Here is a 60,948-nt window from a genome sequence, read left to right on the forward strand (position 1 = left end):
TATATTCTTACTAAGAACCCAACATTGGCAGTGAAAATCTAGCTTTCTTGTGTTATAATAGTTCCTCAATGCTGTTTGTGAAGAAAGTGGAATTATGGAGTAATGAAAATATTGTAATTTCTGATACTGATTAGAAACAATGTAAACTCAAGGTCTGTTAGGAGGTGCTCAGAATAAAGACCTACACATCTAGAAAGAAAGGCAAGACCCCTTCCAATAACAGCCTATTCATGAAGGGCTAAAATATTTATTAGGAATCAGAAACATACGACTTAAAAGAACGATGAGATTTAATGCAAAATTCAGTGAGCTCTTTTTGGATTCATTTGGGTTCGATAAACATTTAAGTATCTACTGTCCATGTTGGGCTATCGCTGAGAAGAGGTGCCTGGCTGGTTGAGACAGACTTGCGCAGCACTGCCACAATACAGCTGAAAACCACGTGCACCTGTCCACGTGTGGGAGGTGCCAAGGTGATTGAGAGCAAGTGGCAATGTGTGTGGATGGGTATGGGAGCAGGAGCTGGGAAGGGTTCACTAGAGGCAATCATGTTACATAATAAACCATCCCAAAACTTGGTGGCTTGCAATAACAATTTTTTTTCACCCATGGTCTGAAGGTCATGGGTAGGAAGGTGATCAGATTTGATCGTGGGGTTCTTATCCACTTTGAACCAGTGGCTACTCCAGGACACATTCCCATGGCAAATGGCAGGAATGCAAGAGGATGTATGCCATGTCTCTAAAGGCTTGGCTTGAAACTGTCATGATACCATGTCTGTCCGAGTGTCATCAGCCAGAACCAATGAAAATGTCCTAACTCAACATCCATGGAGTAGAGAAATATACTCTTCCCACTCTAGTGGAAGGTGACAGAGTCACCAGGCAGAGAGGGCGGATGCATAGTCTCAGCATGACGGGAGGGATAGAGAACAGGAGCAATCCATTGAAATACCTTGGTTGGTGATGCCCGAGCAGGAATTTGAAGGATAAATAGAAGCTGGCCAGGCAGTAGGATGGAAAAATTTCATTTTGTAATAGGCTTAGCTCAGATTAGTGCCATTCCAGTTTCCCTAAGATGTTGATTATTGAATTTCAGGTATGAAAGAAAGGAAAATGGATGCCTTCCTTGTTCTCTTCTGAGTTGACACTGTAGGTTTTAGTTCTTCTCTGCACAGTCCTCAAAGGAGTTCCTTATATGAGTTCTACTGGGACTCCGTTGCTTTTTGTTCAACCTGAACATTGCAAAGTTGAACTGAGGAGAAAGGCCCTGGGTAATTGTGACCAGGAGGAAGGAGATGACTTGGAATGCTGTGAAGCATCTTTGTATTCAAAAGGCAGCTGGCTGCTCTCTCCAGTGAGTCACACATAAAGGGCTGCTGTTTATTGGTGTCTCTGGTCCTACTGAACACTCAGTGTTGTGGGTTCCCCAGGAAGCCCTGAGAGTACACTTTGAAAATCATATAGGTGTCTGTAAATGACCTTCCAGTTCTGTCTCCTCGGATTGCTGTGAATAATAGTGTGAGGACTGCTGTCTGGAGAGCAGGGAACCTGAAGTCATGGCATTCTAAGGGGCTTCAGGCATCCTCAGTTTCTTTATGAAAAGCATTTCATTCTCCTAAGGGAGTGGTGAGGAGGCTGCACCAGGAAGACAGAGGAGAAATCCGTGTGTGTGTGTGTGTGTGTGTGTGTGTGTGTGTGTGTGTTAAGAGAGAGAGAAGGCCGGGCGCAGTGGCTCACGCCTATAATCCCAGTACTTTGGGAGGCCGAAGCGGGTGGATCACGAAGTCAAGAGATTGAGACCATCCTGGTCAACATGGTGAAACCCCGTCTCTACTAAAAATACAAAATATTAGCTGGGCATGGTGGCGTGTGCCTGTAATCCCAGCTACTCAGGAGGCTGAGGCAGGAGAATTGCCTGAACCCAGGGAGCAGAGGTTGTGGTGAGCTGAGATCGCGCCATTGCACTCCAGCCTGGGGAACAAGAGCGAAACTCCGTCTCAAAGAAAAAAAAAAAAGAGAGAGAGAGAGAAAGAGAGAGACAGACAGAGACAGAGCGAGGCATACTGATAAGATGACAGAGAGGAGGGAGAACTAGCCTGCACCTCCAGCTCTGATGGGCTGAGCATCGTGTGGAGACTCACATCGTGAACTCTTGCTCCAAGAACTATGCAGGAACATTCTGGGAAAGCCAAGGGAATTCACAGACCCTTTGAAGGAACTGGATCACAGCTGCAGGCTCCCTGAGCTGCCAAAAACCTGTGAATCTGCTTGCTTTCTCAACAGGGAGCCTTATGGCCCGGGGCAAGTTGTCATCTCTGATCGCCTGCTGCCTGCCAATAGACTCTGTGCCACTGGGAGGGCATGGTGGAAATGAGAGCAGCCTCTAGGACTGCGGGCTGCATGGGGGCAGGGTGAGGCCTGTGATTGCCAGCTTTTCCCACTTCTCTGGTGACCTGTATTACTCAGCCGAGGCAGCCACAATCCCCCTGGGAATATAACTCAATTGGACTGGGAACCACACTCCCATTCCTCACAGCAGCTGCAGCAAGCCCTGCCCAAGGAGAGGCTGACCTCAGACACACTATCCCTTCCCCCACCTGGTGGTCTTTCTCTACTTGCCCTGGTAGCCAAAGACAAAGGTCATAATCTCTCGGGAACTCTATGGCCCTGCCAACCACCTGAGAAACTGAATACTTAATCAGGTGTCTCTAGGGCAAGTTTGCATCCTCCCTATAGGACCACAGCTGAGGCACTCTTGAAAGGGCCACCTCCTGGCTGCAGGCCAACCAACGCAGAATTAGCACACTAAACAAAACACAACCAAGGACCCTACAGAGCCCACTTGACTTCCTTGCTACTGCCACTGGAGCAGGGGCCGGTATCCAGAACTGCAAGACCTGAAGACAGATCACATCACAGGACTTTTTACAGATACTCCTGAGTACCAGCATGGAGCTCGGTAGCTCCCCTGGATGACTAAACCCAGAACAGCAAAAATAGTCACTACGATTTGGCTCTCGGGAAGCCTCATTCCCAGGGGAAGGGGGAAAAGACCACATTAACGGAGCATCCTGTGGGACAAAGAATCTGAACAGCAGCCCTTGAGTCCCAGACCTTCCCTCCAACATAGTCTACCTGTATGAGAAGGAACCAGAAAAGCAATTCTGGTAATACGACAAAAGAAGGTTCTTTAACATCCCAAAGGTCATACCAGCTCACCAGCAATGGATTCAAACCAAGATGAAATCTCTGAATTAACAGAAAAAGAATTCAGAAAGTCAATTATTAAGCTAATCAAGGATGCACCAGGAAAAGGTGAAGTCTAACGTAAAGAAATAAAAAAGATGATACAGAATACGAAAGGAGATTCTTCCGTGAAATAGAGAGTATAAACAAAAAGCAATCACAACTTCTGGAAATCAAGGACGCACTTAGAGAAATGCCAAATACACTGGAACGTGTCACCAATAGAATCAAACTGTAGCAGGAGCGGCCGCGGGAAATGGATCTCCTGAACACCGAATACAGGAGGAAAGGAGTTTTATTCGGCCGGGAGCCTGAGCGATAATTTGTCCAAAGCTCAGCTCATCTAACAAAGGAAGGTGCTGCCTTGATACAGGCTTATACTTTAGATATTACATGTGGAAGAATCTTAGGTTTATTGCTTTAGAAATAACATAGGAAAAAGGTCTCGGTTTACAGCTTCAGGAATCACATATGAAAGGGTTCCAGTTTACAGTTTTAGGACTCACATGTGAAAAGGTTTCTGGTTTGATCTTGTTTTAAGTAAAAATAGTGCCTTCCAGAGAGTTTCCCCACCTACAGGAAGGTGAAACAGGAGGCTCCAGTCAGCCAGACTTTTCTTCTACTGAAATGCAGTGTGATAGTCAAAGGGGAAGTTGATCTGAGATGCCTGGGTCTCCCTCTTCAAAACAAGCAGATAAAAGAACTTCAGAGCTCAAAGACGAGGCTTTTGAATTAACCAAATTTATCAAAGACAAAGAAAAAGGAGTTTAAGAAAATGAACAAAGCCTCCAAGAAGTTTGGGCCTATGTCAAACATCCAAACCTAAGAATAATTGGTGTTCCTGTGGAAGAAGAGAAATCTAAAAGTCTGGAAAATATATTTGAGGGAATAATCAAGGAAAATTCCCCTCGCCTTGCTAGAGATCTAGACATCCAAATACAAGAAGCCCAAAGAACACATGGAAAATCCATCACAAAAAGATCATCGCCTAGGCACATCTCATTAGATTATCCGAAGTCAAGATGAAGAAAAGAATCTTAAGAACTGTAAGACAAAAGCATCTCATGATTGCTACAGGAAAATCCATCAGATTAACAGCAGATTTCTCAGCAGAAACCCTACAAGCTAGAAAGGACTGGAGTCCTGTTTTTTTTTTGTGTGTGTGTGTGTTTTTTAATGGAGTCTTGCTCTATCGCCCAAAGTGGAGTTCAGCGGTGCAATCTTGGCTCACGGCAACCTCTGCCTCCCAGGTTCAAGTGATTCTCCTGCCTCGGTCTCCTGAGTAACTGAGATTATAGCCGTGTGCCACCACACCCAGCTAACTTTTCTATTTTTAGTAGAGACGGGGTTTTCGTCATGTTGGTCAGGCTGGACTTGAACTCCTGACCTCGTGATCCACCCACCTAGGCCTCCCAAAGTGCTGGGATTACAGGCATGAGCCACCACACCCAGCCCAGGGTCCTATTTTTAGCATCCTTAAACAAAACAATTATCAGCCAAGAATTTTGTATCCAGCAAAACTAAGCTTCACAAATGAAGAAAAGATACGGTCTTTTCCAGACAGAGAGAATTCACCACTACCAAGCCAGCACTACAAGAACTGCTAAAATGAGCTCTAAATCTTGAAACAAATCCTTTAAATACACCAAAATAGAGCGTCCTTAAAGCATAAATCTCACAGAACCTATATAACAACATCACAATGAAAAAACGACAAGGTATTCAGGCAACAATAACATGACGAATAGAATAGTACCTCACCTCTCAGTACTAACATTGACTAGAAATGGACTAAATGCTCCACTTAAAAGATACAGAAGAGCAGAATGAATCACCAACTAAGTTTCTCACCTAACACATAAGGACTCATATAAACTTAAGGTAAGGGGATGGAAAAAGACATTCCATGCAAATGGACACTAAAAGCAAGCAGGAACGGCTGTTTTTACATCAGACAAAACAAACTTTAAAGCAACAGCAGTTTAAAAAGATGAAGACAGACACTATACAAAGATAAAAGGACTACTCCAACAGGAAAATATCACAATTCTAAACATATACACACCTACCGCTGGAGCTCCCAAACTTATAAAACTATGACTACTAGACCTAAGAAATGAGAGTGAGCAACACAGTAATAGTGGAAGATTTCAAAACTCTACTGACAGCTCTAGACAGATCAAGACAGAAAGTTGACAAAGAAACAATGGACTTAAGATATACCCTAGAACGAATGGACTTAAGAGATATTTATAGAACATTCTACCCAACAAGTGCAGAATAGACATTCTATTCATCAGCACATGGAACATTCTCCAAGACAGATCATAGGTGAGGTCACAAAACTAGTCTCAGTCAACTTAAGAAAACTGAAATTATATCAAGTACTCCCTCAAGGCACAGTGGAATAAAATTGTAAATGAACTCCAAAAGGAACCCTCACAACCATGAAAATACATGCAAATTTGATAACCTGCTCCTGAATGATCTTTGGGGCAATGAAATCAAGATGAAAATTAAAAGATCCTTTAAACTGAACTATAATAGTGACACAACCTATCAAAACCTCTTTTTGTTCCCAGGTTCAAGTATGTGTTTATCAGCAGCGTGAAAATAGATTAATATAAATAGAACTGCCTTAAAGCATAAATCTCACAGAACCTATATTTTTATTTTTTAATTTTAGTAGAGATGGGGTTTCTGCCATGTTGGCCAGGCTGGTGTCGAATTCCAGGCCTCAAGCGATCTGTCTACCTTGGTCTCCCAAAGTGTGGAGATTACAGGTATGAGCCACCATGCCCGGCCACAATACTATTTGAAAAGAGAGACAGAAACACTTCTTTGGTAACCTTTGGAAGTAACTAGAACATCAGCCCTTAATCTAAAAATTGACAACAGAAAAAAACATAAGCCATTAACCTGCTTTCTTGTAGGTTGCATTTCAGGTAATTAAATAGCTCTAGTTGATGAGGAAAAGTTTTTCTTGACAAATAATTTCCGACTAATAAATGTGGAATTAATGGCAGAGTTACATAATCACCAACGGGTAACCACTAATAAAATAATTCAGGCAAAGGTCATAGTATGAGTTATCTACTGCTGTGTAACAGATTACTTCAGAATGTTGCAGCTTAAAACAACAAACATTTATTATCTCACAGTTTCTGTGGGTTAAGAATTGGGATGGCTTACCAGGGTGTCCTGGTTCAGTCTCTCAACACTACAATCAAAATGTCAATGGAGGCTGCGGTCATCTTAAGACTTGAGTTGGGGAGGATTCGCCTACAAACGTACTTACAAGGTTGCTGGCAGATTTCAGGTTCTTGCGGGCTGTTAGCCAGGGACAACAGGTACGTGCCACATGGGTTCTCCACAGGGCATCTCTCAAGATGGCAGCTGTCTTCTCTAAGAGCTAGCAGTGAAGAAGAGAGCAAGAGAAGATGTCCAAGGTAGAATCCATAGAGTTTTTGCTAGCTTATTCTTGAAGTGACATCCCATCTCTGCTGCACTCTATTCTAGAAGTCTTTTTTTGTTGTTTTTTTTTGTTTTTTGTTTTTTGTTTTTTGTTTTTTTTTTGTTTTTTTTTTCTATTCTAGAAGTCTTAAGTCCAGCCTAGAGTCAAGGAAAGGAGATTACACAGAAAGTCAATAGCAGGAGGCAGGGATCATGGGGAACCTCTTAGAGGCTGCTATAAAAGTTGATCATACAAACTGGATCGTTCTTATCATGCCTAACTAAATCAGAGTTGACGGGCCAGGAGCAAAAGCATTAAGACAAATAACATTGCTCCAAGAACGCTATTCTCTGCAAGCCTGGACGCTGAAATGGGCTGCTATAACTTAAAACCGGTTTTATCTAATGGTGACTGGAACAACCTGCTTAGACTCTAAGATTGGTTTTAGCCACCGTGCTCACTCACCAATTAGAGCTTGCCAGTTCTCCAAAACTTTGCTAGTGCCATCTTTCAGAACAATGTGTAACATTTCTTCTTTTTATAAAACCTGCAACCTTCTCTTTGTTCTTTAGACACACTGAAGGCAACCTGGTGTGTGTATATGACTCAAATTGCAATTCTTACTTCCCAAATAAAATGTTTTAAATTTAGATATGTTTCTATATTTTATTTGACTTCAACACTGCCTACCAACATCATCGAAGGATGAAAGCTTTTAAATGAAAAGTTGATGGGGACTTTATAAAACAGAGGCATCACACTGTCATCACCTGAATCCTTTACTCAATCTTAAACTCACTAAAAGAACCATAGACATTATTTGCCTTGTGCTGTGAAGCAATCTGAAGTACATAGCACCACCCAGAGGTGTTTTTTCCAAAAAGATGTGAGCTCAAAACTAATCTTTAACATCCACTTTATAAGAAATAAATCTATCAATTTATTTTTAAATAAATATATATGATAGAAGAACAAATTAACACCATGAGGATACAAATCTAGAAGGTGGGACCTTCTACAGGTCAATTGCATGAAAAAAAATGAGAAATTTCTCTAGACTAAAAGAATCTTTTTTTTTTTTTTTTTTGAGGCGGAGTTTTGCTCATTACCCAGGCTGGAGTGCAATGGCACGATCTCGGCTCACCGCAACCTCCGCCTCCTGGGTTCAAGCAATTCTCTTGCCTCAGCCTCCTGAGTAGCTGGGATTACAGGCACGTGCCACCATGCCCAGCTAATTTTTTGTATTTTTTAGTAGAGACGGGGTTTCACCGTATTGACCAGGATGGTCTTGATCTCTTGACCTTGTGATCCACCTGCCTCAGCCTCCCAAAGTGCTGGGATTACAGGTGTGAGCCACCGCGCCCAGCACAACTAAAAGAATCTTAAGAGACTTAACAATCAAATGCAATCTTTAGACCTTGCTTGGATACTGATTCAAGTAAGCCAACTAGAAAAATACAGTTTTATAATAAGGTGACTTTAAATACAGAAACAAAGATGGTACCAAGGAATTATTAACTTTTCTTAGTAAATAACACATGGTGGCTATGAAAGAAAATGTTCATATTTTTCCAAGATGCAAACAAAAGTAACATCTGAGACATGGGGTCTAAGATTTATTGATTTGTTTTAAAGTACTTCAGCAAACACAGCAAACACAACAAAAGGAACAGATAAAACGTGATAAGATCTTAATAACTATTGAGTCTAGATTATGGATATATGCAAATTCATTGTAGAATCCTATTAATTTTTATGAATGTTTAAACATTTTCATAAAAACAAGAAGAACAGATATCAAGAGTGGATGGTTTTATAGCTGAGTTCTAGATAGACTTGAATATTTCTAATACTGTTTAAATATCTGTGACATTAAAAAAGATGAAAAACTTCCCAATTCATTTTATAAAGCTAGCATAACTTTAAAAAAACTATTTGGTTGGTTTTTTTTTTAAAGCTTTGTTGCCTAGACTGAAGTACAGTGGCATGATCATGACTCATTGCAGCCTCGATTTCTAAGCTCAAGAAATTTTCTTGCCTCAGTCTGTCAAGTAGCTGGAACTACAGGTGCACACCACCATACCCAGCTAATTCGTGTAATTTTTTTTTAGAGACAGGGTCTCACTACGTTGTTCAGGCTGTTCTTGAACTCCTGGTCTCAAGCAACACTCCTGCCTTTGCCTCCTTGATAGCTGGAATTACAGGAGTAAATCACTGTTCTTGGCTCCAAAACCTTTTTTTTTAAACATAATATGCATGGAGAAAAATTAATAGTTGTGTATAGTTTGAGGAATTTTTGCATACTGAACACACCTGTGCAAAAAGATTAAAAACCAGAACAGTTTTTGCACCCCAAATACCCACCCCATGCTCATTTTAGACAGTATCTTCAGCTGAAGATAGTCACTGTGCTGAAGCCAGCATAATTTTTTTTTTAGATGGAGTCTCACTCTATCGCCACGGTTGGAGTGCAGTGGTACGATCTGGGCTCAATGCAACCTACACCTCCAGGATTCAAGTGATTCTCCTGCCTCAGCTTTCTGAGTAGCCGGGATTATAGGCAGCCAAGCACACTCAGCTAATTTTTGTATTTTTAGTAGAGATGGGGTTTCACCATGTTGGCCAGGCTGGTCTCAAACTCCTGACCTCAAGTGATCTGCCCACCTTGGCCTCCCAAAGTGCTGGGATTACACGCATGAGCCACTGCGCCTGGCCGCTAATTTTAAAACCAAATTTTAAGGCCAAAATCTGGTTTTAAAAAAGAGTGCAGAAAGTGGAAACTACAGAATTATTTCACTTATATAGAGACAACTTTTTAAAATAGTATATTAGGAAACAGAATCCAGAAATATATTTTAATATCTATACAATCACAGACACATATATTGTCAACAGATTAATTGCTTGCCATTATTTCTTGCATTCCCTCTGGGTTCTTACTAAAATACATACTTTATTAGTAGTTTTTTTAAGCAAGGGATTATGGATAGTAAACATTTGAGGCTCATGTATTTTTTGATGTATTTATTTTACCCCTATTCCTCAGAAAGAGTTTGGCTGTTTATAGAATTACGGAGAGTTGTTTTCCTTCAGCATTGAGTACATGACACTATCGCCTTCGATGTCTATTGTTAATGAGAGTTCTACTGTCAATTTGTCATTTCTTTGTATGTAGTCCATCACTCTTTTGTAGATTATATTTTTCTTTATGGCTTAGTGGTCTACAGTTTTGCCACAGTGTTTCTAGGTATAGATCTATTATCAATATGTTGCTAATCAGTCTGATATTTTTCAGTTCAAAATCTCATGCGTTTCTTTTTTTTGTCATTTTATTTTCAAATATCATTTTCCTTTTCATTCTATTTTTTCTGCTGATTCCATTGTATACATTTCTGAACTTCTCATTCTACCCTCCAATACTCTTCTTTCTCTGTCTTACTGTGCTATCATCTGTAAGCTTTCAATGTTGTCTTCCAACTTATTAGCCCTCTCTCTTCAGATATATTCAGGGTACCACTGAGATAATTATCAAGGGTTATTATGATTTTCAATGACTATATCTTTTACTTCCAAGATTTCCAATTTGTTCTTTTTCAAATCTTCCTGTTCTTATTTCATAGATGCTGTCTCCTTCTTTGCCTTTGGGCAGTTAATATATTTAAGTTCTCATATTGATCTCTATATCCTCAGTTGTTATTTGTTGAATTTGCCAAATACTTTTATGATGATGAACTTCCTTGTGTGCTTAAAATTCCTTAAAGAGCTATTCTTGCTTCGGTGTTCTTCAGACACACCCTTTCTTTTCATATGACCTATATTTACTTTAGCCCTGGTCCAGATGGGTTGCATAGTCCAAACCACTTCTCACACGAGCAGATTAAATTGGACCCTTTGCTCCACAATAATGACTTAATTTTATAATACACCTTCATGTGTGTTGTACACACTCAGTTCAGATGTTCTATTCGGTGCTTGGCTTCTTCACCCATAAATTCAATGCTCTCAAAAGCAGAAATACATGTCCAAAACATTTTAATACACTATATATTCCATTTAAGAGAAAAAATTCCTTCATTTTGATGTTCAATTTGAGGATAAATAACCAAAGACTTGCGAACTATAGGGGGGAAAATAACATCAGGCATGTCCCGGCTCTCTACAAATCTCTTCTCAGTGTTGTATTTTATGCCTGTGAATGAAATTGCAGTAGTGTGCTTCCACTTCACAATCCCCTTAAAATATTTCCATTCCAGATCCCTTAGATCCATGAATTGTTTTTCTGAAAAGAATCATATTTTCAAAGAATCACATGGTGTGGTATTGTTATTCAACCTTTCATTACTCAGAGATGCTTCATGGACAGAATAAACCTTTGAAGAACTTGAGTCCCCTCTTTCTGGCAGAAAGCCATTTCTAAAGCTTTATTTTTATTTATTTATATTTTTTGAGAAGGAGTTTTGCTTTTGTTGCCCAGGCTGGAGGGCAATGGCGCAATCTCAGCTCACTGCAACCTCTACCTCCCGGATTCAAGTGATTCTCCTGCCTCAGCCTCCCGAGTAGTTGGAATCACAGACATGTGCCACCATGCCTGGCCAATTTTTTTGTGTATTTTAGTAGAGATGGGGTTTTGCCATTTTGGCCAGGCTGGTCTCAAATTTCTGACCTCAGGTAATCCACCCGCCTCGGCCTCCCAAAGGACTGGGATTACAGGAGTGATCCACTGCGCCTGTCCTAAAGCTTTATAAACTTAAGGGAGACCCTGTGGTGTTTATTTCATGTAAAGCATGCTCCTAAACAGGAATAGAGTGTGTCTGGCTAACTGGGCTTGAGTGGACCCCTGCAGGGCCCAGGCAGGTGGAGGGAGTGTCTCATTCTGTGCTTGTATCCTAACAGAATGTGCAAACGGAAAGCTCTACAGAGCAACGAGAGCAGCAGGGAGGAGAAAAGCATCCTAAAACAGGGAGAAAGATGGGTCAGAAGTGCACAGATCGTTAGCACCATTTTTTCCAAGATGCTAATGTAAGCCCTAACTATAAAAGGGCAGTGGCTTAGCTGGAATCTGGCCATTCTCCATACTTGTTCAGGACCCACAAGCTTGAGGTGTCATTAGCAGTTACAATTCCTTCAAGGAGTCAATGAGCCAAGGAGAAAGAATCAAGCAAAGACACAACACATGTTCCCCTCCCCAGCAGCCATTCCCCTTTCCCTTCTCTTCCCCCCACCGCCCGACCCCCGTTGCATGGCTAAATACATTGTAATGCTGAAAACAACATAAGCAAGGCTGAAGGCAGGGGCTTGAGTATAAAACCAGGAGTCAATGGGCCACCAAGGTAAGTATAAGGAGAATTATGGTCACAGCAGACGAGCAGGAGGGCTAGTCTATTTCTGGTGGGTGACTTTACCAACCCCCATGTGGTGTGGTGACATTTGATCAGGTCACCTGCAGTTCAAAGACTGAGCAGACACCACCCCACCCCAATCAGTCCTCCCTCCCTGTACTGGGAGGGCCTGGGCCTTTGTGGTAGAAAGTCTTTATATAGACTCTGTCCATGCCTGAAGTAGAAGACAGGTGCCAGAGGCTCTTCCTTGGGCTCATACCTCCCCAAGTAGAACACTACACCTGGCCACGGTGTTCAATAGTCCGTTGATAAGGCCAGTTGCCAAGATTCAGGGAGTTTGACAAGATCTTTGTAGGCCTGGCATTAGCAAGAAGTGGCAAAAGGAAGGAAGGGGATCTTTGACAAGAGAAGGTCCCAGAGCTGATGATTTTGGTGACTAAGAGCCTCACGTCCCAAACTCCTGATCTCAGGCGATCCTCCTGCCTTGGCCTCCCAAAGTGACCAGCCTGGCCAACATGGTGAAACTTCATCTCTACTAAAATACAAAATTAGCTGGTGGCAGGCACCTGTCATCCCAGCTACTCAGGAGGCTGAGGCAGGAGAATCGCTTGAACCCAGGAGTCGGAGGTTGCAGTGAGCCGAGATCGTGCCATTGCACTCCAGCTTGGGTGACAGAGCGAGACTCTGTCTCAAAAAAAAAAAAAAAAAAAAAAAGAACTTCCTGTCATGATCTCTGACAGTCTTTAGGTTGGCTTACTCCACACACACACTGCAATCTTCTTCTGCCTTCCTCTGCTATAGACAGGGGAGCTAAGAACTCTATTCGCCAGCCTTCCCTGCAGGAAGGAGTGATGACTGGAAACAATTCTGGCCAGGAAGATGTATAAAGAAGTCACCTAGGGAGAGGTGTTCTAGAAAATAGTTCCTTCCCTATTGAAAGAGGACAGAAGTATCAATGTGGACCTTCATCCTATCCCACCACTTCCTGCCTGGAATGTGGCCACAGCACCTGAGAATAAAGGAGATGTCTTTTGGACATGAAAACAAAAGGCACACATGAAACAATGGCAGAGCCCAGGTCCTGGGAAGCATTTGAAAGCAAGGCTCCACAGAGAGTGGGATCATGGTCACCAGGGACAGAGTAAGGAGCGGGAGATGGGGAGAGAGAAGTCAATGGGTTCAGAGTTGTAATTAGAAGCTCTGCGTAGTGGCACGCACCTGAAGTCCCAGCTACTAAAGAGGCTGAAGAACGAAGATTCCTTGAGCCCAGGAGTTGTGGCCAGCCTGGGCAACATAGCAAAATACCATCTCGAAAAAATTCAAAATGGGCCAGGAGTGGTGGCTCATGCCTATAATCCTAGCCCTTTGGGAGGCCAAGGCAGGCAGATTACCTGAGCTCAAAAGTTCAAGACCAGCCTGGGCAACATGGTGAAACCCCATCTCTACAAAAAATACAAAAATTAGCTAGGCATGGTGGCATGCACCTGAGGTCCTAGCTATTTGAGAGGCTGAGATGGGAGGATTGCTTGAGCTCAGAAGGTCAGGGCTGCTGTGAGCTGAGATTGTGTCATTGCACTCCAACCTGGGTGAGAGAGTGTCTCAAAAAAAAAAATTAAAATTAATTTAAAACAAAGTTATAGTTAGATAAGAAGAATCAATTCTGGTGTTCTATTGCCCAGAGGGTAAGGATGGTTAGTAATAAGATATGGTATCTTACAAAGTAGCTAGAAGGAAGATTTTTAAAAGTCCTCACCAAAGGTCAGGTGCAGTGGCTCACACCTGTAATCCTAGCACTTTGGGAGGCTGAGGCGGGCAGATTGTGAGATCAGAAGATCAAGCCCCTCCTGGCCAACGTGGTGAAACCCCATCTCTACTAAAAATACAGAAATTAGCTGGCTGTGGTGGCAGACACCTGTACTCCTAGCTGCAGGAGAATCACTTGAAGCTAGGAGGTGGAGGTTGCAGTGAGCGGAGATTGTACCACTGCATTCCAGCCTGGCGACGGAGTGAGACTCTGTCTCAAAAAAAAAAGGCCTCACCACAAAGAAATGGTTAAGTGCATGATGGTTAGGCTAACTACACTGATTCAATCACTATATATATCTATTGAAATATATATTGTACTCCATATTCCATATATATGTACAATTACTATGTGTTCATTAAATAAATAGATAAAAAGCATTGTTCCAGCCATTATCTGCATACCCCTAGACTTCTAACTATATAAGAAAAATAACCCCTGTTTGGTTTTCCTGTTATTTTTGGTCAAACACATTCCTAACCTGCATGATTCTACAAGATTTGGCCTGAATCAGAGGAGCTCATACAATAGGAGAAGAGCAAAACACCCTGTTCCTCCACCAGTGCGTGGTGCTGATAGGGATATGTCCTATAGTATACTTCGGAATACCAGGATCCTAAAGTTTTTCTGGACTGAGTAGGAGAGTAGAAGATGAATTGTTGCAATACCAATTACACTTAAGGGATCACTGGATATCCTTCACATAGATGCCTGCCTGGTTCCATGCATATTTCTTGAATAGACATGACATGTACCAGAAATTTACCTCCAGGATCTCAGGAAATGAAGATATGGAAGCAGAGAAGAGAGTCCAACACAGAGTTTGTGAGGCCACATCAGAGACCTCCAGAAGTTAGGTAACAGCAGGTAATTCATGCATTAGGAAGAAAGAAAAACTTGGCCCCTATGGATGGCAAAATCATAAATGTTCAAGACCCTATCAATCATCCAAAACCCTTCTTCAATAGGTTTTTGACTAGCTCTTCTTACTGAGTCTCAACGCTTTTCATGACTTTTCCTCTCTGGTCCCAGACTTGACTTGTGTACTTTGTGAATTATCTAGGCCAGTTCTATGATTGCTTTTATTGCGCGTCTACCTAGGCTCCAAGCACACAAAGTAGGACTCTATGAAAGGAACCTGCATTTGGCTCTGTCAAGACATCAATGTAGGGAGTTACAGCAAAGACTCTTTCAACTTCTGGGACCAAATATACCCACAGTAATCAACCTATTCCTTTAAATCTGCTCCTTCTGCTGCTTCCATTACATTTTTTTCGAGACAGAGTTTTGCTCTGTTCCCCAGGTTGGAGTGCAGTGGCACAATCTTGGCTCACTACAACCTCCGCCTCCTGGGTTCAAGCAGTTCTCCTGCCACAGCCTCCCGAGTAACTGGGACTACAGGTGCATGCTACCATGCCTGGCTACTTTTTTACTTTTTTTGTAGAGTCGGGGTTTCGCCATGTTGCCCCATCCCAGTACTTTTAATATAAAAATGGTGATGTCATATTTGCTGTGAAAATGGTCTTATTTTGAATCAAGAACCTACCTCAGGTTATTACAAGTTGATGTGATATATTAACAAAATGACAAAATATTACCTCTCTCAAATTATATAAGTAAAATGGAGACCTAGAGTGTAAGACACGCCCTTCTCATTAAAATTTGGCATCATACATTTCATTTATTTTAAACTTGTGTGATCCTTTGCCTTTTATGGGCACCTCTCTATTAAAGAATCAGAAATCAAGATTTCCTCCTGTGGTTGGTGGCCTCTGTTAAAAACCCTGCTAGAAAAGTATCAATAAGGAAAGAATAAAGATTCATGAAAAAAAAAATCTCTTAAAAATAGCCCTTAATTGCATCAAAGCCAAGATACGGAAGAATAAAAAAAAAAATACTAACTTCATGTAACAAGGAACAAACATCTATGAGTGCCTTAGAGTCCAAGTTCAACTGGTTCATTTTGTAAAGGAGAGTTTAAGCGTCATGGATAAATAATACATCTTTTAAGAATGTATTACATCTTTTTAAGAATGAATCTGGGACTTGATCCTGGAATTCTAGATTCCCTGTTCTGCATTTTAATTTATTTTTAATTTATTCATTTTTTAGGGACAGGTTCTTGCTCTGTTGCCCAGGCTGAAATGCAGTGGTGTAATCATAGCTCAGTGCCACCTCGAACTCCCATGCTCAAGTGATCCTCATGCCTAAACCTCTCGGGTAGCTGAAATTATAGGCACATGCCACCTAACTCAGCTAATTTTTAATTTTTTTGTTGTAGAGATGGGGTCTATGTTTCCCAGGCTTGTTCAGCCATGAACCCCAGAACTGCAAAACTGCTGTAGGTCAGTATTTGAGTATGTCTGCTCTAGTAAATTTGCAATGAGATTTCCATTCCTTTTCTGCCACGTGACCTCATCTGTTTAAATTACCTGGATCAACTAAGAAGTATTTATGAAGTTTATCTTCAAAGGCAAATTTTTCCTGAGTGGCACTGGAAATGCCTAGCCTGCATAAGATTTTGGCGCTTGGAACCTTCTTCTGTGTGGTAACCTGGGCCAAGGCATTCGAGTGATCAATGAGAATTTCATAAGGAAAAGTGTGCTTGGGAGCAGGGATCCCACACTGTGACAACCTCTGCTGGGACCTGGAGAGCCTCTCCACTGGAGAGAGTGAGCCCTCCAGTAAGGTGCGGTGGAGCAGCTCAGTCATGGATGCTGGCTTCTTCTCTTTTTTAACCACTGTGCACCTGCTAACAGGTTGGAGATCTCTTCTCACATCAGTGCCCTTGGTCAATGACAGAACATTCAGGTTTTTAGCAAGTGCTTCCTGTGCTTCGTTAAGTGAAAGACTATGTATTTTTAGAAGATTTGATTTCTTGCTCTCCTTATTAAAATGTTCAATACATGCATATAATTCTGGCAGCTGTGGACAAAAAAAAAAGTGGCAAGTCATGAGACTGACAAAAATGTAGTATTTGGGCAGACCCACAAACCCTAGAAAAAATAACAAATAACCATAGGACAATGAATAACCATAAAAACAAAAGCATTTTTATCTTTGGAACATATCTTTGCCTAACTAAACCAAGTCAACTGTGGCAATGTGGAATAGAGAACAGAGAGGTCAAATCCCAGATTCATTCCCATAAAGATGTATTATTAGACACGTCTTATAAACACTTGTCATAAAATTGGGCAGTTAGAATTGAACTCAGAAGTCTCGAAGTCATCTTTCCAACTCTAAAATTCTATGAGTGACCATGGAGAGAAATAGCTGCGGGAGACTGTGGCCTTTGCTTGCTTTGAACAATGCTATACTTCTTTGAAGGAAGAAAGGAAACCAGATCACTTAGATATCAAAGCTTCTTCCCGGTGTTCAAAGAACCCAGAATGTTCAGGAATCCAGTGCTGAGGAGGCTGTAATAGTCATTTCTTACTAAAATGTTTGACCAGAGCAAATGGTTGCATTCATGGAGTGTCTGGGAATAGCTGTTGGCAGAAAAAACAGTAAGAGATCCCGGAGAGGACCTGTCCCCATCTAAAATCCTGTACTGCCTACAAATCCCATCATTTCTAAGAGGTTTCTTAGGCTATTACATTGGAAAGTCAAAGAGACCGGCCGGGCGCGGTGGCTCAAGCCTGTAATCCCAGCACTTTGGGAGGCTGAGGCGGGTGGATCACGAGGTCAAGAGATCGAGACCATCCTGGTCAACATGGTGAAACCCCGTCTCTACTAAAAATACAAAAACTTAGCTGGGCATAGTGGCGCGTGCCTGTAATCCCAGCTACTCAGGAGGCTGAGGCAGGAGAATTGCCTGAACCCAGGAGGCGAAGGTTGCGGTGAGCCGAGATTGCGCCATTGCACTCCAGCCTGGGTAACAAGAGCGAAACTCGGTCTCAAAAAAAAAAAAAAAAAAAAAAAAAAAAAAAAAAAAAAAGAAAGTCAAAGAGACCACAGTTTCAGGTTAGAACCAAATTTTAGGTTGTTTAGCCCAATACAGAGTTTTCTTTCAATCCTAGTCAATCTTATTGCAAGGGCAAGAAATAGAAAGTGAGGCCGGGCGCAGTGGCTCACGCCTGTAATCCTAGCACCCTGGGAGGCCGAGGCAGGTGGATCACCTGAGGTCAGGAGTTCAAGACCAGCCTGACCAACACGGTGAAACCCTGTCTTTTTTTTTTTTTTTTTTTTTTTTAATTAAAAAAAAAAAAAAAAGACAGTGAGCTAACATGTGTGAAAGCAGAAGGGATTCTGGATGTCTTCCAAAATGTCGAGAGCTTGTGGCTACAGAGGCTACCCATGGTCCAGACCCTGGAACAAGTATGAGTTCTGCTACAAGGTGGTGCAGGAATATATTAATGCATTCTCAGTTACGCCAACTTAAAGTAAGAGGTGACAAGGGCAGATGGACCGGGAGGATTGCCTTTAATATTTTATGATAGCCTGTTTTGTTAGTTTACCCCAAATTGTGTATCTATCTTGTAACTGTTTTAGGAACTGGTACATAAGTGGAGATTTTATATGTAAATGTGTTAGCACTGATAATCTGTTTTCCAATGTTTTATTGGGGAGTTAAGTAGTGTGATGTTTGGACTGATACCATGAAATCCTCAACCTGGAAATTGGGCTGGATTATTCTTTGATTAATGCACCTTTTCCTAAAGAAAAAAGAAAAAAAAAAGTGCACTAACAGTGGTGAATGGTGCTTTATAACCAATTATATAACCAAACTGTCACGAAAACAGTTCAGCACTGCTGCTCACCTGCCCTGGGAAGAGCTACATACTATCTGTAAGAATGTTAAGTCACTAAAGTGACATTTTGGTGTTTCCTATCGCTTCCCAAGTATGTCACTGTGTGTTCAATATTTTGAATGTTTATGATTCTTGAATGTAAAGCTCCCCGTGTACACTCCATCGTACAATGTTAAGCACATACCGAGCACTGAAGAAGGGCAGCCCCTCTGCCGTCCTCAGCTGGACTCGTGTCTCCATTGAGGAACATCATGCTGAGATTTTATTCTCTAATTCCTAAAAATGCAATATAAGAAAAGACAAAAACTAAAGATCAAAACCAGATAAAATACAAAAGAGGAGGTGATACTTCTTAAATCTTCAAAAATTTGTGAATGGGACATTTTGAATATTTTATACCTATTAGTCCATTCTTGAATTGCTATAAATAACTATCTGAAACTGGGTAATTTGTAAGAATATAGGTTTCATCGGCTCATGGTCCTTCAGGCTGTCCAGGAAACATGGTTGGGGAGCCCTCAGGAAACGTACAGTTATTAGGGGAAGGCAAAGGAGAAGCAGGCGCGTCTTACATGGCCAGGACAGGAGAATGAGTGAAGAGGGGGGTGCTACACACTTTTAAACAACCAGGTCTCATGAGGACTCAGAATCATGAGAACAGCAAGGGGGAAATCCATGATCCAATCACCTCCCAGGCCCCATCTCCAACACGGGATAACAATTCGACGTGAGATTTGGATGGGGACACAAATCCAAAGCGTATCAATACAATTTAAATTTTTCATTTGCTTTTTCCTAGTTTAGGTCTGCCAAATTTGTCACATTTCAACTGAACAATTCTCTGAAATATCCAAATTCTTCTACAACATGTGTATTTAGTTTTAATGCTAGTTTAATGAATCCTATATGGATGGTTGTATTTTTTATTTCATATATATATTTTTTGAGATGGAGTTTTGCTCTTGTTGCCCAGGCTGGAGTTCAACGGCACGACCTCAGCTCACCACAACCTCCGCCTCCTGGGTTCTAGAGATTCTCCTGCCTCAGCCTCCCAAGTAGCTGGGATTACAGGCATGTGCCACCATGCCCGGCTAATTTTCTGTTTTTAATAGAGACGGGGTTTCACCATGTTGGCCAGGCTGGTCTCAAACTCCTGATCTCAGGTGATCTACCCGCCTCGGCCTCCCAAAGTGCTGAGATTACAGACATGAGCCACCACGCCCAGCCAGATGGTTTTATTTTTTTGTCTTAGATATTCTGATCAACTTTAAGTTCATCTAAAGAAAAGCTCACCCACCTCCTTATCCACAAAACATATTTTTTATTTAGAAGGAAAAGGCTCATACGTAATGATAATAATAAAAACAATAAACATTTTGAAAATAACTTGCTTTGTGCCAGATACACTATAAGGCATTTTACAGATGGAATTGCATTTAATTACTCTGTGAGAGATTAAAAATGGCCACAGGATAGTCACAATTCATCTCACTGGTAAGCGGCAGTTAAATTCTCTCCCACATTTGACTGTGCTGACTTATGCTTGGCTTTGACCAATAGCTGGCCCATGCTTGGCATTCTGTCAGTGACACAGTGTGAATGCTGGAATACGGGCCTTAGAAGCTTTGCAGCTTTCCTATACATTCTTGGGAGCCTGAGCCACCATGTAAAGAGAACTGGCTGCACATCTGGAGAGACCACGCAGACTCAGAAGCCAGCACCAACCAGTAGACATGGAGAGGAAGCCATTTTGGTTCACCCAGCCCCAGATAAGCCTCCAGATGACTACGGCAGCATAAGCAACCTCAGCAGATCCCAAATGGAGAAGAACCACCTCTCAGCAGAGGAAGGCAACTCTAAAATTTTGACGAATAGTAAATTATTGTTGTTTCAAGCCACTAAGCTTTGGGTGAATTGTTATATAGCAATAAATACAGATAAAGTCCATAATACTTCACATTCTTGGCTTAATTTATTCTAGTGAAACTCTTATTGGTTGGTAAGGCAATGTATGGAGGGAAAATATGTTTCTAGGTACAGGATACCACTGTATCCTGACTGGCAGCTGTGGTCACTGGGATGAGTGCCTGAGATGAACCAAATCACTTGGTATTTGGGATGAAGTGAAAACAACTATGTTTCTCCTTCCTGAGCAAAGTAGAAAAATCCAGAATGGACCCCCCACACACACACACACGTGGAGATATACATACACACAGACATACACACACACACACACACACACACACACACACACACATATATATATATATATATTCTCCAAATATATATCTATATATTCTCCAAAAACATTTTTGTCACTATTTGTCATTACTGAGATCACTACATTGATATGCAGGACTAAAGTGATATAGTGTAGCATGCCTGTCACAGACCTTTTTATCCCTAGGCAGTTAAAATAAGACTTGATTGTGCTTTTCTTCTGCAAAGGAAAGAAATGGTTCCTGCAAAGGAAACTATTTCTCTAACGTGCTTTATCTAAAACCTCTAAATGCCTTCTAGTCAACTATTCGTATTGCCTTTCAGACAGCTTCGGAGTTGTCCACCACAGGAAGCCTGCCCTCTCCCATCACCAAGGGTTAATATGTATTCTCCCTTCCCTCAGAGGAGGGGAAGATTGATCCTCTCTCCGCTCTCCCCTCCTTTCTCTCTTTCCTTGCCACCTCCCAATTTTAATCTGCAGTGCCAATTCAAGGAGACAATGTCCAACCTCAATGGCCAATCTTGCTCTGTATACAGAGAGTCAAAGCAATAGCTAAGAATTATGTCCTCATTTTATTACAGTAGTATTGATGACAGGGAATGGAGCACAAAGAAGTTTAGATGCTTGCTAATCCTCTTTGCTAAACTACCTTTGGGTGCACCTCCCTCTCACTAAAGTGTCAGGATTCTGAATGCTGAAATAGATCACTAGCCAAAAATGCTTTTATACATTTAAATGCTGACTCGACTAGCAAACTTTTAACCTCAGTCTTTTTGCTTGATCCAAGTCGAATCTAGATTAGCCCTTTGATTCAATCCCTCATGGAGAGTGTTCCTGGAGAAGTCATGGAAATATGGCCAACGGGCTTGTTTACAGATTCGTGCAAGTAAAGTGGAGCTCTTGCAGGGGCTCTGTGGCACTTCTCTTCATTGTTATTCCCAGAAATTCCCAGAGCAAATTTGCATTTTACTGTGAAGGCCAAGGACATCTCACAGGAACTCCCAAGGGTGGTATCCTCTTCTCTACTTGCACTCACTCCCAACTTTTCACTCTTTCCTCCAAAGGAGAAGTTCTCTCTGCTCGACTAACGTTAATTTTCTCTCTCTCTCCTACCCAGCGTGATATATTTTATCCTCCTCATAATTCTTTTTTTTTTGGGGGGGTGGGGGGGAGACAGAGTCTTGCTCTGTCACCTAGGCTGGAGTGCAGCAGCACGATCTCGGCTCACTGCAACCTCTGCTTCCTGGGTTCAAGCCATTCTCCTGCCTCAGCCTCCCCAGTAGCTGGGACTACAGGCATGTGCCACCACACCCGGCTAATTTTGTATAAAATACAAAATTAGGGGGCCCAGCCAGCGCTTGCGCGGCGGCGCGGGTGAGTGGCGGGGGCGAGTGGCGGGGGCGAGGAGGCGGAGGAGGAGGAGGCAGCGGTGGCGGCGGCTGCCGCGGCAAGAAGATGGCGATTTCGAACAATCCGCGGAAATTCATCGAGAAGATCGCGCTGCACAATCAGAAGCAGGCGGAGGAGACGGCGGCCTTCGAGGAGGTCATGAAGGACCTGAGCCTGACGCGGGCCGCGCGGCTCCAGCTCCAGAAATCCCAGTACCTGCAACTGGGCCCGAGCCGTGACCAGTACTACGGCGGGTCCTTGCTCAATATGAACCGGATTGGGAGTGGCACCATGCACCTGCCCTTCCAGACCCCCTTCCAATCCTCGGGTCTGGACACCAGCCGGACCACCCGGCACCACGGGCTGGTGAACAGGGTGTACCGGGAGCGCGGCCGGCTCGGCTCCCCGCACAGCCGGCCCCTGTCAGTGGACAAACACGGACTGCAGGCCGACAGCTGTCCCTACGGCACCGTGTACCTGCGGCCACCCGCGGACACCAGCTGGAGAAGAACCAATTCTGACTCCGCACTGCACCAGAGCACAATGACGCCCACACAGCCAGAATCCTTTACCAGTGGGTCCCAGGACGTGAACCAGAAGAAAGTCTTACTGTTAACAGTCCCAGGAATGGAAGAGACCACATCAGAGGCAGACAAAAACCTTTCCAAGCAACAGTGGGACACCAAGAAGACGGGGTCCAGGCCCAAGTCCTGTGAGGTCCCCGGAATCAACATCTTCCCATCCGCTGACCAGGAAAATACCACAGCCCTGATTCCCGCCACCCACAACACTGGGGGCTCCCTGCCCGACCTGACCAACATCCACTTCCCCTCCCCGCTCCCGACCCCGCTGGACCCCGAGGAGCCCACCTTCCCCGCGCTGAGCAGCTCCAGCAGCACCGGCAACCTCGCGGCCAACCTGACGCACCTGGGCACCGGCGGCGCCGGCCAGGGAATGAGCACACCTGGGTCCTCTCCGCAGCACCGCCCAGCCGGCGTCAGCCCCCTGTCCCTGAGCACAGAGGCGAGGCGTCAGCAGGCATCGCCCACCCTGTCCCCGCTGTCACCCATCACTCAGGCCGTGTCCATAGATGCCCTGTCTCTGGAGCAGCAGCTGCCCTACGTCTTCTTCACCCAAGCGGGCTCCCAGCAGCCGCCGCCGCAGCCCCAGCCCCCGCCGCCCCCTCCGCCGGCGTCGCAGCAGCCGCCGCCCCCACCACCCCCGCAGGTGTCCGTCCGCCTGTCCCCCGGCGGCCCCCTGTTGCCCAGCGCCAGCCTGGCTTGTGGGCCACAGCTACCCCCAATCGCGGTCACGGTACCGTTCTCTCTCCCCCAGCGCCCCCCAGAGAACCCCGGCCATCCGTCGATGGGGATCGACATCGCGTCGGCGCCGGCTCTGCAGCAGCAGTACAGCACGCGCGCCGGCTCCCCGGCCAACCAGTCTCCCACCTCGCCAGGCTCCAATCAAGGCTTCTCCCCGGGGAGCTCCCCGCAACACACGTCCACCCTGGGCAGCGCGTTTGGGGACGCCTACTATGAGCAGCAGATGGCGGCCAGGCAGGCCAACGCTCCGTCCCAGCAGCTGGAGCGGTTCAGCACGATGGAGGACGCCATCCGCCCCAGCAGCCTGTACGGCCCCGGCTCCACGCTCAGCTCCTCGCAGGCGGCCATGATGGGCCTCTCGGGCAGCCACGGGAGCCTGCCGGACTCGCGGCAGCTGCGCTACGCCAGCCACAGCGGCATCCCCAACATCATCCTCACGGTGACCGGAGAGTCCCCCCCCAGCCTCTCTAAAGAACTGACCAGCTCTCTGGCCGGGGTCGGCGACGTCAGCTTCGACTCCGACAGCCAGTTTCCCCTGGATGAACTCAAGATCGACCCCCTGATCCTCGACGGCCTGCACATGCTCGACTACCCCGACACGGTTCTGGCCGACCCGGCCACCGAGGACGCCCTCCGGATGGACCGCCTGTGAGCCGGCACGCCCGGCACCCTGTGGCTCAGCCGTCCCGACGGCGCCTCCCCAGCCCGGGGCCGGCCGCGCTCCGTCCCTCGCCAACCGCCGAGCTTGCGATTCTGAGCTTGCAACGCCGCCAAGCGCCCCCGCCGGCCCGCCCCCGGTTTTCCACCTCCCGCGAAGCCCAATCACGAGGCCGCGAGCTGGGCCTTCCACCCACCCGCGCGCCCGGGGCAGGGCTGCGATAGGAGGCCGTGAGCCCCCCGCCCCCGCAGACCCTCCCTGCACCGGCTCCCTGGCCCCCAGCCCCGGGGCCTGAGCTGTCGTCCCCTGTAAGATGCGGGAAGTGTCGGCTGCTGGAGTGGCGGGCAGGCTCAGCGGAGGGGCGCGCAGGGTCCGCCCGCGCTGTGTGCCGCGGTGCATTTTGCGACTGTTTGTCCAGCTCTCACTGCCTTCCTCGGTTCCCGGTCCCCCAACCCATCCGCCGCCCCTAGCCCGTGGTCTGATAGAGAGTGAGCCCTAACACGCCGCCCCAGGGAGGAGGCGCCAGAGCACTGGGCAGACGCAAAGTGAAATAAACACTATTTTAACGGAAAAAAAAAAAAATAAATTTAATTGTCAAGATTATTCCAGGGCAGGAGTTCATTTCCAATCATTTCTCTCCAGTTCTTGCTCCTAAGCGGCACAAGACAAGATGATCATTTCAGTTTATTCTCAAATTTGCGCTGGATCTTTCATGTACTCCCCAATATGGCCGATGCAGAGGGAGGCGATTCTGCTGGGTTCACAGCAGCAAATCGTCGTTTAAGTCCAACAAACTAGTCAATCTTCGTCGGCTGGCACCGAATGAACCCATCTCACTCTGGGTCCCCAGGTGCAGAATCGACGTGTGATCTTAACTAACTCACAGACTGCTTCTTCGCTCCAGTGTTTACTTCCTCCAGTCTTCAGCCGAGAGGCCGTCTGCGGTCATAAGGCCACTCGGATGCAGTGGTGCTTGAGTTTGCAAGGCAGGGCTCCTTTGTTCAGTTGGTCAAAGTCGACCAGCTGGATCAGGTCAGAGAGTTTGGTGTTCCCGTCATCTAGGCTGAAGAACATCTGCCCGTCGTCCTCGCAAGGTAAGATCTGGACATTTTTAATTTTCTGGTGATGACACAGTGTGAGTACAAATGCCTTTGGATTACTCTGGCTGTCACGGAGGAGAAAAAGCCCGTCCACCAGCCCTTGCTGTTTAATGATCCTGTGGGATTCCTCCCTGGAGATCCTCCCGTGAAACCAGTGCTGTGTCCTGTGGATCACGGTACTTAGGGTAGACGGGTGGAGGGGACGTGGGCTGCCTAGTATGTTCAGCGGTGTGCTTCGCTTCCGCCAGGCGTGGCCTGCTTCTGGGTCTGCACTCTGGGCCTCCGCCGGATTCTCTATCACGCCTCCTGTTTGCCCAGAAAAATCCATCGCCACGAGGGAGATCTTGGAGACACTGCGCACTGGCGTTGAGAATGGGGACAGCAAGGCCTTCCTCTGCTGAGGGATGCGGTTATTTCCGGTAAAGGAGCATTCCGGGCTCGAGGAGTCTGAACGCTGTCATCCAGCATGCCCTGGTTTGCTCACCCTCTGCACAGAGCAACCTCAGCTCTTTAGTTTCGTTCCTGACTTTGGCTTTACGCAGAGCCCGTGGTCTGTGGGGGCGCTGGACTGCGTCCTGCCGGCGATCAAGAAGGTGCTGCGGTCCTCCAGGTCTGCCAGCAGCTGTAGGTGTCTGGGTTCCTTTGAAGTTCCCTTTGTGGAGCAATAAAGGCCAGATCTCCACAAACACACATATTACATATGCTTTTTCCATGATTTCTTTCCCAGCTCTTTCACGTGCAAAAATCCTTGACTTTTCAGGACAGCTACTGGAGTTCAGAAAATTCTGCAAAAGCTGGCTTTGACTGCCATTTGACTGCTGGCCCCAAGTAACTGTCTGTTCTGGGAAGAAATTCCAGAACGAGTTGGTCAGGCTGTGCATGGAGCCTTGGTCTTGCCAGGTCTTGTTGATTGCGAGGTGTCTGCTCCACTTTGTCCTGGTAGTAGGGATGGTACAAAAAGGAATCTGGGCAACCGGCTAAAGCCATGGGTTCCTTCTGCCTTCTTCAAATTACATTTACTGCACTGGAGCAACTGTCAGGAGATGGCTCAGTAGCTTTGTCTGCTGGGGTGGCCACCCTGGCTTCACTGAGAGGACCCAGGTGAAGACCTGGCTGCGGGTCACTGAGCCGCCCGTGACTGGGCCTGCAGCTGCTGCTTCCTGATCAGCATCGTGGTCAGCGCCAAAGATGGGGTTTCACCATGTTGGCCAGGCTGGTCTCAACCTGACTTCAAGTGATCCACCCGCCTTGGCCTCCCAAAGTGCTGGGATTACAGGCGTGAGCCACTGCACCCAGACCCTCCTCATAACTCTTGTGGAATATTTCCCCTCAGTTGTCCTCCCTTCCCTTCGAACAACTATTTCTTCCTTCTTGCTTCTCTGTCATTCTCTCATCTGCAGTCTAATGTTCCCCAAAGACTCCTTCTTTGCTTTGCAAATACGTAAAATGCTTTTCACTTGGGGTAACAATACACCTTACCTTCTCTTGACTGTGATCCTACCACTAACTCTGGACCCTTGTCTCTTCTTTACCTCTGAACTTGCTACATTTATATTTTCATCATGTATTCTTCAGTATAATGATATTTATCTTCCACCTGGCTGATGAAATAAAATTGAATTCTTAAAAGCAATAGCAACTTCTTAATTATCAATTCTAGTGTAGTTTTTACAAGCCTCACTTTTCTTTTTTTTTCTTTTTTAAGATGGAGTCACACTCTGTTGCCCAGGCTGGAGTGCAGTGGATCAGTCTCAACTCACTGCAACCTCTGCCTCCTGGGTTCAGGCAATTCTCCTGCCTCAGCCTCCTTGGTTGCTGGAATTACGGGCATGTGCTACCATGTCTGGCTAATTTTTATATTTTTAGTAGAGATGGGATTTCGCCATGTTGGCCAGGCTGGTCTCAAACTTCTGATCTCAGGTGATCTACATGCCTCAGCTTCCCACAGTGTTGGGATTACAGCTGTGACTCACTTTGCTGGGCCAATTTATAAATTTCTTGACCAGACTTACAAAGACTATCCACAATCTGCCCCCAACACTTGTCTATCATTTTAAAATATCATATTTCAGTGCTACCACAATGCCATAAATGTCCTCTATACTTTAGCCAGCTGGGCTTGTTTCTGTAACAATTTTCTGTACTTCTGTGCATTCCTTCTTTGAGCCTATGCTCACTTTGATTCCCCATTTAGTCAAACAGAATGTCCTTCCTTCTGTTTTATGACAATCTAAGTAAAAACATAATAGAACTGAGGCTGAAATGGAGAGAACCACAATGTTGAACAGCTATTGTGTCATATAAAAGGAATTAGCAGGAAATGAAATAAAGGTTAAAAATTATTTAGAGAGAACCCAATTATGGTGAATTGATTTTCTGACAAAGTTGCCAAAACAATTCAATGGAGGAAAATAGTATTTTCAATCAATGGTTCTGGGACAATTAAATAACTACACATCGAAGAATTAAGTTAAACCCGTATCTCAGTCCTTACACAAAATGAACTTAAAAGAGCTGAAACTCTAAAACTCCTAGAGTAAAACATAGGGGTAAATTTTTGTTTAGACGATGGTTAGACAATGGTTTCTTGGCTATAACACCAAAGCATAAACTACAGAAGAAAAGAGTAAATAAGTTGGACTTCATCACAATTAAAAACTTTTGTGCTTTAGTAAAAATAGTGAAAACACTAATCACAGAATGAGAGAAAATGTTTACAAATCATACATCTGGCAAGGAACTTGTATACAAATGTACAAAGAACACTTAGAAATCAACAATTAAGGCTGGGCGCGGTGGCTCACGCCTGTAATCCCAGCACTTTGGGTGGATGAGGCGGGTGGATCACAAGGTCAGGAGTTCAAGATCATCCTGACCAACAGGGTGAAATCCCATCTCTACTAAAGATACAAAAAAATTAGCCAGGCATGGTGATGGGTGCCTGCAATTCCAGCTACTTGGGAGGCTGAGGCAGGAGAATCGGTTGAACCCGGGAGGCGGAGATTGCAGTGAGCTGAGATCGCGCCATTGCACTCCAGCTGGGCAACCAGGCATGACTCTGTCTCCAAAAAAAAAAAAAAAAAATCAACAATTAAAAGACAACCCAATTTAAATATGGGCAAAGGGACTTCTAGTGTGGTTTCTCCTCTGGCATGCAAGGAGCTTGGAAGGCACCAGCAACTCTTCTTAGATCTGGCATAGAAGTAAGGTCACAGGGCAAAATGCTGCCCTAAAGTTGGAGAGACAGGCAAATACAGGGAATTGCAGCTTACTGAAGTAGAAAGCTCCTTGAGAACAGGGCAGAAACCTCCAGAAGAGCAAGAAGAAACCTAGAGAAATCATCTTCGGCTTTCAACAAAAAATTATAAGGCAAAAAATAGACTTTGAAGAGACGGAGCAAGCATCAGAACTAGATTCAGATATGGCAGGGATGCTGGAATTACAAGACTGTGAATTTAAAACGGCCATAATGAATGTGCTAAGGGCTCTCATAGGAAATGTAGACAGCATGCAAGAACAGACAGGTGATGTAAGCGGGAGATGGGAATTCCAAGAAAGAATCAAAAAGAAATGCTAAAGGTCAAAAACACCATCACAGAAATGCAGAATGCCATTGATGGACTCATTAGTAGACTGGCTATGGCTGAGGACAGAATGTCTGAGCTTGAGGATTCTCAACAGAACCTTCCAAATCCGAAAAGTAAAGAGAAAAAAACACTGGAAAAAAATGGTAACAGAATATCCAAGAACTGTGGGACAATTACAAAAGGTATAACATATGCATCATGAGAATGCCAGGAGAAGAAAGAAATAGAAGCAACATTTGAAGCAATAATGATTTAAAAGTCCCCCAAATTAATGTTGTACACCAAACCACAGATCCAAGAAGCTCAGAGAACATAAGACAGATTAAATGCATTAAAAAAAAACAAACAAACAAACAAAAAAGTTAACATTTGTAACATTTGTATATCATATTCGCACTGCAGAAAACTGAAGATTAAAAAAAAAAATCTTGAAAGGAGCCACAGGAAGATTAGAAGTAATTCTTCTTTGCTATAAATAGAAAGATAAGAATTACCTCTTCCTTCTTCTCAAAAAGCATGCAAAGAAGCAGAGAATGGAATGAAATAAAGTGTTGAGAGGGAAAAACCCGCCAACCTAGAATTCCGTATTCTGTGAAATTATCCTTCAAAAGTAAAAGAGAAGGCGGGTGTGGTGACTCACGCCTGTAATCCTAGCACTTTGGGAGGCTGAGGCCCGTGGATCACGAGGTCAGAAGTTCAAAACCAGCCTGGCCGACATGGTGAAATCCCATCTCTACTAAAAATAAAAAACATTAGCCAGTGTAGTGGCACATGCCTGTAATCCCAGCTACTCAGGACACTGAGGCAGGAGAATGGCTTGAACCCAGGAGGTGGACGTTGCAGTGAGCCGAGACTGCACAATTGCACTCCAGCCTGGGTGACAGGGTGAGACTCCATCTCAGAAAAAAAAAAAAAAAAAAAAAAAGTAAAAGAGAGACACTTTCTCATTCAAACAAACATAGAGGGAATGTGTTGTCAGTAGACCTGCCTGGAGAAATGTTAAAGAAGTTCTTCAGAGAGAAGGAAAATTATGTAGGTAAGAAACTTGGAGCTACATAACGAAGTGAAAAGTATTGGAGAAGGAGTAAATGAAGATTAAAATAAAAATGTTTATTTTTCTTATTCTTTTATTTCTCTCCCTCCCCTCCTATTTTTCTTATTCTTAATTGATCAAACAGGTAACAGTTTGTTCAAAATAAGACTAGCAGGCTGGGCTAGGTGGCTCATGCCTGTAATCCCAGCACTTTGGGAGGCTGAGGCAGAAGGATCACTTGAACCTAGGAGTTTGAGGCCAGCCTGGTCAACATTGGGAGACCCAGTCTCTAAATAAAAAACAAAACAAAACAAAATATAATAGCAAAAATGCATTCAAACAATTACAGCTTATTATAAAATGACACAAATGACCACGATGACACAAAGAACAAGAGGGGGTAATTAGGAGTATCTCGTTATCATAAGGTACTCACACTGCCCGCAAGCTGTTAGAGTGTAATTTGAAAGTGGATTTGAGTTAGTCATAAACATATATTGCAAACTCCAGGGCGACCACTAAAAAAGTAAAAACGAAATATAATTAATATGCTAAGAAAGGAGAAAAAATGAATTGTATAAAATGCTCAATTAAAACTACAAAAGGCAGAAAATGTGGAAGACAAAAATAGGAACAAGGAGCAAGGGAAACAGATAGAAAACAGTAAAACGTTTGGTAAATATGAACACAAACACGTCACAATCGCTTTTAATGTCAGTGGTCTAAATAGGCTAATTAGAAATAGAGAGGAGCAGAGTGGACCAAAAAGAAGATCCAACTAATTATATGTTGTCTAAAGAAACACACTTTGTTATTTACTTTTTTTTCAAACTCCTTAGGCTTAAGCAATCCTGCCATAGCCTCCCAACTAGGTGGGACTACAGGTGTGTGCCACTGTCCCTGGCCAGAAACACACTTAAGTGTAAGAACTCTTATAGATCAAAAGTAAAGAGATAGAGAAAGAGATATGATCCTCATTAAAAGAATACAGGTATAGCTATATTGATTTTAGACAGAGCAGACTTCAGAGCAAGAATGTTTAACAGGGATAAGGAGGGGCTTTACACAATGAGAAAGGGGTCATTATATAACAATTTGTAGCATGAACGCACCTAACAACCAAGTGTCAAAACATGTGAGGCAAGCCAGTGTGGTAGCTCCTGCCTGTAATTCCAGCACTTTGGGAGGCTGAGGCAGACAGGTAACCTTAGGTCAGGCATTTGAGACGAGCCTGGCCAACATGGTGAAACCCCATCTCTACTAAAAACACACAAAAAAATTAGCTGAGTGTGGTGGTGGGTGCCTGTGGTTATTCCCAGCTATTCGGGAGACTGAGGCAGGAGAATCGCTGGAACCTCAGAGGCAGAGGTTGCAGTGAGCAGAGATCACAGCACTGCACTCCAGCCTGGGCAACAGAGAGAGACTCCATCTCAAAAAATAAACAAACAAACAAAAAACCCAAAACAAACCATGTGAGGCAAAAACTGATAGAGCTGCAAGGAGAAATAGATAGATCCTTACCACCCTTCTACTGAAAACGGACAGATCCAGCAGGCAGAATATCTGTAAGGACATAGTTGAACTCAACAGCACCATCAATCAACTGGATATAATTGACATCTATGGACTGTTACTCCAACCAGCAATGGCAGACTACACATTCTTGTAAGATCAAGTTCATATGGGACATTCACCAAGATAGACCAAACTCTGGGCCATGAAACACACATCAATTAATTTAAAAGAACAGAAAAATATACAATGTCTGTTCTCATACTACAGTGGAGTTTAACTACCATAACAGAAAGCAGGAGAATTTCAAAATACCTGGAATATGATCTTGTCTTTGTTTAAAATATATCTATAGTGAAGGCTTATATATTCACTTTAAAATATGGAGAGACATACTCAGAGTGGGACTACCCAAACACTACTCCCTAAGAGATTGGGTTACAGTGAAACTTTTCCTTTCCTTGTATCTTTAAATTTTTCTTTCAAGAATGATTATAGTAAGTAAAGAAGTAATTCCAAGTTGAGTGAGAGAGGGTAGCATAAGAAATGGCAGAGATGTGTGCTACAATAGATCTCCAGCGATGTAAAAAAGGTATTATGTATAACAGAAAAAAATAAAAAACAATGTCCAATGATGAGCTCATAATTGAACAAATCTGGGGAAATTACAAAATTGTACAGAAATGTTTAATGACTTTTTTTTTTTGAGACAGAGTCTCACTATGTCGCCCAGGCTAGAGTGCAGTGGCACAATCTTGGCTCACCGCAGCCTCTGCCTCCCGGGTTCAAGCAATTCTCCTGCCTCAACCTCCTGAGTAGTTGGGATTACAGGTGTGTGCCACCACACCCAGGTAATTTTTAGTAGAGATGGGATTTCATCATGTTGGTCAGGTTGGTCTCAAACTCCTGACCTCGTGATCCACCCACCTTGGCCTCCCAAAGTGTTGGGATTACAGGCTTGAGCCACCACACCCATCCAGGAAATTTTTAAAATAATATTTATACTAAACAAAAGGAGATTATAAAAAGGTATCTATAATACAATTCTTTTTTTAAAAAAATCTTATATGATTCACTTAAAAATGTTAACAGTTCCATCTAGCAGTAAGATTACGAGAAATCTGTGTTCTCTTTCTTACAATTCTTTGCACATTTATGTATTTTACAATGAAGATTTATTACTTTTGCAATTAAAAAACACATTTTAAATCAGCAGAAAGAAAAAAAAAAGAGATGGATGAAGGTAGCTATCTGTAGAAATGACACATCAAGGGAGATTGCTTATGTTCCACTGAGGAGTCATAGTTTAGGGGAGTCCAAATAAGGTGGCTTATTGCACTCCCTGAAGGGCCTGGGTGGCTGGACCAGGACTCAGCAGCAAACCAAACCCTTCCAGCCTGCCTGGGACTGGAGGGGGTACTGGGAAGTGAGTGCAAATGAGCACCATGTTTCTTTTAGTGACGACCCATAAGTTCTCAAATTAGATTGTGGTGTTGGTTGAACAACTCTGTGAATTCACTAAAAATCACTGAATTGTATGCTAAAAAGAGTGAGTTTTATCTTATGTAAATTATGCCTAAACAAAGCTGTTTTTAAAAGGAAACAAAAATCTAGTCAGTTACATTGTGATCTGCTTGAAGGAAAACAGTGCTAACAGAAGGGCCTGCCTGGTACTTGTAAAAGGGAATCTGGGCTGTTAGAATTTTCCAGGATGCACCCAGCACCACTCAGGGTAAGAGACCCCGGACGGTGGAGCAGTTCGGTGCCCTGAATATTATGCATCTTATATATAATGAAGGCACCAGTGCACACAAATTTAATGATACTGCCCATTACTAAGAGCTATGAATACTAATGGATAGTCTGTGAGCATTTACAATATGCCTTTATAAGCATACGGTCCTAAGAACTTAAATGTATTATCCCATTTGATCCACTCAACAACAACTTTCTGACATATGCACAATTATAATCCCTATTTTACATTTGAAGAAATTGAAACACAGACAAGGTAATGCCCCTTCCCTAGCATAACAGAGCTAGTAAGTATCGAATCTGAGATGAAACCAGATAGTTTGACATCAGAACCCATAGTTTTATGTATTGTGCTATAGCGCATAAATATGATCTTGTCACACATACCTTTTTCAGTGCAAATTAATTTGCCTGCCTTCCTTCCTTCTTTTCTTCTTTCCTTCCTTCCTTTCTCTCTCTCTCTCTCTCTCTCTCTTTCTTTCTTTCTTTTTTTTTTTTTTTGGTGACAGAGTCTTGCTCTGTTGCCTAGGCTAGAGTGCAGTGGCGTGATCTCGGCTCACTGTAACCTCTGCTTCCCAGGTTCAAGTGATTCTCCCACCTCAGCCTCCCAGGTAGCTGGGACTACAGGTGCACACCACCACACCCGGCTAATGTTTGTTTTTTTTTTTTTTTTTTTTTTTTTTTTTTTTTGAGATGGAGTTTCTCTCTTGTTACCCAGGCTGGAATGCAATGGCGCGATCTCGGCTCACCGCAACCTCCGCCTCCTGGGTTCAGGCAATTCTCCTGCCTCAGCCTCCTGAGTAGCTGGGATTACAGGCGCGCGCCACCATGCCCAGCTAATTTTTTGTGTTTTTAGTAGAGACGGGGTTTCACCATGTTGACCAGGATGGTCTTGATCTCTCGACCTTGTGATCCACCCGCCTCAGCCTCCCAAAGTACTGGGATTACAGGCTTGAGCCATCGCACCCGGCTTGTTTGTATATTTAATAGAGACAGAGTTTCACCATGTTAGCCAGGCTGTTCTCGAACTCCTGACCTCAAGTGATCCACCTGCCTCAGCCTCCCAAAGTGCTAGGATTACAGGCATGAGCCAAGGTACCAGCCCCAATTTGCTTTTCTTTTGTGCCCTGCCTCCTCGACTCTGTCTTCTCTTATTAACCCTTTCATCAGGTAACCCACATATTAAGCTTATTTTTCCTATGCTTATACAGACAGCTTCCTCTTTGCTTTTCTTACTAATGATGGAAAGTCCGCCAACTCACCTAGTATACCTCTGTCCATCATGAGTGCTGCCTTATATTGTTTCGACAAGAACACATTCTGATTTCCGCTTCAGTCATGTAATTGAGCACACCCTAGGCCCTTCTGCCTGGGCACGAGAAACAGATGCCAGGAGAGAACTTGAGCTGTGTGTTCCAGGTCCTGCCTGCAGCTGGCCTGGCTGGGAGACACCTGTCCCCTTCTCTCCGGGTGGGGGGATCCTCATCTATTTCAGGGGACCAAGAATGGCTCTGGTTGTGGGAGGGAGACTGTTATCAAGCTGAACTTGGGTCTGTCTGCCAAGCACAGCAAAGCCAAACGCTGAATCATGATTGCAGAGAGAGAAACTGAAGCATGTATTACAGGATGCCGAGCGAGGAGACTCAGGCAACTCTCATGCTTAAGAACGAAACTCCCTGATGTCTTACATATACAAGTTTTTATAGGAAAAGTCATACATTTCTTTTCTTTTGCTTTTTCTTTCTTTTTTGAGATGGAGTCTTGTTCTGTCACCCAGGCTGGAGAGCAGCAGCAAGATTTCAGCTCATGCAACCTCCACCTTCTGGGTTCAAGCGATTCTCCTGCCTCAGGCTCCCAAGTAGCTGGCATTACAGGTGCCCACCACCACGCCTGGCTAAATTTTCTATTTATACTAAAGATGGGGCTTCACCATGTTGGTCAGGCTGGTCTTGAACTCCTGGTCTCAAGTCATCCACCCTCCTCAGCCTCCTAAAGTGCTGGGATAACAGGCGTGAGCCACCACGCCCAGCCTCTTGTGGAGTTTACAGGCTAGCAAGGGGGAACTGACAAAATATTGTACATATAATACATATGTACAAAATATTGTACATATAATAAGTGAATTCGTAAGTTTGAAAGCCCTTAAGTGCAATGAAGGTTATCAAAGACATCAGCGTGAAGGGGATTGGGAGGGTAGTGATGGAGGGTTACAACTTTAAATAGGGTGGTTGGGTTGACCTCACTGGGAAGGTAACATTTGAACCAAAGCCTGTAGAGGTGACAGTGAGCCCTGAGAAAAATGGGGAAGAACCTTCCAGGCAGAAGGACCAGCCAGGGCAAAGGCCATGTGCTGGAGGAAGAGCAGGTTGCAAGAGAAACAGGAGAGAGGAAGAGAGGAGGGGAAGGAAGCGAGTCCTGCCTTCTTAGGGCCTTGCAGAGAGGGAACGAAGGAGCCGTCACGGGCTCCGAGAAAGGCTCTGGCTTACATTCTTTCTTTTTTCTGCTGCCACAAGACTCTTTGTACAGCAGCCTGAGCTGAGTAGTTGGCACAGCTTTGTTTTGTTTTTCTAACTTACATTTATTCTTAAAGGAGTACTCTGGCTGATGTGTACAGCTTATAATTTATCAATTAGAAACATTCATTAAAAATTTCAAAGGCCGGGCACGGTGGCTCAAGCCTGTAATCCCAGCACTTTGGGAGGCCGAGGCGGGTGGATCACGAGGTCGAGAGATCAAGACCATCCTGGTCAACATGGTGAAACCCTGTCTCTACTAAAAATACAAAAAACTAGCTGGGCGTGGTGGCGCGTGCCTGTAATCCCAGCTACTCAGGAGGCTGAGGCAGGAGAATTGCCTGAACCCAGGAGGCGGAGGTTGCGGTGAGCCGAGATCGCGCCATTGCACTCCAGCCTGGGTAACAAGAGCGAAACTCCGTCTAAAAAAAAAAAAAATTTCAAATATGTACTAATAGTAATTATATAGTCCACCATGTAAAAAATGAAGCCAAGCCGGGTACAGTGGCTCAGGCCTGTAATCCCAGCACTTTGGGAGGCTGAGGTGGGTGGATCACAAGGTCTGGAGTTCAAGACCAGCTTGGCCAACATGGTGAAACCCCGTCTCTACTAAAAGTACAAAAATCAGCTGGGCATGGTGGTGCGTGACTGTAATATCAGCTACCCGGGAGGCTGAGGCAGGAGAACTGCTTGAACCAGGACCCGGGAGGCAGAGGTTGTAGTGAGCCAAGATCACATCACTGTATTCTAGCCTGGGCTACAGAGTGAGACTATGCCTCAAAAAAAAAAAAAAAAAAAAAGGCAAATATGTATTTTATGTATGAGAGAAAATATGTTTGTCTATCAAGTGAGAATCTATACATAGTTGTGAATTCACAGAGCATCCTCTGGAAGGACGCACGTCACTTTTTGTTTTAGATGGAGTCTTGCTCTGTCGCCCAGGCTGGAGTGCATAGACGCAATCCCAGCTCACAGCAACCTCCACTTCCCATGTTCAAACGATTCTCCTGCCTCAGTCTCCCGAGTAACAGGGATTACAGATATGCGACACCACACCCAGCTAATTTTTGTATTTTTAGTAGCGATGGGGTTTCATCATGTTGGCCATGTTGGTCTCGAACTCCTGACCTCAGGTGATCCACCCACCCCGGCCTCCCAAAGTGCTGGGATTACAGGCGTGAGCCACTGCGCCTGGCCACAGGCCACATCTTAATAGAAGGGAGTGAGCGGGAAAGCACGAAAGGAAGGCCTTTCAAAGTTTCAGAGTAGGACTGACAGAAATGAAAATATTTTACCCCCAAAATATCCTTCTTTGATATATTTTGAGGTATCTCTTCAGAGAGCCAGCCAACAGGAGTCTTTCGTGGGGAGATTTGCATGTACGGAATCTGCCTTGATGCAGCCAGGCTTCTTCTGAGCCTTCCCTTGTTTGATCTAGGAAAGATTAAGTGAGAGTTTGACACCTTTGAAGGTTGGAAACTTTTACCATCTATTCTTTCTGCAGGCTGCTGTCTAGGAGGTTTCATCTACATAGCAAGACCACGTTTGCTAGCCAGGCCCCCTCTTCCCCCACCCCGCCGCCCCAGCAACCTCCACAGCCATAACCTGTCTTGCGTCATAACCTGATTTACCACTATAACCTGTTTTGGGCCATTCTCTGAGCTCCCATTCTTTTGGTAACCTCAAGATGGTATATAAGCTTCTGTACCCCACTGGGTATTTGGAGTAATCACTCTGTGGTTCTTTCCTGTGTGCACATAAATTCATATGCCTTTTCTCCAATTAATCTGTCTTTTGTAAGTTATTTTTTCAGCAAAGATTTAGAAGGCAAAAAGGACATTTTTTCTTGGCTCCTACAGGGGTATTGTTTTCTGAGTCCTAACAGTCTCACCTGGCCAGGTCTTACAACTGTGCTCAGGAGTCTGGGGGAAGGAGAACTTGGATTTAATCAAACACGTTTTTCAGATGTTCATGGTGGCGCTTCTCACTTTCCCTTTTTGGCTGCTTGTGCAAGATCATCACACCTGCAGATGTGCTTGATCCAGGGAGTCCCAGTTGCCATTCTCTATCATTCTGGAATTATCAGCATTACGTGTGTTCACAGATTATCCTGATGTGTGGAATATCCACTACTGTCTCCATCATTATTTTAGGATTCAATGAATACTTGTGAGCCACTAACTCCATCTAATATAACCCAATGGCGATGATAAAGATTGTAGACTTACTAAACAGAAATAAACAAATGTTATGAAAAATATATTAACCAGAATGAACTGTATCCCATTAACTGAATGTTATTTAAGAACATTTGATTAATATCACCTTTATGGAAAATTCTCAACATTTAAATATGCAAGGACTATTAAGAATAAAATGAGATTTCTGGGAAATCATTACTGTGTTACATTTTCAATTTATCAAGCGTGACTACAACTGTTTCATTTGAGAAGGGAAAGTAGCTCAGAGCAGTCTGAAGAATGTGAGGAATGCAAAATTTAGCAGAGACAGGAGAGTCTCATTAACCTATGCTCAGGGTTAACTGTTCAAAGGCATTTTGTATTTTTCTTTTATTGCCTGTACTTTCCAGACTAGCTGACAAATTACCTAAAACGTTCCAGGCTGCACACTATGACCCTCACTCATATCTTCATGTTTCTGGAATTTGTGATACAAAGAACACACAGCCAATCAATAGCTTATGTTCTTTTGAGTGAGTCACCGTGGCATGCACCTGTCATTGCAGCTACACAGGAGGCTGATCACTTGAGTACAGGAGTTCAGGATCAGCCTGGGCAACACAGGGAGGCTTTGTCTCAAAAAGAAGAAAAAAGAAGCCTATGGTATTTTAATGAACCGATGTCAATACTTGGTAAACAATTTTACCAAGAACTGCCCCATCTTTTTTCCCTTTGAAAACCCACTATTCTGGGCAACTTGAATCGAAATCCCCAAGGCTGCAGTCCTCAAATTTGGCTCACAGAAGCTCTCTGCTTATATTCATTTTGCCTCAGCTTCTTCCTTTAGGCTGACACATTGCCTTTTCCTCTGAAACCCGAAAGCACTTGTGGCTCACTGCAGCGATGACTGGGTTCCAGGCTTTGGGAGTGCTGGTCTAAGTGAGAAGATTCCTTGGGGAGATGAGAGCCCAAAGGGACCTGAAGATTCCCCTACAGAGCAGCAGGCCTTTTAAACTCCTCCCTCCTGGCTTATAACCAGCTGGAGGTTCCGTGAAGCCAAATGGGACAACATCTGCCTCTTTTTGTTTTTTTTTTTTGAGATGGAGTTTCACTCTTGTTGCCCAGGCTGGAGTGCAATGGCGCGATCTCGGCTCACTGCAACCTCCGCCTCCTTGGTTCAAGTGATTCTCCTGCCTCAGCCTCCTGAGTAGCTGCGATTACAGGCACATGCCCAGCTAATGTTTGTATTTTTAGTAGAGATGGGGTTTCTCCATGTTGGTCAGGCTGGTCTCAAACTCCTGATCTCAGGTGATTCGCCCGCCTAGGCCTCCCAAAGTGCTGGGGTTACAGGCATGAGCCACTGCGCCTGGCCCTTCCCCTTTTTCAGTTCTCTTGGCTGTCACTTCTCATCTAGACTTCATTCGCTCCTGCCTGATCTCTCCCCAAAATGCCTAATAGGTTTTCCTGCTTGATTTCCTTGACTCCTTCCCCTTGAGTCTGGCTGTCTGTCTTTCCAGGGGAGACCCTTGTCTGGCAAGGCAACCAGAACAGAGTAGTCACTCAATAATTTCAGGCCTTCTACTCTAGTTGTCAGAGGGTGAATTAACAACACAATTGATTGACAGGAAATGCAATTTGCTACTACTGATACAACAATCAGAACTGAAAATATGACAGTCAGACTTAGCTCCTGAGAGAGAGGGGGAAAGGCTGTGGTTTTGGCCAGGAACAGATCAGCTGAGTGGATTTATATATCAACACAATGGATGACAAAGGTGACAGTGTCCTGTCATGATGGCCTCAGGGAATGAGCAGTGTGGGCAGCTCAAACAACCCAGCTGTTGCTGACGGGGAGGGGGAGAGAGCTCATCAACCTTGAGCAGATATTAGATATTAGATGCAGAGGCCAGATTGCTTTCTCCTGTGGGTTTTATAGCTGCGCATACTCAACTATTAAGGACAACCTTTATTATTAAATTTTTTTAGGAAAAATTAACTTTGTCATAGAGGCTGAAACTCTCAAGCCCTCCTTTGAAATAATTACTTTGAGAGAGGTTGTTTGGAGGCTCTAGCAGAGGAGTACAGCTACTCACATAGCCCTTGACCAAAGCACGGCCCTCCTCTGATGGGGAAGGTCGTCCGCAGTGTCTGGAGGGGCGCACATGGAGCGATGAGGGAGGATGGCGACACGCACCTAACCAGCCCGATCCGACGAATCAACCCTAGCCATCAGCGGGGTGGCAGATGTTGCAGCCAGATCACCCTCCCCTCCTGAAACAATTGCTTTGAAAACGCAATATTTGAAAACCTGAATTTTCTTGGGTAAGCAACTATCCTATTATATTGCTAATTTAACACAAGACTTCTTTTAAAGATAATTAATAGATTTAATTTTTTAGAGCAATTTTAGAATTGGTTAGAAAGTACAGTGTTCCCACACGCACCTTCCCTGCACCATATACCCAGCTTCCCTTTTATTTACTACTTACATTTGTGTGGTACATTTGTTACAATTGATGAGCCGGTATCAACACATGGTTACTAACTAAAGCCCATACTTGACAGTTTACATTAGGGTTCATTCGTGGTGCTGTATATTCTGTGAGATTTCACAATGTGTAATTACTTATATCCAGGGTTTTTTTTTTTTAGATGGAGTCTCGCCCTGTTGCCCAGGCTGGAGTGCAATGGTACAATCTCAGCTCACTGCAACCTCTGCCTCCCAGGTTCAAGCGATTCTCCTGCCTCAGCCTCCTGAGTAGCTGGAATTACAGGCACCCACAATCACGCCCAGCTACTTTCTTCTATCTTTAGTAGAGATGCAGGTTCAGCAAATTGGCCAGGCCGGTCTCAAACTCCTGACCTTATGATTTGCCCTCCTTGGCCTCCCAAAGTTCTGGGATTACAGGCATGAACCACCGCGCCCAGCCCATATATCCACTTTTTTTTTTTTTTTTTTTTTTTTAAATAAGCCTATAGCACCTGGAATTCCCAGGCAGTTTCCCATCCAATACTAACCAGGCCTGACCCTGCTTGGCTTCTGAGATAGACGAGATTTGGCGTGTTCAGGGTGGTATGGCCGTAGACATACCCACTTTTATAGTATCATACAGAGCAGTGTTTTTTTCCCCCCCGTTTGAGATAGGTTCTCACTCTGTCACCCTGGCTGGAGTACAGTGGCGTGAACACAGGTCACTGTAGCCTCAACCTCCTGGGATCAGGTGATCCTCCCACATCAGCCTCCAAGGTGGCAGAGGAAAAAAGAAAGGACACTGGGTGTGAGGGAGGGATGCAAAGTCAGGACCCAGCGTCCATGGGAACACAAGGGAGGATGAAGGCACAGAGGCTGGGAAGAGAGGGCAAGGCTGTCATTGCTGAAGATGGAAGGGATGAGGGAGTCTGCAGGCTCAGCATGATCAACCGGGCTCCAGCTTCTGCGACCTGCCTGGAAGATGAAACAGCCTCCCCACTCTCATTGGTAAAGATAAACCCAAACCCCATCTCACCTCTCAGCTCTGGTCTTCCCATCTCTCTCGCCACTGCCCACCTCGCTCCATCTCTCCTTGCCAAGCCTAGACTGGCTTAGCTTTCACTGCTCTGCGGTCTCAAAGTGCCCTGTGGCTATGGCTGTAGCTGCACTTACCGCATGTTTTACAGTTGTCTCTTCACGTGGTCATATCCCTCTTGAGTCTCTGCACTCCCAGGGCAGAGGCTGAGTCTCACTCATCTGGCGGCCCCAAGGCACGGTGCCATTCCTAGCATATGTCATTGCTTAGTGTTGAGTAAGTGACTGTCTATTGTGACATGGACATCCTCAAGGTCACATAAACAGCTAAGGGGTAGGGAATTATCTTGCTGCTTAGTGGGCGATGGGAGAATAATGGGTGGGAAGATGGCAGATGATGGAAAGGCATTTTTAAAAAGAGTAAACATTGAGTAGCTGAATTTTGAATATGATTTTTTTTCCCTTCTGCCTCAGCCTGTAGCTGGGAACCCAGGCACGTGCCATCATGCCTGGCTAATTTCTGTATTTTTCTGTAGAGATGGGATTTCACCATGTTGCCCAGGCTGGCTTGAATATAATTTCTATTCAGGCAAGTTTTTCCTTCTATAGACATGGGCAAAGTGCAAATAAGAAATTGAGGGAGATAGCCGGGCGCGGTGGCTCAAGCCTGTAATCCCAGCACTTTGGGAGGCTGAGGCGGGTGGATCACGAGGTCAGGAGATCGAGACCATCCTGGTCAACAAGGTGAAACCCCGTCTCTACTAAAAATACAAAAAATTAGCTGGGCATGGTGACGCGTGCCTGTAATCCCAGCTACTCAGGAGGCTGAGGCAGGAGAATTGCCTGAACCCAGGAGGCAGAGGTTGCGGTGAGCCGAGATCACGCCATTGCACTCCAGCCTGGGTAACGAGAGCGAAACTCCATCTCAAAAAAAAAAAAAAAAAAAAAAAAAAAGAAAGAAAGAAATTGAGGGAGATAATAGGAGGTAGAGCTATGCTCTCTGCACCTGCCCAGATGTGGGGAGAAGTGGACTGGGGGGGCTGCCTGGCCATGCAAATTCTCTCCATGAGCTGTGCAGCTGTGCTCCAGACTCTGTCCCCACCCCTGGGAGGTCCTTGCAGCAATCACTGAAAATTTTGCTCAAACAGCCATTTCCCCACAATGCAGTCTACTGGGTATTTAAATAGTCTGATTAACTGAGTTAACAACTTGTGAACACTGTGGCAACATAACTACAACATGAAGCCCACCATGCTAACCCTTTCAGGTATACAGTTCTGTAGCATTCAGTACATTCACAATGTACTTCACCCCTTCCATCTCCAGAACTTTTTTTATCTTTTACAACTGAAACTCTGTCCATGAAATTCATTTCTCACCCCGTCTCCAGTCAATGGACACCGGGGTTGTTCCTACCTTTTGGCTACTGTGAATAATGCTGTTGTAAACATGGATGTACAAAAAAGTTATCAATTTTAAGCAGAATTTAATAAATACAGACGATTCTTCCAATGAGAAAATATTTCAAAAGCCTGTCATCCAAAGGTGGCCTGCGGAACAGCATTGGCTTCACTTGGGCCTTTGCTGCAAATGCAGAATCTCAGGCTCTGCCCTGGATCTATTATAGAATCTGCTTTTTTTTCAGACAGAGTTTTGCTCTGTCGCCCAGGCTGGTTTTTCATTTATAGAATCACTAGTTAGTGGAAGTAAAAGCAGTGTAAGGGCTCACTGTAACCTCTGCCTCTCAGGTTCAAGAGATTCTCCTGCCTCAGCTTCCTGAGTAGCTGAGACTACAGGCACCCACCACCATGCCTGGCTAATTTTTGTGTATTTTTAGTAGAGACAGGGTTTTTGCCATGTTGGCCAGGCTGGTCTCGAACTTCTGACCTCAAGTGATCCACCCACCTTGGCCTTTCACAGTGCCGGGATTATAGGTATGAACTGCCTACCATGCCCAAGCCCCAGGTGACTCATTTGCACCTTAAAGTTTGAGGACTGCTTCAAAATACAGAATCCATGGAGAACAATAAATGAGTATTTAAAAATTTTTTTTTGAGACAGGGTCTTGCTCTGTCACCCAGGCTGTAGTGCAGTGGTACAATCTTGGCTCACTGCAACTTCCACCTCCTGGGCTCAAGTGATCTTCCCACCTCAGTCTCCCAAGTAACTGGGACTACAGGCATGTACCACCACATCCAACTAATTTTTGTATTTTTTTGTAGAGACGGGGTTTTGCCATGTCGGCCAGGCTGGCCTTGAACTCCTGGGCTCAAGTGATCTGCCCACCTTGGCCTCCCAAAGTGCTGTGATTATAGGCATGAGCCAACACATCTGGCCCAATACATGGGAACTTTATAATGAAAAATTTGGGAATCACTAGTTAGTGGGAGTAAAAGCAGTGATTCACCAAGACTGTCAAAGAAGTAGGCTAGTTTTAAGCTGAGTACCGCTGGTACAGAGCCCCTGACCTGCAAAGGTTGGCATGAAATAAAGCCTTCCCTGAACACTTTGTACAGGAGCAAGGGAGGAAGCACATTCACAGTGACTTCACCATGTGGCTCCGTATTTCAATAGAGGCTGAGGCTAGGGTACATCTCCCTCTCTCCTTCCTCTCTTGTCTGATGAGACTCACCCAGGCCCTGGAGACTTTGAGTTCCTACTGGGGAATGAGCTTTTCAAAACAGCTCCTCAATTAAGGTTTGTCTACAATCAGCCACTAAGAGAATGAAATTTCTCTGTTTTAATTTATGGCTCTTTTTGAAGAAGTTACTGTGGTCATTTATTTGAAGGAAATACAGCAGATTTCCCCCAGATTTGAATATGGGACAACAAATCCTTAATTGTGTTGAAACTCTTCCCCTAAACTCTTGCTTTGATAACCCACTAGCATATTATCCCTTTTGGCACAAGAAAATGTCTAAAACGGATGAGAACCACTCGTATGAAATGTCTACTCTTAGGAGATGCCATTTATGTGTAGTTAGCTAATCCCATTCCCCCAGATTCTGAGACTTTTCTACAGGATACATGGCTACAAAAATGACAGGAACCATGATCCAAATCCAGGCACATCTCACCCCAAACCTACACCTTTCCAGACCAGTCTCCCAGCCTGCTGGAACTCAAGTGAGATGTATTTGCATCTTCTCTAGGTTAATCTGTCTCTGGCCCATGTTGCATCTGTTCTAAGGCTCAAATTAGACACTGATGTTGCTTACAGCTCAGCTTAACACAGGCTTTTCCATTTCCTGATTTCTCAGTTATCAAAACATGACAAGAAAGGCCTTTTTTTTTTTTTTTTGAGATATTTCCTGCTGACTGAAACCTAGGAAATACTGGAAATCTTAGGGACATTTGATCTTGTAGGGATTGTTCTCAATCCGCTTTCCTGTTTGAGGAAAAAAAAATCATTCTGGTGGGTCCAGTGACAGAGGGCTGGGAGGTGCCTTGCAACAATGAAGCAGTGGGCCTCTGTCCTGATGGCCTGATCTATTCAACTTAGCAGCCTGATGTGGAAGAGTGGGCTTCTAATTCACCATGGGAAGCCTGAGATCTGCTGCTCGACGGATTTGCTGGCCTACACATCACCCAGGGGCACTACCAAATGGCCTTACACAACGATGCCCAGTATTTGTGTGTGGAATGTGGACAAACGTGGTGCAACAGACAGAACCCTCCTGGTGAGGGCTAAAGCTTGCATGACAAGGAGCTAGGATGGAGCCATTTTACAAAAATAATTCTGACCTGCCCGATGCTAAATGAACACTGAAGAAACATTTGTTGTTTCTGTCTCCAAGAACCTTTCAAATTGTACAACAGACAAGAACCAAAACCAATGAACAGTACAAACACTTCCTATACAAACGGAAATGAGTCACAGAACACTGGCTGTTGAGGCTGGGCTATGGATAGAGTTCCATCCCTTCTGCCTCCTAAGCCTCTATGGGTTCCTGCTCAGATCCTATTACAGAGGGCTTTGTGGTAGCTTCTTCCTGCCCTTATCAGTCAGCCTACTCAGCCACGGTGACACTTCTTAAGGAGTGCCCCTAAACACTTCCAGTAGCCCCCAGGCCTCAAGAACCTGCAGAAAGCCGATGCCCCAGGCCTCTGCTCTGCCCTCCAGCCTTACTGCTCCTCGTTCTTCTGAGTGCTCAGCTTCCTTCTGTTTTTTCAGTCTCTACTACTGTTCACTCTCTTCCCTCTTCCTCACATCTCTTTCAACTGGGTGCAGGGGTCATAACCTGAAGGATACTTTTTAGAAGCACACTCCATCGGCTATATCAAAACATGCAGCATGGCCTAACAGCTAGGAGCACAGCATCTGGAGCCACAGGCACAGGGCGTGCTTCTGATTCAGCCACTTAGTGTTACCTTAGCTATTTTATTTAAGCTGTGTTTTGGTTTATCTATGAAAAACACAGTAGTCAGAACTGCGTTTCCGGATCGCTGAGAAGATGATGTTTATTAGAACACTTCCTGGGCATGCAATCACCGCCAGCGGCTCACACACATGGCAATCGATGCTCTTCGTTGGTGTCTCATTTGCCGAGTCTAAGCTCTCTGAGTTTGGGACCGTCTCTGATGACCTGTGAAAGTTCAGGGCTAGTGGAGAGTCAATGCTCACTACTATGCCCGAGTGAACAGTGGAGAACCTTCTTGGAGGAGATTCATGTAAAAGCCCAGACAGCAGAGGAAAAAGTGCTCCAAGTAGTGATAATGCTCTCCTCCTGAGGGTATGAGGAAGCTGCTTGGGGGGGGGTAGATGACCTCACAGAGGGACAAGGAGGAAAGTGAGGCTAGCAAAGCCAGGGGGATGAGAGCCACTTGAGATGGTCTCTCCAGGGCTGTGTGGACAATCAACACCTAGGACTCTGGACGAAACAGTGTCAGGCAGAAAAGATGCCTGGTGACAGGCAGTCTAGGCAAAAAGAGTCATTTTTTATTGGCTTTAGCAGCTACTATCCCAAACCCTTTCCCCTCAACAAGAAAAGGCAATTTTATGATCACAAAGAGGTCACATTTTTTTTAATTGACAACTCAATCTCTACATACATACAGTATTGCACAAATTGTAAGTCGGTCAACAATTATTGATGCAAACTCATGAGCGTTTACATAAAACTACAGCTCTTAGGTGTTGGTGTGTTTTATGCCAGCTACTTTAGTGAATAAAAGAAACATAAAGGAACTCAGCTACTTGAATTAATGAGAATCGGCTTTCAAAAAAAAGCACTGATGTCATCTCATAGAATATTTAATCTGTCAGACCCAGGAAAATCAGTTAAGTGACAAAAAGAACACGTTTAAAGAAAAGTTGGTGATAAAAACATTAGGCTAAAATATTAAGAACTTTAGCAACTGGACTGAGGAACCAGAAAGTATATGCGCACTGGGAATTTTAAGAAAAGATCCTCATGTTCTCCTGCACAACGAGGACCACATTCCAAAAGCATAATTCTGCGCTGCTACAATGTCTTCTCTGCTACAAACCACTGTTTCTAAGGTAAAGAAACAAGATGGTAATTCACATAAAAGGGTTTTAAAATTCTTCCCACTCAAAATAAAATAAAATAAAAATAATATGATCTCCATCAAATTATAAAGAAATTCTATCAAAATGTCGACCAGATAAAGAAGTCAGATCATGTGCCTTCATCCATTGCCTCAGAGGGCAGAGCATGTGTCACCTACAAGGAAAGGAAGATGGGGGTAGAGTCCCCATTCTCCCCCGGCCTGTGGAATTGGGGTGGACAGGAGCCGTTTGGCTTCCCTGGGGTTTTGCTTCCTCACACAGGGAATTGAGGGAGGTGGGCTAGATGGCTTTAAGAGACCCCTCAACTAGAAGAATCAAAGGCAGCCTGAGATCCCATCTCTGAGCAAATAGGGTGGCAAAAGAAATGGATTAAAAAACAGGTGGATGACGTCTTTCTCACCTTATGACGCCACATTCAGAAAGAATCTGTACTATAGCTGAAGAAAATCTTTGCCCGGTACTATTAAAGGGTATACAATGAGGCATCTGACAATGAAATTTTTGATGAAAATGTATAAAAAGGCTGTGTTGAGTTTGGGTGGAAGAAACCATGCACCACCACGTTATTACCAGCAGTCAGGATGTCCTGTCTCTGATTCTAGGAGTCACTGACCTGGCTGGGAGAAATGCTGAGGGAGATGCATGTTCAAGCCATTCAATAGAGGTCTAAGCACATGGTTGAGGAAATTGAGAAACAGGTGCCCAGGAAGTCAATTAATAAAAGTGATTCTAAAACAAAGGATGCAAGAGATCTAAATGATCCAAAGACAGTGATGGCTTCTCATTTTCTGTCCCCTACAGAGAATATAAATATTATTTCTTCTGGATCTAACATATTGGTTTCATTTTCAAAATGCATCACTTTATTTTTCTTAAAAGGCAGCCATACATTAAGCATGTGACAGTCACATGATTTATGCAGCGAGCCCCAAGGCTTCCACCAGCTTTCCTGGAACCTACAGCCAGAAGAGTCCTGAGATTTCAAATATTAAAGCTTTCTCCACAGCCGCAAGTTCCTTTGATGTTTGGGTTATTGAACACAAACTCACTGGATAATTTGTCTTCAACATAGTCCATTTCTGTTCCTAAAAGTGTTAGCTGTGCTTTCTTTTCGATGAATACTCTGACTCCTTGGGGAAAAGAAAATATGTGTCATATAAAGCCTGCAGCCTTATGGAACTTGCTGATTCAAAGCACAAATGAACTTTAAATAGTGACTATCAACAAAAGTCAAACGGGAAGCTTTTGAGCATTTTAAATTATTTCCTTAAGGAATTAAGCATTCAGTTTCCTGTCTGCCCTTCCTTCCCACATACGAATCTCTGTCTAAAACAATCACATTAGGGGAGAATTTTATACAAGTAAATTCCGTGACAATTTTATGCAAAATTAAACTTCACTCATTTTTCCAGTTTGCAATGTGAAGAAAATGTATATTCTCAGTGAGTTTTGTTATGATGAAATTTTAAAAAATTATGAAAGTTCTGCAATGACATCACTAGATACATAGATTTAATTTAAAGATATACAAAGGACTGTGATACAATGGGGCTATTTTAATAAGATCAATCAGTACAACCATAGTCTTTTCTGGTTATGGAGAGAAAACAGGTACTATTCCCTAATAATTACACAGGTAGAGGTCAGCATCTTTAGAAATACAATCTTTTTTTTTGACAGAGTCTTTCTCCGTCACCCAGGCTGGAGCGTAGTGGCATGATCATGGCTCACCACAACCTCTGCCTTCAGGTTCAAGTGATCCTCCTACAGGATTACAGGCACATGCCACCAGGACCAACTAATTTTCTATTTTTTTTTTTTTTAGAGATGGGGTTTCATCATGTTGCCTAAACCAGTCTTGCATTCCTGGGCTGAAGTGATCCTCCAGCCTTGGCCTCCCAAAAGTACTGGGATTACAGGTGTGAGCCACAGTGCCCAGCCAAAAAATACAATCGGTTTAAGAAAGCTTTCTAATCTGGGAAACATGGCAAAACCCTGGCTCCACCAAAAATACAAAAATTAGCTGGGCATGGTGGTGAGCACCTGTAGTCCCAGCTATTCAGGAGGCTGAGGTGGGAGGATTGCTTGAGCCCAGGAAGCGGAGGCTGCAGTGAGCTGAGACTGTGCCACTCCATTCCAGCCTGGGTAAGACAGCAAGACTGTCTCAAAGAAAGAAAGACAGACAGAAAGAAAGAAAGAAAAAACACTTTCTTCCTTATAAGATATTGAGCCATTCACTAAATATAAACTATATATAATTAAGTCACCTCTTCCTTAAAATGAAAATCTCAAGGTTTATAATGTGTTATAATTTTAAAAATAATGTATTTTTAAAAGGTCTTTATTCATTAGTAACTTTAGTTTAATAAAAAAGCACATTTAGGTATCTAGGCCTCATTCTCCCATGTAGGCAAGAACTGCAAGCTAGCTAAGTGCATCCTTCCAATGGCAAGATAAATAAGTTACTTATTTTATTTTAGGTAGGTTTTAACAGATTATAGAGTGGAAGGCGGGGGCAGTGGCAAATATAATTAAAGAATTGAAGTTTTTAATAAAAATTAGAAATATAGGATTCCTCAAAAACATGAGTTAATAATGCAGCTCCATTAAAAACACAAAATTAGCCAGGCATGGTGATGTGGGCCTGCAGTTCCAGCTGCTTGGGAGGCTGAGGTGGGAAGATCACTTGAACCCGGGAGGTAGAGGCTGCAGTGAGTTGAAACTGCCCCAGTGCACTCCAGCCTGGGGGAGAGTAAGACTCTGTCTCAAATTTAAAAAAAAAAAAAAAGGATTACAATGTAGCTGAGAATTCCTACTGCGTAGCATGTTGTAGCCACCATAATATCACAAGACAACCCATTACTCAGGTGTTTGTGGTGATGCTGGTGTACACAAACCTGTACTAGTCGTATAAAAGTCTAAGCATGTACAATTATGTACACTACAAAATACACTTGATACTGATAATAAATGGTTATGTTACTGCTTTATGAATTTACTATACTATACTTTCTATTGTGATTTTAGAGTGTACTTCTACTTACTAAAAAAAAGTTAACTGTGAAATAGCCTGAGGCTTCAGGAGGTATCCAGAAGAAGGCAGTGTTATCACAGATGACAACTCCATGAGTGTTACTGCCCCTGAAGACCTTCCAATGGCACAAGAGGAGGTTGTGGAAGACAGGGATATTGATGATCCTGACCCTGTGGAGGCCTAAGCTAATACATGTGTACATGTGTTTGTGTCTTAGTTTTTAATTAAAACATTTATAAGGTTAAAAAAAACAGAGAAAAGTTTATAGAATAAGTACATAAAAAATTTTGTACATTTGTACAATGTATATTTTAAGTTAATATTTATTACAGAATAGTAAAAAAGTTAACCCCAAAGTTTACAAGGTAAAAAAGTCTCAGTAAACTAAGGTGAATTTATTAGTTTATAAAGTGTAGAATACTGCAAAGTAATGTCCTAGGCTTTCTCATTCACTCACCACTGCCTACTCACCCACTAACACGTGGACAACTTCCAGTCCTGCAACCTCCATGCACGGTAAGTGCCCCATACAGGCATAGCATGTTTTATTTTCTTCTCCTTCCTTTTGTTTTTTTTTTTTAAAGGGATGGCAGTCTCACTCTGTTGCCCAGGCTGAAGGACAGTGGCTATTCACAGGTATGAACACAGTGTACTACAATCTTTTTTTTTTTGAGATGGAGTCTCGCTTTGTCACCCAGGCTGGAGTGCAATGGTATGGCCTCAGTTCACTGCACCCTCCAGCTCCTGGGTTCAAGCAATTCTCCTCCATCAGCCTCCCCAGTCGCTGGGACTACAGGTGTGTGCTACCACACCTGGCTAATTTTTTTTGTATTTTTAGTACAGACGGGTTTTCACCATGTTGGCCAGGCTTGTCTTGAACTCCTGACCTCGTGATCCGCCCACCTTGGCTTCCCAAAGTGCTGGGATTACCTGTGTGAGCCACGGCACCTGGCCAGTACAGTACAATCTTGAACTTCTGCGCTCAAGGAATCCTCCTGCCTCAGTCTCCTGAGTAACCGGGACAACAGGCTTGTGCCCACACACCTGACCCCATTTGATCTTTTACAGTGAAATTTCACTGTACCTTTTCTATGTTTAGACATGTTTACACAAATACTTACCATCATGTTAGAATTCTGCACAGTACTCAGCACAGTCACACACAGTACAGGTTTGCAGCCTAGAAGCAACAGGTTGTATCATCTAGCCAAGGTGTATGGTAGGCTCTACCAACCAGGTTTGTGTAAGTACACCCCTGGACATTTGTCTAATGTCACATTTCTCAGAACGTATCCCCAATGTTAAGTGATGCATGACTGTATCTGCATTATACTTACTGGTTGAGCATCCCAAATCCAAAAAGCTCCAATGAGCATTTCCTCTGAGTGTCATGTTGGCACTTACTTGTAAAGTTTTGAATTTGGGAGCATTTCAGATTTTAGATTTTTGGATTGGAATGCTCAACTGGTACTTATTTGACACAGATGTAAAACTGCTGCTTACACAAAAACTGTTGGTTCACTGTGAGCCTTAAGGTTGGCTCAGTTTTTGGACACAATGATGGTTTTTCACAGTTAAAACAAAAAAGCTTATATAATAATTTATCGATTAGTTACTAAGAGCACAGTCTCTGGAAAGAATTACTAAGCCACTTACTATGACCTTCAACTACTTAAACCCTCTGTGCCTCAGTTTCTTCATCAGAAAAACAGGGATAATATGGTATCACCTTCATTCAGCATTGTGTATAAATCAGTTAATACATGAAATTCCATCAAACAACGCCCATGCACACAGTGAGCACTGTTTACGTGGTTCCTGCTACTATCCTTATTTTTTACTTTGTGCTGTGCAAGGCTAACAATTTTAGGCAAAACAAAGTGCCCAAAACTGTTTGTTAAAAACTTACCATCTTGAATAACTTCTTCGTCAGAATCTCCTTTTGTCTTTGTATATTCTAGAGTATAAGAAAGGCCATTACAGCCCCTGGTTCGGACACCAACTTTTACACCTACCTGAAAAAGAAGTGAAAATACAAATTTAGTTTTAAAGTAGTACAGATTAAACAATTATACTAATAAAGTGACAGTAGCCTCCCTGTACCAAAATGGACTTTCATTTACTGTTTTGTAGAGATAGGGTCTCACTACGTGTCCCAGGCTGGTCTCAAACTCCTGGACTCAATTCTTCTACCCTGACCTCTCAAAGCAGTGGGATTACAAGGTAGGAGCCATCTCATCCAGCCTGGGACTTTATATCCTCTGGATGTTTCTTTACGGTTAGAGTTCAGCAGGTTTCATAGTCCATCACCTGGCAATCCTCTCTCTACATGGGATCTTTATTCTAATGCAGACTTGGGTACAGTCTCAAATACCAGAAAGCAAAAGACTGCAGTCAATACAGACAAAAGAATTTTAAAAAGTTACCAAACAGCACTTAAAAAATATCAATGTTTACATTAATGCAATTTTCTAACAATATCTACCTAAGTTTTCTGTCTTGGAGCTGATCGGCTTTTTCATTTAAATATAGTCATCCTTCAGGATGCATGGGAAACTGGTTCCAGGACCACCCAAGTATACAAAAATCTGCGGACACTCAAGTCCCTTATGCAAATGGCACAGTGTTTGTATGTAACCTATACAAATCTTCCCGTGTACTTTAAAGAACTTCTGGATAACTTGAATGCCTGTAACAATGTAATGCCACATAAATAGTTGTTATACTGTATTGTTTAGAGAATTAGAAGTCTGTACATGTTTAATACAGATGCAACCTTCTATTTTTTTCCCAAATATTTTTGATCTCTGGTTGACTGCATCCACGTATGTGGAACCCGCAGATATGGAGAGGTGACTGAACACAGTAAAAGTATTTTAAGTACTGTTTCACCAGCGGTTCCCGATTCTACAAAGCTAATCTCTTTTTTCATTTGGCCACTTTGGACTCTAGTCATTAGTCTAACCAAATTGAGTCAGAATGCTGATATCCTTCGAAATTTAATAATTTTAAAAGGCAGGTTTGAGAACTCCCATTACATTGTAATGTAGGTTGACAAGAGAAACCAGAAACCATTCCAGTCTAATCATTAAATATTGATAGTCCATTACTTGAAATGATTTACAGCATTCCATCGGCAAGGAACAATGTACAATTAAGATGATACAGACACCCCTAACTCCACAGTTCTACATCTAGGAATGGGTCCTATGTAGGTAGACTAAGCCAGGCTTATAGGTTTATAACAATGAGCCTGGCACACGGTAGCCTCTAAATAGTTGCTGAATGGTGTTTTGTGGCAGCAATGAATGAAAGCGACCCTTTAACATAGGGACTGTTGAGAGAAATCGAGGTTGTTCAATGGAATATACTATACATGCAGCCAAGAAAGGGAGGCAGATCATTTCCTAATAATATGGAAAGATCTTCAAGCTACATTATTAAGGGCAAAAGCAAAGTGTAACCACAACATTTATGGTAGGAAGAGATACACATAGGAATAACAAGCCCAGTCTAGGCCATGAGTTCCCCTTGGGGAGACATTTTTGGTTGCGATAACCAAAGCTTTGTAGAATCAGGAACTACTGGTGAAAAACTTTCACTCTATACAGTCACCTGTCTGTATCTGTGGGTTCCACATATGTGGATTCTTTGGTTGTGACAAAGAAATGGTGCTACTGGTATCTAGACAGAAGCCAGAGATGCTGTCAAACATTCTACAATCTGCCCTAAAGTGTCAACAGTGAGGAGACTCAGAAAATCAGGTCTAGCCACTTCAAATGTATACATTATTCCCTGGAAGGAGAGCAAAGAGGTTGCTTCTTGGAAGAAAGAATGACAGGTTGAAAGAATGACTTCCTTTTAGTTAAACACCCTTTTGTATTATTTGATTTTTTTAGAAATCTTGAGTATATTTTACCTTTTAAGTAATAACCCCTAAATGAAAGCATACTGTTTATCATAGGATAAATTCATTCTGAAAACACAACTTCAGTTTTTTACTGAATAATTAACTGGTTTTACTTACATGCTCAGGCTTATCTTTAAGAAGCTGCTTTATCTTGTTTACTGCTGCAGGTGTCTGAAAAAAGAAATTATGTTTTTAGCTACAAAACTTGCATTCTTTAAAACTTCATGTTTATGTCTTTTTAAGTCTGTCTTTAGCAAATTCATGTAACAAATTTATGTTCCATTCTTGCCAGAGTACCTTGTGGATTTATAGAGAACACATGAACTATTTTATTCAAAATACTCTCTTTATTTTAAAAAATATCTGCCAGCAACATCATTTTAATCTTGCTCCTCAGTCTAGGATGGTTCCCTGTCTTTCTCTCTATGGTGCTATTTACTCACATCACAAATGCTATTTTTCTGGGCAGCATCTGTTTTGTGCATCAACTCTACACCCAGCAACCAGCACGTTGCCTACGACAAACAGCCAATGAAGGAATCGAGTATCTCATGGGGAAGGTCAACCTTCAGGTGTTCTTCCTGTTGATTATTAATCCTACTGTATTTATTTATTTATTTATTTGCCTACTCACATCCATTCCTAATCCGTCAAAATGCATAGCTTGAGGAAAGAGTGTTATCAGCATAAAATAACGCAGGGTGTGCTTCTAGTACCAGTCCTGCCAAATGCTCACACAGATTTTTTCAATGTGGATTAAACCAACACCTTAGGAGATCTAGATGAACAAAACTAAGCTAGTCAATGACAGAAATAAGAACGAGGAGGAGCTGCTTCCCAGGAGAAATGCTGTTTAACATAGCCCAGTGGGCCTCAAAATGAGAAAGACATCCCAGTTTGTATGCAAATAGGTCAGAGTTACCAACCCCACTTCCTTCGGAAAGAGACTGTTTCAGGTCATTCCTGTCCCACCTCCTACTGTGCCCTCAGGGCAGTTACCCTATATGGCTTCTCTGACTTCTAGTCCTCTACTGGTGAAATAGGGAAAACAGTCCCTTCTCCTCAAGATTCTTGCGACGATTAAATATTTAAACTCATGAAAAGCATTCAGGACTGTGCCAGGCACAAAACAACAAAGTATTATTATGATGATGAGAGTACATGATAATGAAGAGATTACGTGTCTTATCAGCTCCTCTATCTGGCAGGGCTTTGCTGGCCCTCCAGTTCTAACATTTTACTGGCTTGTGAAGCCTCAAAGTCTGGTTGTTACGATCTCAGTCCTGATAGTAAACTGAGGCCAAGACTGACGCCTGTCCTGGGGGAGCCAGACCAATGGACAGCCCTAGAGTGTGCTCTCCTGCCCTGTTGGGGTGAGGGCTCAGCCAGATGATTATGTTTAAACACAGTCTGTGCCCAATTTAGAAGGGCATAAAACCAATTTAGAATGTGAAGACCAACGTGTTTTAAATTTAAAATAGAAAACAATGCACTGCACTTAAAAAAACATATAGTATCTGTGTAAATACATTTCTTACTTCATGTCACTGTAAAAAAAACAAATCACTGCCAGTAGGTGGTCTCTAAAGGCCTTTTCCCATGGTTCTATCACAAAAGGAGGCAAGCAGTCCTACACTGCAGAGAGTAGTACAAGAGGTGGAAGGAGAAAACGTGGAAGAGCAGGATTATGGTTTTATTTTTGTTTTCTGAGTCACAGAATATCAACTTTAAATAGTTACAGAAATATTTATTATTTTTTTAAAAAGTGCTCATAACCCTTCTTAATCAGTGGTCCCCAATGTTTTTGGCATCAAGGACTGGTTTTGTGGAAAACAATTTTTCCAGGGAAGGGGGATGGTTTCAGGATTCAAGTGCATTACACTTATTGTGTAATTGATTTCTATTATTACACTGTAATATGTAATAATTATATAACTCATCAAAACGTACAATCAGTGGGAGCCCTGAGCTTGTGTTCCTGCAACTAGATGGTCCCATCTGGGGGTGATGGAAGACAGCGACAGATCATCAGGCATTATTCTCATAAGCAGTGTGCAAACTACACCCCTCGCACCTGCAGTTCATACTAGGGTTTGCGTTCCTATGAGAATCTAATGCCTGCTGATGCTGACCTGACAGGAGGTGGAGCTACCTTAGGTCTTAATGCTCGGCTCATCTGCAGCTCTCGCCTCCTGCTGTGAGGCCCTGTTCCTAACCGGCCAAGGACCAGTCTGTGGTGCAGGGATTGGGGACACCTGTTCTAAATGACTGTCAATAAAAGCTAGCTTTCTTATCAACTACTTGCAAATTTTCACAGTCATATTTTCCTATGTGCATGCTGAAGAAATTAATCACTTACTGTCGAATAAAAGTAGCTTTCTGTAAGTTTATTTTACAAAGGCACGGCCTGGCCAGGTACGGTGGCTCATGCCTGCATTCCCAACACTTTGGCAGGCCAAGGTGGGCGGATCACTCGAGGTCAGGAGTTTGAAACCAGCTTGACCAACAAGGTGAAACTCCATCTCTATTAAAAATACAAAAATTAGCCAATAATGGTGGCATGCGCCTGTAATCCCAGCTACTCAGGAGGTTGAGGTACAAGAATCGCTTGAACCCAGGAGGCAGGGATTGCAGTGAGCCGAGATCATGCCACTGCACTCCAGCCTGGGCAACAGAGACTCTGTCTCAAAAAAAAAAAAAAAAAAAAAAAAAAAAAAAATCCAAAATGGCATAGCCAAATACCTGCTGGAACTAAAATCTGAAATGTGGTCTTGGTTTAATGTGAGTCAAAAGTGCAGATGGGCATGCCACTGACTGATCTAAACAAAACAAATGTGTCTCTCACACTATTTCATTTACCGGCCTCAAGAATTTTTTAATCTCCAAGTGGTTTTCTAAATTACCTAATTTGGTTTTGCAAAATAATCTATTTTCTTATTTTCTCAACTGTTAGCAGGAAACAGTAAATAAAAATAATTCGTGGGGATTGCTCTACTTAACACAAAGTTGCTGATGTTCACATCTTACACTGAAATGCTCTTTAAGGGAAAAGTAACATTCAACAGGAACCTGTGTGCCTGCGAAACTGTTGTTACGGGAACTAAACATGTGTCTTAATTTTCCCATGTCAGCAAAAACCAAACCTACTCCACTGGGAGGGTATTACTAATGATGGATAACCCAGGTGTGTACTCAACCAAGGAAAAAGTTTCTTACAACTTTCAAAGTGACCGATCTGATTTTCAGAACAAATGAGAATGGTTAAACAGGGAACAGTTGGTACTTAAAAAAAAAAAAAATCTAGCTACCAAAAGTACTTTTTGTGTCTCAGTACCAAGAAGAGGCTAGGAATCCTACTCTGCTTTAAGTCTATATACTTTGTGTTTAGGTAAAATTCATCTGAGAAAGCGCACAGAATCTTTAACTACACAGCTGCAGGGCCTGGCAGCACAAGTGCACTTCCTACGACAACTAAGAAACAGGCGCGGTGGCTCACGCCTGTAATCCCAGCACTTTGGGAGGCCGAGGCGGGCGGATCACAAGGTCAAGAGATCGAGACCATCCTGGCCAACATGGTGAAACCCCGTCTCTACTAAAAACACAAAAATTAGCTGGGCGTGGCGGCATGCGCCTGTAGTCCCAGCTACTTGGGAGGCTGAGGCAGAGAACTGCTTCAACTCAGGAGGCGGAGGTTGCAGTGAGCCGAGATCGTGCCACTGCACTCCAGCCTAGTGCCTGGTGACAGAGTGAGACTCTGTCTCAAAAAAAAAAAAAAAAAGAAAAAAGAACCTGTAATTGTCAAGAAATTTATCTGCTATTCATAACTATAGCTTACCTGAGATTTGGCCCATGTTTTAAAATTTAAGAGCTTCCTGAAGCCCACTAAAATATGATGGTTTTTACTTTACTCACACGCAAATCACAGGAATATGACTTTTAAAGTGAGAGATTATCTTTAAGACATTTTGGCCGAATTAAAAAATATATACATTTCCAAGATGTTTCCGCTGTTAAAATTATGGGAAAAGGCACTATAGATGAATGTTTTATCACTATCTCATAGCAACACCTTTTTTTTTTTTTTTTTCTTTTCTTTTTGAGACGGAGTTTCGCTCTTGTTATCCAGGCTGGAGTGCAATGGTGTGATCTCAGCTCACCACAACCTCCGCCTCCTGGGTTCAGGCAGTTCTCCTGCCTCAGCCTCCTGAGTAGCTGGGATTACAGGCACGCGTCACCATGCCCAGCTAATTTTTTTCTGGTATTTTTAGTAAAGACGGGGTTTCACCATGTTGACCAGGATGGTCTCGATCTCTTGACCTCGTGATCCACCCGCCTCGGCCTCCCAAAGTGCTGGGATTACAGGCTTGAGCCACCGGACCCGGCCTAGCAACACACTTTCTGTTGTAGGAGAAACTTTTCATTCTCAATCCTGTATTTCCTTAAGTAACTTCCCAGGCAATTTTCATCTTTTGCTGCTTAAGAAAATAAAATTAAAACCCAAAGTTAACTCTGTGACAATACATACTAAACATGTGCCAATAACTACAACTTAATTTCATTACAAACATGGCATTGTAATGTTTAAAAGGCAGCAAACATTCAACATTCAATTTTCTGGGGGAACAAAAGATGGTAAACAAATACAGCCAATAATCAAGCTATCATGTATTTTAGCCAGACATAGTGGCATGTGCCTGCCTGTAATCTCAGCAACTTGGGAGGCAGAAGCAGAGAATTGCTTGAACCCGGGAGGCGGACGTTGCAGTGAGCCGAGATCACACCACTGCACTCGAGCCTGGGCGACAGAGCAACACTCCGTGTCCAAAAAAAAAAAAAGAAATTCTCAAAGAAAAGGTAACATGTCAAATGGGTGATGGAGAAAGACATCAGGGCCAGGCGTGGTGGCTCACACCTGTAATCCCAGCACACTGGGAACCTGAGGCAGGTGGACTGCTTGAGCCCAGGAGTTCAAGACCAGCCTGGGCAACCCAGGGAGACCCTAGGTGCATGCATGATGCACACTGGTGGTCCCAGCAACTTCGGAGGCTGAGGTGGGACGATGGCTTCGGCCCAGGAGATTGAGGCTGCAGTGTGCCATGATTACACCACTGAACTACCGCCTAAGGGATAGAGTGAGACCCTGTCTCAAAAAAAAAAAAAAAAAAAAAATCAAGACATCAGTTAACAGGGTTGCTAAAGAGCAAAAAAGAAAAGGCAAAAAACTGTTCCTGCAACGTCTGGCTCTTCCTGGACTTACCGTTACCAGTGGAAGAATTCTGAATTCTAATTCTTACTGAGACTGAAAGAGACACAAAGAATGAATTGTGCCCTGTAGTTCTTAAAACCTTGTTTAGTTCCATGGTGTATGAAATACACATTCCTTGGTGTATGAAAATAAGCCTGTAGGAGGTAACATAGAATGATAATCAGTACACAAGTAGTACCGTATGTAATCAGGATAACATCAAAGGCCTAAAAAATTGATTATAAAAATACATGCTCTTACCCGATTACAATTTTCTTCTATTTTGCCATAAACTTATTTTCTGGTAATAGGTCCTTGTGGCATTAGATGCAACAGAATCCATGGATCAATTTAAAACTTTTTTTTTTTTAATCTCTAAGCGAATGCTTGTATAAAGTCGTTTTCTTAACTAAGAGGCGAGTATATGTAGGAATGTGATAAGTTTTTCTATTGCGGCGAAAATATTTTGGAACTAGATAGAGGTGATGCTTGCACGCCACAATGTCCTAAATGGCACTGAATTTTACCCTTTAAAAGGGCTAACTTCATGTTATGTGGATTTTCCCTCCACTAAAAAAAATGCACGGTGCGGCTGGAACACTGAGCTAGCTCAGTGAATTCTCTAAATTATCAGTGGTTGTACTCTGGTGTTCTCTGAGTGTTTGACCTTTCACCCAGAAAACGGGGTAAACTCACTCCGGAAAATCATGTTTTGTCCTAAGAGCCCAGGCTTGCGGGAGGCACAGAGGGAGTGGCAAAGGCCTCAATCACCCAGTACACCGGGAACGAACGCTTCGTGCGCCGCGACCGTGACCTCCGCAGGAGACCGGGGCTTTGTTGCCGCTGTCTCTGTGCTCGCTCTCCGCGGCCGCAGGCGACCTGACACAGCGGTCCCTCGAAGCCTAGGCCCTCCCCACCCCACGCACCTCCAGGCTAGAGCTTCGGGCCACCACCGGGCACCCCGACACCGGGTACGTTCAGCCTCTGTGCAACCGGAGAGGCCGAACGGCGCAGGCCGGCAGGAGAGTGGAGGCGCTCGGCCCCGGAGGACGCCCACCCCAGAGCTCCCCTCCGGCCCGCACGCGGGGGCCGCGCGGCCTGCCGGGAAACGCAGTTGCCAAGAGCTAAGGGGCAGCCCCGCCCGGAACTTGTTTATCGCAGCAACCAGGGGCCGCAGAGAAAGGAGCGGGCACGGCTCGGAGCGGCCCAGAGCTCGGACGCGCCCGTGCCCCTGCGGCCCCGCTCCTGGCGGCCGTGACCTCCCCTCGCTCGGGGCGGACACGGGCAATGTCATGGGCCCCGCCGCGCGCCGCGAACACTCACCAGGGTGAGAGCGGCCCGGGTGGGCTGCAGCTTCCTCTTGCTCACAGCCCGGACAGTTGCCCGGACTAAGGAAGCAGACATCTTCACCGTCCCGGCGCCCCGCTGCCTCGGGCCGAAGCTCGGCCGCCTCAGCCTCTCTCCATGGACACGGCGGGCGCATTGACGCCACAAGCTCCGGCGCACGGCGCCCTCAGGCCTAGCCCCGCCTCCCACCACCACCATTGGGTGGGCTGCGTGACTGACGGGTCGGGGGGCGGGACGCGCCGCTCGGGGCGGGGTTTCGCCACTCAGTGCCCCGGCGCTACCAGAGGGATTGTCCGTGGTGGCCGGCCGTGGGGTTACGACGCTGCGGGGCGCGGGGCCGGGGAGGAATGTCGTCACCGCCGAAGACGGAGTCGGCGCGACGTCGGGGAGCGGGCGGGAGGGGGCGAGCAATGACCTCCGACCTGCTGACTCCGGATGCGCGCGTCGCTTCACCATCCGCCCCCTGGGCAAGGTGCTGCGTCACCCCCTGCTTTAATGCTCA

The 60,948-nt window shown here is 44.0% G+C and overlaps 3 protein-coding genes and 1 pseudogene across 5 annotated transcripts; 1 reads left to right on the plus strand and 3 right to left on the minus strand.

The window, feature by feature from the left end:
• Positions 1–6,576: 6,576 nt before the first annotated feature.
• C2H9orf153 (chromosome 2 C9orf153 homolog) lies at positions 6,577–24,103 on the minus strand. Its single transcript, XM_074395503.1, has 4 exons — positions 24,015–24,103; positions 18,784–18,875; positions 13,795–16,770; positions 6,577–6,660 (listed from the first exon to the last, which is right to left on the minus strand). The coding sequence occupies exons 2-3, from the start codon at positions 18,850–18,852 to the stop codon at positions 16,261–16,263; spliced, it is 579 nt and encodes a 192-aa protein (XP_074251604.1). The 5' UTR covers positions 18,853–18,875; positions 24,015–24,103; the 3' UTR covers positions 6,577–6,660; positions 13,795–16,260.
• Positions 22,238–24,697, plus strand: LOC101038725 (CREB-regulated transcription coactivator 1). Its single transcript, XM_003941155.3, has one exon. It carries the CDS (start codon positions 22,279–22,281, stop codon positions 24,184–24,186), a length of 1,908 nt encoding a protein of 635 aa, XP_003941204.3. The 5' UTR covers positions 22,238–22,278; the 3' UTR covers positions 24,187–24,697.
• Positions 24,698–25,137: 440 nt separating this feature from the next.
• Positions 25,138–26,173, minus strand: LOC104653417 (growth factor receptor-bound protein 10 pseudogene; annotated as a pseudogene).
• Positions 26,174–28,358: 2,185 nt separating this feature from the next.
• Positions 28,359–60,638, minus strand: ISCA1 (iron-sulfur cluster assembly 1). 3 transcript variants are annotated; one of them, XM_074395502.1, is made up of 5 exons: positions 60,423–60,638; positions 53,972–54,025; positions 51,854–51,959; positions 36,988–37,126; positions 28,359–30,201 (listed from the first exon to the last, which is right to left on the minus strand). In XM_074395502.1, exons 1-5 carry the CDS (start codon positions 60,501–60,503, stop codon positions 30,180–30,182), a joined length of 402 nt encoding a protein of 133 aa, XP_074251603.1. In that variant the 5' UTR covers positions 60,504–60,638; the 3' UTR covers positions 28,359–30,179. The 3 variants fall into 3 exon arrangements, 2 of the variants coding, with proteins under 2 accessions (XP_074251603.1, XP_003941181.2); XM_003941132.3 differs by lacking the exons at positions 28,359–30,201; positions 36,988–37,126 and adding an exon at positions 47,751–48,040 and having other exon boundaries at positions 60,423–60,629; XR_012516690.1 differs by lacking the exons at positions 28,359–30,201; positions 36,988–37,126; positions 60,423–60,638 and adding an exon at positions 59,112–60,410 and having other exon boundaries at positions 51,928–51,959.
• Between the last annotated feature and the right edge of the window lie 310 nt (positions 60,639–60,948).

Source organism: Saimiri boliviensis, chromosome 2 (assembly GCF_048565385.1).
Source record: "Saimiri boliviensis isolate mSaiBol1 chromosome 2, mSaiBol1.pri, whole genome shotgun sequence".
Classification (NCBI taxonomy): domain Eukaryota; kingdom Metazoa; phylum Chordata; class Mammalia; order Primates; family Cebidae; genus Saimiri; species Saimiri boliviensis.

Excerpts from the sequence above, each read along its gene's own strand:
- C2H9orf153 (XM_074395503.1), bottom strand. The coding sequence starts at position 18,852 with ATGATGTTCCTCAATGGAGACACGAGTCCAGCTGAGGACGGCAGAGGG. Across the intron at positions 16,771-18,783 it reads CTGCCCTTCTTCAGTGCTCG|CTGCCAGAATTATATGCATG; the intron begins GTATGTGCTTAA and ends TTTTGTCCACAG.
- LOC101038725 (XM_003941155.3), top strand. The coding sequence starts at position 22,279 with ATGGCGATTTCGAACAATCCGCGGAAATTCATCGAGAAGATCGCGCTG.
- ISCA1 (XM_074395502.1), bottom strand. The coding sequence starts at position 60,503 with ATGTCTGCTTCCTTAGTCCGGGCAACTGTCCGGGCTGTGAGCAAGAGG. Across the intron at positions 51,960-53,971 it reads TTAAAGATAAGCCTGAGCAT|GTAGGTGTAAAAGTTGGTGT; the intron begins GTAAGTAAAACC and ends CTTCTTTTTCAG. Across the intron at positions 37,127-51,853 it reads CGAAGAAGTTATTCAAGATG|ATCAAACAAGGGAAGGCTCA; the intron begins GTAAGTTTTTAA and ends AATCTTTCCTAG.